The sequence below is a fragment of the Zalophus californianus genome, chromosome 1, assembly GCF_009762305.2.
Source record: "Zalophus californianus isolate mZalCal1 chromosome 1, mZalCal1.pri.v2, whole genome shotgun sequence".
In the NCBI taxonomy this organism is placed as follows: Eukaryota; Metazoa; Chordata; class Mammalia; order Carnivora; family Otariidae; genus Zalophus; species Zalophus californianus.
Genome location: NC_045595.1, coordinates 211,656,551 through 211,726,595, shown reverse-complemented (window position 1 = coordinate 211,726,595; position 70,045 = coordinate 211,656,551). Strand labels below are relative to the sequence as shown.

At 52.1% G+C, this 70,045-nt stretch overlaps 1 protein-coding gene and 1 long non-coding RNA gene across 4 annotated transcripts; one reads left to right on the top strand and one right to left on the bottom strand.

Moving 5' to 3' along the window:
- Positions 1-29,395: 29,395 nt before the first annotated feature.
- LOC113918916 lies at positions 29,396-32,439 on the bottom strand. 2 transcript variants are annotated; one of them, XR_003518725.2, is made up of 3 exons: positions 32,299-32,439; positions 29,848-29,931; positions 29,396-29,616 (listed from the first exon to the last, which is right to left on the bottom strand). It is a non-coding gene; the product is annotated as an uncharacterized LOC113918916 (long non-coding RNA). The 2 variants fall into 2 exon arrangements; XR_003518724.2 differs by lacking the exon at positions 32,299-32,439 and adding an exon at positions 31,723-31,934.
- Positions 30,967-66,692, top strand: TMPRSS2 (transmembrane serine protease 2). Of its 2 annotated transcripts, none has more exons than XM_027587846.2 (14): positions 30,967-31,368; positions 39,998-40,068; positions 42,247-42,469; positions 47,222-47,308; positions 48,015-48,134; positions 53,468-53,594; positions 54,899-55,009; positions 57,911-57,954; positions 58,961-59,132; positions 60,302-60,477; positions 61,500-61,562; positions 63,796-63,938; positions 64,379-64,531; positions 65,216-66,692. In XM_027587846.2, exons 2-14 carry the CDS (start codon positions 40,054-40,056, stop codon positions 65,225-65,227), a joined length of 1,446 nt encoding a protein of 481 aa, XP_027443647.1. In that variant the 5' UTR covers positions 30,967-31,368; positions 39,998-40,053; the 3' UTR covers positions 65,228-66,692. The 2 variants fall into 2 exon arrangements, with proteins under 2 accessions (XP_027443647.1, XP_027443645.1); XM_027587844.2 differs by having other exon boundaries at positions 30,970-31,368; positions 61,467-61,562.
- The last annotated feature ends 3,353 nt before the right edge of the window (positions 66,693-70,045 follow it).

Sequence of the window (70,045 nt, the reverse complement as noted above, 5' to 3'; positions counted from 1 at the left end):
AAGATTCGACTATTTAATCTGTCATTAAGTCCTTTATGGGCTTTCTGCACTTGATCTTAGCCAAAAGGCCAAGAAAATGCCTTTGATGGCCCGTGTCCCTTGTCTTCAGGGACATGAAGCAACTGTGTGAATTTAAGCAAAGTCGGAGGCACTCCGGGCATCAGCACTGCTTACTGCTTTTGCATTTTCAGCAAAGGAGCAATAAGTTAATTGTATCCAGTGCCTATAAAACATCAGTAATCTTCACTAATTCATTTTATAGGCCACAAGTAAATAGCCCACTGTTTTGCACAAAAACAAAAGTCAACATAATTATGCCTTTTTTTCAGATAAGAACCAAAAAAAAAGTCTACTTCTTTCCGCATACCTTGGCTCCTCAGTAAGGCCCTTCCTGCCCTCTGGCTCCTCTCCTTGGGACCCCACTGGGGGGCAGCTGTCCTCAAATTTTCTCTTGTATAACTTCTAAAGTATTTTTGCAAGATCATGTGTCCCTTGTCTTTTCTAAGATAATAGGTAAACACCAGCATACGTTTAAGCAGTGAAGTATGGAATCCAGCCCATTGTGAATATTGACATTTTTCAGAAAACTTTCATCATCTTTAAAGTGTATCCAATTGAGGGCACCTGGGTGGCTCTGTGGGTTAAGCGTCTGCCTTCGGCTCAGGTCATGATCCCGGGGTCCTGGGACAGAGCCCTGTGTTGGGCTCCCTGCTCAGTGGGGAGTCTGGTTCTCCCTCTGCCTCTGCTCCCCGCCACGTTCCTGCTCTTCTCTCTCACTCTCTCTCAAATAAATAAATAAATAAATAAATAAATAAATAAATAAATAAATAAAATCTTTTTGAAAAAATAAAATGTATCCAATTGAATCTAAATAACTCAGGGATTTGACACCAAGTACCAGCTCTTCTTGGATGGTCAAGACCCTTTTCTCTCCGAGCTTGCATCTCCACCCTCCCACCCCTACCGATGCCATCCCGGTGTAGTATATTAAATACTGACAGTGTTGAATTTTGCCGGAGGGTTAAGAAATCCCCTTTCCCTTTTGTGTCCCAGTAAATGGTTGACTCCAAGGAATGCCCTTCCTCACGTGACTTGGTAGGACTCACAGATGGCCCCTTGTTTACCTGGGACAAGCTCAGGCACAGACCCCCAAATTCCCATTCTTTGCCTTATAAATAATTAGCTCAACTTCTCATCCCCACTGATCCATTGAAACAAAATGTTTGTTAACAGAGTTAAGGTCCTTCCCTTCCAGGCCACCGAACTTTGGCCTGAGTCGGCAGCAACCCCTCCTAAGAGTAGCAGGTGTCTCCAGCTCGCTGTGGGATCTTGCTGTCTCTCCTCCATCTCACTTCCCCATACCCTGTTCCTTCAAGATTTGTCTACTCTTCTCTAGGAACAACCCTCCCCCACTTGCCTGGCTCTTGAGATTCGGTCAAATCTTCAGTCAGGGGCGCCTGGGCGACTCAGTCGGTTGGGCGACTGCCTTCGGCTCGGGTCATGAGCCCGGAGTCCCGGGATCGAGTCCCGCATCGGGCTCCCCGCTCAGCAGGGAGTCTGCTTCTCCCTCTGACCCTCTTCCCTCTCGTGCTCTCTGTCTCTCATTCTCTCTCTCTCAAATAAATAAATAAAATCTTTAAAAAAGAATTAAAAAAAATCTTCAGTCAGCGTGATCTTACAGTGACCACGGTCCCCTCCCTTGGTCAGTGTCCCTTTCCTCCCTTGAGACTTTGTTCAAAGTTTTTGATTTGATAATATATATTTATGGCTGAGTTCACCAGACATGCTCTCCTAGTAGAAAATGAAATTTTTAAGTTATCTGGGACATAGGGCACTGAGTATGGGAAAATGGCCCTTGAATTGTACTTGTCACCCTGATCAATGCACAGCTGGGGACAGTGATGATGTAGGTACGGAGTACAAACTTTGACATGGTTGTAGCCTCTAGCTTGACTGTTTATCAGAAATGCATCTATTAATAAGATGAACTGATTTGAGAACAGAAACCACACACACACACACACACACACACACACACACACACACACACACACACACCTTGGTCTAAGTGAGGGATACCGTCCCACTATGTTCACTAGTGTGACTTTACCACCCCTGGCATCTGCTTCCAGGCAAATTGCTTGAGCTTTCAGTATAGAAAATTCCTGAATGGCCCATCAACTTTCAATCTACAGTATTCACAGACAGCCCAAATAATCTCTCAATACCCTCTCAAAATCCCTTCCTGGCTGATTCCACCAGTCCTGTGACCAGCCAATTCCAAATCAAGCCCCCACCTAGATGGACTTCAAAGTTACAACGAACCCTGACCCTGCCTTCCCTTCAGCGACCGGACTCTCCCGGAGCCTCTGTCCACCGTCCACCCGGTCCTAGAGCAGCCGGGACTCGAGAGGGACCCGACAGAGTGACCTCATCCCGTCATCCTTTGCTGCTGGGTCCACGGAGACAGTGCTCCCTCAAGTTGTGACGAGGTTACCTACATCACAGGTAAGCCCCTGAGTGACACGCAGAAGAAAAGGCATTACCCAGAAGCGTCAGGCGATGGTTCCCAAACTGTGCGTCAGGGCACCCCGGGGACCCTCTGCAAACTTGCAGGGGCATTTGTGGCTTATTTAAGATTTCTCAGGGGTACACAGAGACACCTGATGGACACCACACAACCTGCTGTTCCTGAGTTGTTTGGACCTAACAGCAACAAGTAATCGATAGAACTATTCGGTATTTCTTTTGGTCGGGGGTGAAGGGGCCGCTTGGCAGGAGGATTATCTTGAGCTGACGGCAACTGAGACCCTGCGGGCTCCGGAGAAACTTTGCCCCTCCCTTAACTCCATACAAGAATCTGAATTGGGGCTCTTTCCAGAATAAGGATTCTCAGCAGGGATACATTTTATCTATATGGTGGGGCAACCATCTAATCAGCAAACAGCTGCCCTTCTTGCTCTTCTTGTCGCCCCGTGAAGTGCGTCCCTCCAACGTCTCAGACCCCCGGCCCTTCCTCCTCCGTTCAGGATGACATGTGTGCCTCCTGTCGCCTGACCGTCCGGAACATCCATGTTTGTGTGGATCCCATACGCATGCTGTTAAATTAGATTTTCTCCTGTTAAACTGCCTCGTGGCCACGTGATTTAGTCCAGCTACAATGACATTAAAAGGCAAGAGTTCTTGTTCCCTGACACCCTGTGCCCTCCCTTCACTGTGGCACCTGCAGCCTGTGTCAGTCCCCCGGCTAGGGTGGGGCTGCCCAGCAGCTGGGTTTCCTCCATTTCCTGCGATAGCTCCCTCGTCCCCAGGCCTCCCAGGTTTGTAAGAACACCTCAGGAGAGAGGTCTGTACAGATCTGTTCCAGCCCGTGCTTCAAGCCCCAGAGTCTGATCCTGGTTCCTCATCTCTCCAAATGGTCCTGGGTGTCCGTGCCCCGCCCCCGCACCGGAAGCCCACCCCAGGCCCTCTCTGGTCGGGCTGTGGTGCTGAGCAGTCTGGTTTTCAGCCTACGTCTGTCTTCTCTTTACATGCTTCTTTTTTTTTTTTCTTTAAGATTTTATTTATTTGGGGGCGCCTGGGTGGCTCAGTTGGTTAAGCGACTGCCTTCGGCTCAGGTCATGATCCTGGAGTCCTGGGATCGAGTCTCGCATCGGGCTCCTTGCTCGGCAGGGAGTCGGCTTCTCCCTCTGACCCTCTCCCCTCTCATGCTCTCTCTCTATCTCATTCTCTCTCTCAAATAAATAAATAAAATCTTTAAAAAAAAAGATTTTATTTATTTGGGGCGCCTGGGTGCCTCAGTCGTTAAGCGTCTGCCTTCGGCTCAGGTCATGATCCCAGGGTCCTGGGATCGAGCCCCGCATCGGGCTCCTTGCTCGGCGGGAAGCCTGCTTCTCCCTCTGCCACTCCCCCTGCTTGTGTTCCTTCTCTCACTGTGTCTCTCTCTGTCAAATAAATAAATAAAATCTTTAAAAAAAAAAATATTTTATTTATTTATGTACTGAGAGAGAGAGAACGAGCAGGGGAGGGGCAGAGGGAGAGGGAGGGAGAGATTCTTGAGCAGACTCCATGCTGAGCACAGAGCCTGACCTGGGGCTTGATCTCACGACCCTGAGATCACGACCTGAGCCAAAATCAAGAGTCGGACGCTCAACTGAGTCACCCGGGAGCCCCTTCTTAACTTAATAACTTAATAACCTCTTGTTATTACTGTGTGTTCAAGACAATGAAAACGTTTCAAGATACCAGATACTGTAGAACCTTCTTGCCTCTTCTATATATATACATATATATATATATATATTTCTGCAACATTTGAACTATTTCCAAATATTTATCCGCCCATTTATTATCAGACAAAAATTCAAAATGCAAACTGGGAAGGTCATGGCCAGTCCTCACCTGACTTGACCCCCAACAGCTTCGTGACTGATCACCCCCTCCATGGGGCACAATTTCTCTTGGGTTTCCACACCCCTCACCCCAGGGGAGTCCCGCTGGGGCCTCCGGCACAGTCCTACAGCCTGGGAGGCTCAAACAACAGGAACCTCTTCTCTTACAGTCTGAAGGCTGGAAGTCTGAGACCCAGGTGCGGACAGGACTGGTGTCTCCCGTGGCCTCTCTCCGTGGTCTCTCTCCATGGCATGCAGACAGCCACCGCCTCCTGTGTCCTCACGTGGCCATCTTCTGTACACGCACCCCTGGCGTCTCTGTGTGTCTGCATTTCCTCTTCCTCTGACACCAGTCGGCTTGGACTAGGGCCACCCTCATGCTCGCGCTGTACCTGATCGCGTCCTTCAAGGCCCGCTCTCCAAGCACAGTCACCTGCTGAGGTCCCAGGGGCCAAGGCTTCAACGTATGAACTTGGCGGGGGTGGTGAACAATTCAGCTCAGGACCCCACCTTCTCCCATTTCCCCCCTGCCCCACTCTGCCTCCTCTGCTGCCCCCAGGGCTCCATCCGAGCTGCCGCCACCGGCTTGACGCTCAGGACCCCGTCCAACCTCAGGCTTTACATTTGCCATCTCCACTTCTGAACACCAATGATGCCCACATTTCCAGCTCCCCCCAGGCCTCTCCCCACAGTAACCCCAGACTCAAGGCTTCTGCTCCCTCCCTCTCTGCCCTCTCCCTGTGGGCTCGCAGATAGAACTTGTCCAAGTCTGAATGCGTCCCTCCCCGCCCACGCTCTCCTCCTCATTGGGGGTCGACCACAAGGCCCTCCCTCCTCCCTCCGACCGGTCAGGCCCAAACGCCTGAGGGCGCTGCTCCTTCCCGCTCCTCGTTAGGGAAAGGCAATGAGCCACGGGTGCCTTTCTTCTAAACGAACCAAACGAGGCTGCCGAGAAATCAAGGCACAGAGGCTTGTAATCGCAGATGGTGCCGGGAGGATGGGGTCTGGGCTCAGTCGCGTCTCCTGTCACCTGCAGAAGCAGGCACCAGAAGGGCTGGGGGAGGCGGGGCAGGTGGAGGCCTTCCCAGCAGGCCCACGCTGTCCTTTGGCAACAAGTTCAGCCCTTCAGGGCCCTGCAGAGAGGCCGGGCTTTGCTCCAGAGGCTCACAGTGGAGCGCAGAGCAGGGTTTCCCCGGGAGCCCAGGGAGGGCGCTCATGTGGTCACAGCTTTTTGCGAACATGGCAAAAGTGAAATATTTCAACTGCAATCGAGGGGAGCACAGCCTCTTTCTTCTCACAGTTTCCGTTTATTCCAGTTCTCTTGGCGATGCTACAGCCGCCTGGGGCATATTTGGACGGGTGCTGAGGGGAGGTTGGGTAAGGGGTACGGTTCAGCTGGGATGAGTAATTTCTACATTGTCTGCTGCCATGTGTAGGTAATTTGTTGGTAACTGGAAGGGGTGGGAATGGCTTCCAAGGATGCTCCTACCACCCACAGTGCTGGCCCGGTGCGCCGATGGTGCCCAGCACCCTACGTCCGTGGGTTCTAGATGGACGGAGCCAGGCGCTACCAGCGTGAGGAATGGCAGAAGGGCCCCTCCATTCCCTCCACAGAAATGCTGTGTTTAAATTGCAGTCATAAGAAGGAAGCAAAGCACACGCACCGCGAAATGGAGTTAAAATGTTATTACAGAATTAACAAAAACTCTCAGGTCGTTTTCCTGGATTTATGATATTGTGGTACTGTTGGCTTTTTAGCATTCATCATTTACTGTGGTTTCTTGTCTCCTTTGAGATACCTGCTTCGGATCTGCTCTTGTACATACAATTTTGTCTCTTACTTCTTAAAGACGGTCCTCTTCCTTTGGATAAGCTTCAGCCCCCGCACGATTCGGCCCGGCCCCGAGGAGGACCTCTTGCAAATATGCACCACCCTCTCCAGCACCAGGAGATGCTCAGGCCCTGTGTAAACAGGCTGTTTGTTTCCGATCGGTCACTTCCGGCAAGAGTTTGAATACGCCAAGACCGAAGAAAATGCAGTCCCACCAGCCCCCAGTGACTGGGTCCTGCTGGTCGGGGTTGGGATTTTAGGTTCGGTTCTGTGCGTTGGTTTAGCGCTTTTCTTTTTTTAAATCGCCTTCAGACCCATCATGTCCTGGGACCACTGAGGCCATGACCGGCTGAAGTGAGGGCTTGTCATTGGCAATGGAGGCTCAATTCTTGGGTCCTGGAACCCGAACCCCGGCCACTCAGTCCTCGCCTGGATGCATATCCAGTGAATATGGACATAGCCAGTGAGGGTCATGGTCTGAAATTTCCAGGGACAGCCAAGACGTGTGCAAGGAAATACCCTCTCCTCCAGGCCCAGAGGAGGATGCTCGCAAGCCCCAGGGGTTAATGTACCTCAGCAGGCGTTTTCTGGTCCAACCAGAAAAACCAGGCCAGGCCCAGGGTGATTGCAGGCTGCTCAGTGGGAAGAGGAGAAGTTTCTCCAAGCCAGCACTGAGAAAAGAAGGTAAGAAAAGAAGCTGAATCACTCGGCAAGTAAACACACACCACCCAGATTCCCACTAGCAGAACCGGTCCTGGGGGGCTCTGGGCCCCTCACCCCAGGCACCCTCCCTGGCTGCACGCCCTGGCCGAGGAAAGGTCAGGGCTCCGGCAGTCTCTTCTCCTCACTGATTCCCATTTCTACCTGCTCCGCTGGCTCTTCGTCCTGTCTCCCAGCCGCCACACAACTCCCAGATAGGACCGGTGATCCTGCGCCTCTTCTAACAACCTGCCCAGCCCTCCCCTTGTGGCCTAGACGTAAGCTTGGAAATGTGAGAGACCCAACCTCCCGAGAGAGACCATCGGGGAGCTGGGGGAGGGGGCGACACAGTCTCCGTGGCTGAGGCCTGGGCCTGACTCTGCTGTCACCCACCCTGAGGGCAGGGGGGCTGGCCCAGCCTGGTGCCCACCCCCACATCTCGCCCACCTTGATGGCGGTACTGATGTGGGAAACAAAGGCAGAAGGAAAATTATTTCATTTCCTTACTCCCTGCAGCCCACTGACAAGTCCTTGAAACAGGCAGAGTGACATTCCTCTAGGGACTCAGCTGCCTCCCTGTCAATACTTTGCTCAGGGCAAAAGGCAATCCTAGCCTGACTCCCCCACCCCCCCCACCCCCCCACCCCCGCCCAGGATCCTGTAGGTCTACTTTAACGTATAAAAATTCCTTTGGAAACTTCCTCTATCTCCACCCGCCCAAGATACATGTTGACAATCATCCCCCAAGCACATGACCCACCGATATACATCTGAAGGGTCTCATGACTAATTACAGTAATAAATGACCTTTTCCTAACAACAGCTAGCCGCCTTAAGGTCCTGGAAACCTTGCTTCCAAAATTCCTTAGAGACTTAACGCTCTCCCTAACCCCCTCCCAACTTGAAAGTATATAATGGGCCACTGCTCATGACCCCGGTGCAGCTCTTCCTGCCCACAGGTCCTGTACCCGGGCTTTCATAAAACCACCTTTTTGCACCAAAAACATCTCAAGAATTTTTCTTGCTTGGAACCCTAACTTCTTTCCTACATCAGTACCACACGGTGCCCAGCCCAACTACTCAGCTGGAGGACATGCAGGAGACATAAACTTCACTCAGTCCCCTCTCCCGAATCCTGGCCCAGCCCCTGACCACTGTGCAGCTCAGAAGGACACGCTCGAACTCTGCGCCTCATCTGTAGAGCAGGCTAATAGCCCCTGACTCCTAGTATCTGCCCAGAATCTAAGGAAGTCACATTCAGGAAGCACCATCAAAGTCCTGAGCACAAGGTAAACCCTCTTAAAAGTAAAAAAAAAAAAAAAAAAAAAAAAATCCCCAAAATGAAACTTCTTGCCTTAGTCCATTCAGGCAACTACAACATAGCCTGGGTGCTCAAAAACAAACTTTTCTCACAGTTCTGGAGGCTCGGAAGACTAAGATCAAGGTGCCTGCCCCCTGTGAGGTCCCTCTTCCCGGTGCATAGCTGGCCGCCTTCTCCCTGTGTCCTCACATGGGGCCAGAGGCCAGGGAGCACTGCGGGGGGCCTCGTCCGTGAGGGCACTGACCCCACTCATGGGGGCGTCAGCCTCATGACCTACTCACCTCCCAGAGGCCCACCTCCTACCGCACTGGGGGTGAGGATTTCACCATGCAAATTTGAGAGGGGGCCAGAAACATTTAGTCCATAGCATCTATGTGATTACATTTCCATCACAAATAACAAAATTTTTAATTTGTATATTTATTGTACCATTTAATATAATTGGTATCATGGATGATATGTTCCAAAAATATTGACCATAAACTCTCCCTTCTCAAGTACTCCTCCCGATGCTCTTTGGGTGCCTTTTGTTGGCTGCCACTGAACAAGAACCAACATGGCCCCCAGAAATTCCTTTATCCTCCCAAACTCCTCCCTGACAAAAAGGTGCCTAGTTACTACCTTCCCACAGGAAATTACGTTAGTCTAGGGTTTGTAAAAATAAGAATGCACGTGGTTCTCCTTTCACCACCTCTTCATTAAATTTCAGGAGGAGGGAAGACATTTCACACGTAGAAGTCAAGCTATCCTTGGGTAGGAGTCAAACTTCGCCTCATGTCCCTATCACCAATGCCGTGGTGAGATTATGAGCTTAAAGTTCATAAACAACCAGACAGGAATGCCCAGGTTCTGAGAACTGGGCCACAGGCTCCTTTCTCAAGACCAGGACCTTGGTGTTTTTAATCCTTGGGTGGGTGGTCCCACTCGCTCCCCGCTGTAGCTCTGTGTCAAGCTACCATCGCTGTTACTCTATAAAGATACGAAGACTCTTCTTTTCCCTCTCTATCTTCTTGGTGGCCGGGGCCTGGAGAACACCTGTGCAGGAATTCTGACATTTGTCAGACGCCATCCAAGTGTGGTAACGACGACGGGCTGGGTACAGCAGAGCCTGGCAAGCGCGTGTTCTTGCCTTCTACACCTGTGTCCCTTGATCGTCCTCGCAACCCACTGTGGCCGGCTTGGAGAATTTCAGCCACTTTTCATGACCACATTTCACGAATGACAGTGCCAGGGCTTAAAACCAGTTGTCTGGGGCGCCTCGGTGGCTCAGTCGATGAAGCCTCTGCCTTCAGCTCAGGTCATGATCCCGGGGTCCTGGGATCGAGTCCTGCATCAGGCTCCCTGCTTGGCGGAGAGCCTGCGTTTCTCTCTTCCTCTGCAGCTCCCCCCTGCTTGTGCTCTCTCTCTGTGTCAAATAAATAAATAAAATTTTTTTAAAAAAGATTAAAATAAGGGCGCCTGGGTGGCTCAGATGGTTAAGCGTCTGCCTTCGGCTCAGGTCATGATCCTGGGGTCCTGGGATTGAGTCCCGCATCGGGCTCCCTGCTCAGCGGGAGGCCTGCTTCTCCCTCTGCCTCTCCCTCCCTCCCTCTCTCTCTCTCTCTCTCTCTCTGTCTCTCATGAATAAATAAATTTTAAAAAGTTTTAAAAAATTAAAATAAAACCAGTTGTCTGACTTTAACCAACTTGACCTGAACACACTGGTCGGCCAGCCCCTCTCCAGGGAGCACCTACGCATCCCAAGCAAGAGTTAATTATTGGGATCAGAAGGCGGCCGAAGGGCCATGGCATGTGGCTTTTAGTTCCAGCAAAGTGTCTTTCAGGTAAAGAACTGCTTTTTAATTTTTTTTTATTTTTTTATTTTTATTTTTATTTATTTATTTATTTTTTTAAGGACTGATTTTTTAAAGACCAGAAATCATCCTGGTCATTCACTTTGCTCAGTTTGCTTCTCTCCCTGCTTCCCTTTCTATCTTATACTGTCCAGCCAGCCCCACCCCCAACCGCCGCCTCCCCCGGGAGGCACCACGATGGATTCTGCTCCCAAGCCTCCTCCAAACGCTCTCCTCTGCCTGGCACCCCCGCCACGCCCAGCAGCCCCCCTCAGTCCCCTTCAGTCAGCCACAACGCCCCCCATATGTCGTCCAGGCACCTGGCGCAGGTGAGGCTTCTCGGGCAGGTTCCCCACTCAGTGCTTCCAAATGCTCACATGTGTCATTTGACAGGAGAGCCCGGCTGGCTCTCGGTATGACTTGTAAAATACAAGATTATCAAAAATACTGAGTATCAGTAGCGGATGTGGTCCCTTTGGCTACTCACCCATGGAACAGAATCTAAATCCAGTCCTCTCTTCATCTCCGTGCTGAGGACACCCCAGGGGCAGCACGCTGGGGACAAGGTGGGGAGGTTTGTCAAAATACTGCTTCGTGACTTGGGATTTAATCTTAATCGTCACAACGCCGGTGTGAAAGCCAAGCTGCAAATGGGTCACCTTAGATATGGCATTTTCTTTCCTAGTGATTTAAAAAAAAATTTAAGGGCGCCTGGGTGGCTCAGTTGGTTAAGCAACTGCCTTCGGCTCAGGTCATGATCCTGGAGTCCCGGGATCGAGTCCCACATCGGGCTCCCCGCTCAGCGAGGAGTCTGCTTCTCCCTCTGACCCTCTTCCCTCTTGTGCTCTCTGTCTCTCATTCTCTCTCTCTCTCAAATAAATGAATAAAATCTTTAAAAAAATAAATAAATAAATAAAAATAAAAATAAAAAAAATAAAAAAAATTTAAATTAACAAAAGAAAGCCAGCAAGACAGCAGCCTCTGGGAGCCTTTCGGTCCAGGTGGTCACCATGGAGGAGAGGAGGATAGCTCCCCAGGGAAGTCACAGTGCAGAGCTGGCCCTCACCTTCCAGACGAAACCCCACTCATCTGATGACAAGACCTAAAACCCTGCTTGGGGCAGCCTCCCATCCCGCAGGCCCCGGGGCGTCTTGGAGGGGGTGTACAGACAGCGCTCCAGACCACCAGCCTCAGCCTCACCCTCGAAACCACTGAAGAAGGCTCTCGGAGGCAGGGCTCACGCATTTGCATTTTTTTATATCGAGCTCTTGAGGTGATACTTCCGTACATGACACTGGAGAATGACTGGAGACATCACACTCACACATACGTGCTGATGACCTCCACGATGGCACTTTTCCCATCTTCCATGTGTGAGCAGCCTGCTCCTGTTTTGTTTGTTTGCTTGTTTCAGCTGTATCCACACATTCGACCGAATTCAGGTAAGGTCTTGCTGGTGCCCGGCTATTTTATCTCCAGCATGTGGCATTGGCCACCTATGCTCTCGTCCACTGTGAACGGACTTGCACAGTTTTACTGTCAGAAAGCATCTGTTCGGGGCGCCCGGGTGGCTCAGTCCTTAAGCATCTGCCTTCAGCTCAGGTCATGATCCCAGGGTCCTGGGATCGAGCCTCTCGCATCGGGCTCCCTGCTCAGCGGGAAGCCTGCTTCTCCCTCTGCCCCTCGCCCTGCTCATGCTCTCTCTCTCGATCAAATAAATAAATAAAGCCTTAAAAAAAAAAAAAGAAAACAACTGTCCCATTATTTTCTTTTTTTTTTAATATTTTATTTATTTATTTGACAGAGAGAGACACAGCGAGAGAGGGAACACAAGCAGGGGGAGTGGGAGAGGGAGAAGCAGGCTTCCCGCTGTGCAGGGAGCCCGACGCGGGGCTCCATCCCAGGACCCTGGGATCATGATCTGAGCCGAAGGCAGACGCTTAAGGACTGAGCCACCCAGGCGCCCCACAATTGTCCCATTATTTTCAGTTTCTTGGGTCACCTCCCTGTCCCTCCGTGCAGGACAAAAAGGGCTTTTAAACAATCCTATTGTTTTTCTAATCTCCGATGACAAAGGAGACTGTGAAGCCACCTCGTCCTTGCGGTGGTATTATCTATGGTTCGGTGTGTGGCTGGATAGTTTTAGGCATTAATTCATATGTTTTCTTACTCTCCCTCTTTCCTCCCGGTCCAGACCAAACTGGCTCTGGACTTTGTTTCTCTGAGCCCAAGGTAGACTGAGGGAAGTGACCAGAAGCAGGTCTTTCCGGTTCTTAGAGTCCAAAAGCCTAAATCCTTAGGACAATGTTCTAGAAGCACCCTTTTAAAAGGCTGTAGAATGAAAGGAGGAAGGGAGTTTGCTTCGAGGGAGAGGAAGTTCCCTTTGCCAGGGCAGGTCCTCCTCCTGACACTGCAGGGCCCATGGAGACAGCGCTTTGCAGGCGGTGCTGGTGACAGTTTCTCCTCATTCTTAGCAAAACGTCGAGGCCCAACGTGCTACCTAGCGGCAGCGACCCCTTATCTCCAGCTAGGTCCTCGGTTTGTGCCTTTCTTTCCAAGCCGCTGCGAGGTATCGAATTGTAAATTTTTTTTTTATATCGAAATGAGGAGATTCGTTTGGTTTGAAAATTCGAGAATTAAGTGTCACCTTCATCGATGTGATGAAAAAACATACTTTAAAAGTAAATCCAGGGGCGCCTGGGTGGCTCAGTGGTTAAGCGTCTGCCTTCGGCTCAGGTCATGATCCCAGGGTCCTGGGGTCGAGTCCCACATCGGGCTCCCTGCTTGGTGGGGAGTCTGCTTCTCCCTCTGCCTGCTCGCGTGCTCTATCTCTCTGTCAAATAAATAATTAAAATCTTAAAAAAAAAGAAAAAGACCTGAACAATAAGGTGACTGAAATAAACAAACAGAAGCATGAAGAGGAAGCAAAACAAAGCAACGGACTATAGAGGTGGACACCATCAATTTGCTTCTGAGCTTCCTGGAAACCAAGGTCAAGGCAGGGGGCAGTGCTCTGAGTCATATGGAGGGAGAAGCAGAGTAGCTCACCGTAGCGGAAGATGGCCCTTTCCAGAAGGACCCGATTCCGCACGGCCATCCGCCCGCCGGCATAGACAGGGCTGCACGGGGTCTGGGAGAGCCAGTAGGAATGCCCATTCTCTACGCTGGCTGTTCCTTCTATAAACAGTGTAGAAGGAATTCCTCTATTGTTGGAGGGGCCTTAAGACTGTGCCTCAGAAGGGCATGAGGTGTCACCTCCTCTCGCTCTCTCCTGACTCCCCAGCCAACCAGGCTTTTGTCACCGCGGGTCCCCTAGAATTGCCTCTGCCATGCCCCCTGGATCGAGTCTGGTCCTCCCGCACGCCACAGTCGGCTGCTTCCTTCGCCTTAGACCCTTTTGTCACTCAGCCTCCCAGGCGCTCCCCTCCCTGGGCCAGCCCCCATCCCACCTGATGACGGGCTGCCCTTCTCATTCTCCTTCCGTGGGTCCCCCTCACCCTCACGCAGGTGCCCCTAGTAGCATCTCTCTGCTGACCCCTACTCTGTGTCCACTCCCTCGACTCCGACGGCGTGCTGACCATCTCCACTGAGAGGGCTAATGGCCTCTGTGTTAGTTTCCCGGGGCCGTCGTAACTAAATACCGCAGACCGGGCAGCTCAAGGGATTTCCCCTCTCACAGTTCTGGAGGCCAAAAGTCCAAGATCAAGGTATCCGCAGGGTTGGTTTCTCCTGAGGCCGCTCTGCTTGGCTTTTGGGTGGCGGTCTTCTCCCCATGTCCTCAAATGGTCACCCCTCCGTACATCCAGAAATTCCTCTTCCTATAAGGACTTGAGTCAAACAGGATTAGAGCCACCCTAAGGGCCTCCTTTTAACTGAACCACCCCTTTAAAGGTCCTATCTCCAAGTGCAGCCACTCTGGGGCCCCGGGGTTAAACTTCCGCATATGAGTGAGAGAGGGAGAGGAGAGACAATTCAGCCTTTAGCAGCATCTCAAAATCAACATGCCCACGGGCCATGTTCTTGGTTTCATCCCCCAAATCCGCTTCTGCTTTCCCCATCCCGGTCAACCGCACCCCCGCTGCTCTGTGTTGTTCAGACCAAAGCCGCTGGGGCCCTCTCGGACTTCTCACGGCAAGGCCCACATTCATTTGGCTACTGTGAATCCTATCCACTCCAAACCCGACCCCAGGCACCATGACCCTCTGGGCACCGCTGGACGCACCTTCTCCAAGGACCCTCCTCACCTGCATGGCTCCCCAACAACTCACTCATCACAGCGGAGAGCATAGTGCTCCTTCCAAACACAAGCCAGGTCGTGTGACTTCTCCGCCACCACCCAACTCAGAATACAGCCCCAAATTCCCTTTCTTGCTCTGAGGACTTGCATCATCTGCCCCCCACTCCCGGTCTCTTATATCTTACGGTTCTTGTCTCTTGGGCTTCTCCTCTGGGCCCCGTGCCCCCTCCTGCAGGGACCCTTGCCTGGAACGCTTTTCTTGCGGCAGATGCACCTGTTACCCCTCTTGCCCTACCGAGGGCCCCCCCTGCCTCCGGTGTGAGCAGGAGCCCACTCCTATCATCACTCTGCCCCCTTGCCCTGGTTTTAGTTTTCTTTCTAGCCCTTAGCACCATCAGATTCTATGTATTTATTATGAGTTTCTTCCTTCTCTGATGGGACGAAAGCTGCACGATGACTCACCGTGGGCTCCCTCTGTGTCCCCAGCGCAGGGCCACACACACTTACTGCAGTTGCCCAGGAAATGTGTGTGGCCACCCCGCAGAGCAGAAGCAGAAGTGTGCGAGTGGGGCCTCCTGCTATTTTCCTCCTTGCCTCTAAGCTGAGGAATTTAAGAGGTGAGGAGGGAGCACAGAGAAGGCAGGGTGTTTCCTACTTAGCGGTAGCTTCTGACCTCTGCCCTCCAGGGAGACACAGACTCTGGGACAGGCTGTGAGGCATCAGGGGTCACCCAGACCCAGCACTTTCTGGAATAGCCCATGGTGGTTCCAAGCCTGTCCCATGCCAGGGCCAGCCACTCGGAGGCCATCCCTGCTCCCTATGACCCGTGCAAGCTGGCAGCCAGATCTTCCAAGTTGTAAAGCGAAGCTGGATTTCTGTGTGAAGTTTCTCAATTTTAAACTATTAGTGCAAATGGTTTTAGCATTCTGTTTCTAGTAAGACATGTCACACCGGGTTTGGCCCACCAACTAAGAGCTTTGTTATAAAGAAAGTGGCTTGACCCATTTTTTTAAAAAGACTTTATTTATTTATTTGAGAGAGAGAGAGAGAGAGCCCAAGAGGGAAGAGGGTCAGAGGGAGAAGCAGACTCCCTGCCGAGCAGGGACCCCGATGCGGGACTCGATCCCAGGACTCCAGGATCATGACCTGAGCCGAAGGCAGTCGCTTAGCCAACTGAGCCACCCAGGCGCCCCTGGCTTGACCCATTTTTAAAGTGATTAATGCCTTTACTTCTGGCCTCTAATCGTATATTTAAGTCAAAGAATGATTAAGATACAAAACCATGATTCAACTTTACAGACCGCGTGGAGGAAGGCACCGCTGTAAGGTTAGTTTCTCCTGTCTTACAAGACAGCGCGTGGATGGGCAGCCTCACGAGGGGCTCGTGCAACACTTTCATATGAACTGGAATAAACCACCTTCTCCATAAGACATTTTCTGGCATCTGCCGGAAACCTGCCATATTAAAACTGCCATACAGGGGCGCCTGGGTGGCTCAGTCGTTAAGCGTCGGCCTTCCCAGGGTCCTGGGATCGAGCCCCGCATCGGGCTCCCTGCTCCGCGGGAAGCCTGCTTCTCCCTCTCGCACTCCCCCTGCTTGTGTTCCCTCTCTCGCTGTGTCTCTCTCTGTCAAATAAATTAATGAAATATTTAAAAAAAAAAAACTGCCATACACATGACCACAAATGTGAAAAGCACCCCCTGGATTTGCACAACACAACCTGCACAGCCACACAGGACAACCCCAGGTATGGATGTCTCTGTCCAGTCCATCCTAGGCCTAAACTGGTTTGAGAGTTGTCTGAATTCTCCCTTCCTTGGAAAAGATGACCACTTTTACTTGCCTAGCTCTTCATGGTTTGCCAGGTCTCTCTTCATTCATTGGCTAATTGAATCCTGTGCAATACAGAAAGATGTTATTATGCCTATTTTATGGACAAAGGAATTAATTCTCAGAGAATTTAAGCAATTTGCCTGTGAGATTCTGCAAGTACTTAGGGGCAAAGTGGAGCACAAACCCCAATGCTCTGACCTAAGGGGTCCCTGAGGTCTGAGCTGCTCCACCTGGCGTGGGTGGCACCGCTTCAACCTTATCCTTTTGGCTGGTGGGCACTCTCACGCCCGCTTGGCCCTTTAGCTCACTGAGCAGTGATCTCCAGTCCCTCCCAGGGCACATAGCCAGGGAGATACCTGGGGCGGCGGGTTGGGGGGCGGGGGGCGGATGACTGTGAACAGTCCTTTTTGAAGTCAGTAAAGAAGGAAGTAGATTTTGGGCGCCTGGGTGGCTCAGTTGGTTAAGCGACTGCCTTCGGCTCAGGTCATGATCCCGGAGTCCTGGGATCAAGTCCCACATCGGGCTCCCTGCTCAGTGGGGAGTCTGCTTCTCCCTCTGACCTTCTCCCCTCTCGTGCTGTTTCTCTCTCTCTCTCTCAAATAAATAAATAAAATCTTTAAAAAAAAAAAAGAAGGAAGTAGATTTTTGCTTTCTTCTTTCTTTATAGTGGAATAATTTACTGTTTTACAACCAACATTTTGTACCCAGGACTGAAAGACTTTTACAACTGGGAACATGACCACTGTTGTATTTTCTTTATTACTTTTCTGAGTAATTTATCACTGTGAGGGGCGCCTGGGTGGCTCAGTCGTTAAGTGTCTGCCTTCAGCTCAGGTCATGATCCAGGGTCCTGGGGTCGAGCCTCACATCGGGCTCCCTGCTCCATGGGAAGCCTGCTTCTCCCTCTCCCACTCCCCCTGTTTGTGTTCCCTCTCTCACAGTGTCTCTCTCTGTCAAATAAATAAATAAAATCTTTAAAAAAATTTTATCACTGTGCATCTACATAAAATTGTCCCTTATTGTGAGGTGTAGGCTTCCCAGATAACCATCAACACCCCAAGACAAAGACCAATGTGTCAGTCGTGGTGATAAGGCAGAGCCTGCGAGTGATGTCTGGGAGAGGAGAGGCCTGGCAGGACCGAAGGACCAACTGAGGACTGGAAGTTTAGCTTAAGGCAGGGCCTTCAGGGTGGGGTGGGGGATGGTTTGAGTGGGAATTGGGTGTGGATCCTGTTGCAACATCCTGGACTGGTGGAAACAGCCCGGCAAGGAGTTTGAGGCAGGGATTTGGAAGAATCTCAGGGCATAAAGTGTTGCTACTCGCCACTGAAGAATTGGTGGACCTTCCCAGAGGCTTCAGTAATGAACCATCAGAGCTGGATCAGCTCTGATCCAGCCCACTTTCAAAACTTGGCCTGGGCCAGAATCTCCTGGAATAGAGAAGTCATGCTACTCAAGATAGCAGAGCAGTAAGACCTTGTTAATGGAGACAGTGAGCTGTTTTGGGAGTAGGCCTGAGTGGTTTCCATGCTCATTCCTGAAAGGACAGATTCACTGAAGCAGTTGTGGTTTCTGAGAACCAGTGAGAAAAAAGAGTATATATATATCTATTTACACATATATACACATGATCATGTGTGTGCGTACTTAAATTGTGCTCAGCATGTCATAGATCCCCAAATGGATAGAACGAGAAGCATTCAAGTCAATATAAACTATGCTGTTTGTCGACCAGCTACATTTCATTTTCTAAGTGGGCACAGGTGTGACAACCCAGTTGCAATGTGGAGTGTCCTCGGGCCTGAAGAAAGGGAAGGAGGAGCAGGGCTCACTGCAAGCTCTTGGCTGTCCCATATGTTCTTGTTCTGTTTTGGAGCGCATTGACCCATCCCGACATAGCTGTTGCCCACTTCACGTGTTATAGTGGCTCTCGTGGATGGACATTGTTTCTCTGGGGAGAAAGATGTAAAGGTTTTATGAAACTTTGGGCCAACCATTACCAGGAAAGAGACAGAGAACAGGTACATCTCCCCAAGTTGACTTCCTAACTCTGAATAGTAGATTTGGCGGGGGGGGGGGGGGGGGTCAGGAAGAGATGGTGGTAAATTCAGCAGCTGTACCAAGGTCTGGCTATGGAGGCTTTGGGAGTCCCAAATGTCCACTCAAAGTCTGAAGGATATTTAAGTGTGAATACCTAAGAGAACATCTGTAGAATCACCAGGCTGGTTTAATCTCTTTTTTAAAGTTATTTTTGTGCATTTTAGCCAGAAAAAAGAAATCATATATAAGCAAGGGGTGGGGGGAAGCATGTTTAATGATGAGAAATACCTTTAAAATTTTTTTGAATTTTAGATCTTTAAGAACTTACTATGGGGGTACCTGGTGGGTTTAGTCAGTTAAGTGTTGGACTCTCGGTTTTGGCTCAGGTCGTGATCTTAGGGTCGCGAGATTGAACCCCACATCAGGCTCTGTGCTCAGCAGGAAGTCTGCTGGAGATTCTCTCTCTTCCTCTGCCTCTCCCCCTGCTCACTCTTGCCCTCTCTCTCTCTCTCTTTCAAAAAAAAGCACTTACTATGAATGAAATATTTCTAATTTTTCTCTCATTCAAAGAAAAAATTTATCCAGATCAACACCCCTAAAAAGACCTCTTTGTAAGGTGGGGTTGACAGGAGGGCAAAACTCTAGGGGTCACACAAGGGGTTTGGTGAGACCCATCTCATCAGAGCAACCTTTCTTGAAATAGAGTTGCATTTGGTAGTTTAATACATTTTAATTCCTCTTGATAGACCCGAGATAATGTGCTGTTGGGGAAGAAAAATTTTCCTCTACCCTTCCAAAGTTCTTGTGGCTGGTCTAAGAATTAAATTGACACAAGACAGATTAACAGGAAAAAATAAAATTTAATTTCATAACTTGGAAACCCTACATATATGAGAGACTCCAAGACAGAGAGGTAAAATGAAGTTATCTAGTCCCTCCTGAGCTAAGGAATGGGATAGGGGTCTGGGTTTCAAAGGGGAGGCGGGCACTTCACAGGGAGACGAGATGAAGAACAGACGTTTGGTAATCAGGTGTCCACCCTGCCCGCAGATGGGTCACCCAGACAAACTTATCTTTACTAATAACCCCAATTCTGGGAAAGACCCTCAATTTGGATTCTTCTATGTAGTTAAGGGAGGGGCAAAAGTTTCTCTTGAGCCCAGAGGGTCTCAGTTGCCTTCAGCTCAAAAGAGTCCACATGCCAGAGGGGTGCATTTTAGGGAGACTTACTCTGAACCCCTCCAGTGCATTCTGAGATGAATAATAAAACCTGCACTACTCGTTTAGAAACAAATTTAATAAAATGCTAAAAAAAAAAATAAGAGGGATGGAAGAACATTTGTTATACAAATGAGGCTGAACACTATTCCTGGCTTCTAAATGCTCCCCACCCCCCTGCAAACACCGCCCCTCCCTGCCCTGTACCTGAGTGGGGAAAGGGAAGGGGGCAGAAACCAGAGGTGCAAATTCATCTCACCTTCCCTCTTAAACTCTTAAGGATGCCAACCCCCCCCCCCCGCCGCACGGAGATCAAACCAGATCCTTTGAATGGGTCTTGGAGCTCTGATCCAGCCCACTTTCAAATGTTGTCAAATGTTTGTTCTTCCAGTGAAATCTGGCACATCCTCTGCAAAACGCACCCCAGCAGAGGACAAAGGAGGAGATTCAGACCTGCCAGTGCCTACCCTGCCTTGGTGCCCACCACAGGCATCTCCACGCCTGAACAGGAGCAGCCCTGCCCTACGTAGTTTGTCCCAGCACATGCAAAGTGAGCACACAGGTCTCCCTGTCAGGGGGGTGGGGTGGAGAAGCGGCTCCTTTATGTTCCCTGTCCCACACTGGAGCCACTCACTGCCTCCCTCTTGCCTCACCTTGAAGAGGCTGCCAGCCTGGCTTTGTACACGTTTCTGGTGCAGAGAACTTCCAGTCCCTCCCTGAAGAATCCTCATGGACAAGACGGGCAGCAGGTCTGCTGGGCCCTGGTCCTTCTGGAAAGCAGAATGTGTGGAAGAAAAGGCTTTGGGGCAGCCAGCCCACCTTGCAAAGTAGCCCCTGTATGCCTCTCCAGTCCTGACTTCTATCACCTCTCATTCAAAGCCCAGGAGGTGGGCTTGAAATAGAATTCTGGAGGCTGACCTTTAACGAAGTTTGTTTAACGATAGATTGTTATTGTTAGAGCTAGTGCTGCATTTATTAAAATGTTTTAAAGGGCACTGCAGGTACCCAGGTGGCATCGGCACTTTCCCAGGAGCCTGTGATGATGCTGTCATTTATGTTCAAAATGTTGACATTCAACAATGCAATGTCGACCTTAGTTTTGACACGATGAAAACAAGTTTTGCATTCACTAACACAAATTGAGCATCTTCCACTGGGCCCTCTGAGAGAGTGTAGATGGAGTGTAGACTGCACTGGGGAGGGCAGTCTTGGATGCTCCAGTGCAGACATGTGGCTTGACAAGAAGCAGAACTTAGGACTCCCCAGGCGGAGGTTGGTGGTTCATCCATCCAGAGGCTAATTGTAGAGTGGATTAATTAGAAATGGATTAATTCACATAGGTAGGAAGTGAGTATCTTTATTTTTTGGTTTTTAGAGCCACAGTTACCATCTTGAGAGTCTAGAATATGTCCCCAACGTGATGAGGGTAGGTGTTTTGCTAGACGTGTTTTAGGAGAGGCGGTGTACCTGAGCGTTTTTCTAGTAGTCGTAGTGTAGCGGTGCTAGTAACTGGCATTTAGTAGGTGCTGGGTGCTCTTCGAAACCTTTAATATGTTGTAACTCCTTTAACCAGAGTTGCATCTCTATGAGACTCTACAGAGGAGTCTGGGGCATCGAGAGGTTAAGTAGCTTCTGTCCTGTTCTGGGTTCTCTGGGAGGCAGGAAGTTTCTCGGGGAGTGTTACTGGGGTCGACCTTTCCGGGAATGAAGGTGGCAGAGTCAGGCAGAGGGAAGCATCGACCTGTGGGGCGGTCACCCCTAAGGCGTCCTGCCCCGCCCTGAGCCGCTCTGGCTCCCAGGGTGGTCCGTCTGAGTCGTCCCACATTGGAGACAGGGGCTCCAGCCGACCAGCCATTGGATGCAGATGGCCTCAGAAAGGGGCTGAGCTGGCAGGCCTGGCGGCTGTCGGAAGGGTAGCTGTGGATTTTGTAGGCTGGGGTGGGGCGAGGTGGGGGGGATTAGGAATCGGGGAATCAGCTTCAGTGCAGGGGCTGGGGGAGGGGGGCGGGCAGGCGGGCGGTGGGCACGCGTGGCCAGGAGCTGACCAACATGCAAGTGAAGAGCCTTCCCTCTTGGAGGCACAAACCCGGTAGCTCAGGAATTCATAATCTGTAGAGGAGAGAAGACATCAAGCAAGAGAAAGATCACAAAGTCCTGTGAAAGGCCAGAGGGTGGCTTCCCCTCCCGGGGCCTGGCTGGCGGGGTGGGGGGGGGAGGTTCTCCCAGGGAGGCGGTAGGACCTCTTTCCTGCACCTCTGCTCTCTGTGACAGGACACCGACCATCAAGGCCAGAGGACCAGGCTTGAGTCTAGCTTGCAGGAGGTGTCCAGTCAGGACTCTGGTGAATGGATACCGCACCCCGGGAAGCCTGGCACAGACCTGAGGCCAGAGATGCCCTGGTCTAGCCCAGAGAAGCCTGTCGTCCCTCCCTCCCCCCACTTCCAGGTGCCTCCCCCGGGTAACAGAGTGTGGCTCAGGCAGCTCTGAAGCAAGGAGAACCCCACCACCACCACCACCCCCAGCCCACTGGACCCAGGAAGTCCTCTGAGGGCAGAGCTGGGGGCCACCGGGACCTCTCAGGTTAGCAAGGCAGGAAGCCTGTCCTTCCTGCTGGACAGGGTCCGAGGGAAGCCACGCGACCACCAAATGCTGCTTCTCCTTCCCTCCTTCTCAAGTGAAAAATTTTTATCACAATTACCGTATTTTCCCTCCATCATTATGAATCAGGTGCGTTGGGGACAGTTGGAGTTATAACTTAGCCTCCGGAGCCAGGCCCAAGGAAACTCACTGATCTCAGCAAGTGCACACCAGCCAGCAGCCCATCCTACGTCCTGCCACATGGGGTGTCTTCCAGCTGGGAAGGAGGACCGAGATCGGCTGCATGGGACTCGGGGCACGGGGGCGGGGGGTGGTGCTGACAAAGGGAAGCAGGAGACGAGAGGGGTTCTTCCGTCACTAACAGCTTCTGTGGGCTCCCCGCACTCCCCGGCACACCCCTTGCCCCTGGAACTGCCTGCCTCTGGGTTCTGGAGCCAAGGGACCTTTAGGATTTGGGGGCTCTGATAGCAGAATGGCCTCCCTTGCAGGAGCCCCAGCCCCTCATTCCTACTTAGCTGTCCAAGACACACCCAAGACCAGACACCCAGTTCTGGTCTCAGCACGCCTGTGGGACCCAGGGAGCTCTGTGCCTTCCCGGAGACCGTGTGTCCTCAGCTGTACAATGGGGATCCCTATGCGCCCATCCCATAACGAGATCACCGGCATGCTGGGTGTTTAGGAAAAGGTCACTGTTATTTTTACAGAGCGGGAGACGCAGTGCATGCTGAGCCTTGGAGCCAAGCCTTGCAACTTGCTTCAACGGCGACAAAGAACAAATACTGAAAACTTTGTACTTGCTTCAACAACTGGGATGTGGATTCCTCTGAAGAACTCACTCAGAGCAAGGTGTCGGCCGCAAGGGGCGCAAGGAGTGGCGGTGTTTTCCTGGGAGTGGTATTTAGGAGGGGCCCCGCCCATCTCTGCAGGAGGCACCAAACACCCTGCGCTCAGGTTTCAAGTGGCTGAGACACTTGTCACTCCTCAGAGAGCGCTCTGCTGGGAATAAATTCTCTGCCCCATCTTTTCCAGGGATGTGGTCACTCTCTTTCGCTCCTTCTGACTGTAGGTACCAAGGGGACTCTTGGAGCTGGTTAACTCAACAACTAAAGTACACAATTATCTTCTCATCATGAATAGCATGGGGCCAAAGTTCTTATTGATGGCAGACCATGAATTATTCCCATCAACAGACTTGCTTTCAGGGGCACACATTTTAAAACCAGTCAGTTCAATGTTTATGTGTACAACACTTCTAAAACTATGAAATATCCCATACATTCAACAGAATACATATAATGCAAAAAGAAGGTATAAAGGGAAAAGAAAGGGGACACCTATGTTGTCAGGGTCCTGGCTAACAGATTGTCACCAACACCAACCGGTCGGTCCCCTCACTTCATATCCTCTCCCATTACACGCCCCTCATTCCCACTGTGGGAAGCCACAATATGCCAAATCTGGGTTTGCCCATTTCTCTCTATGGGTTTAGTATGTATGTTTATCCGTATATATCTCTGAGCAGTTTATCATCTAATGTTGAACGTTTAGATATTTATGTAAATGGAATCACCTGCGTGTGTCCTAGGACAACTTGCTTTTGTGCTCAACATTTTGTGGGATTTATTCATGGTAATGGGTACAGCTGTAGCTTACCCGCTTTCGATCTTTTGAATATACCAGTACATAGGTATCCTGTTTCTTATTAGAAAGAGCGGACAGGGGGCACCTGGGTGGCTCAGTCGTTAAGCGTCTGCCTTCGGCTCAGGTCATGGTCCCAGGGTCCTGGGATCGAGCCCCGCATCGGGCTCCCTGCTCGGCGGGAAGCCTGCTGCTCCCTCTCCCACTCCCCCCTGCTCGTGTTCCCTCTCTCGCTGTGTCTCTCTCTGTCAAGTAAATAAAATCTTAAAAAAAAAAAAAAGAAAAGAAAGAGCTGACAGGAGTTTCCGGTCAGCCTTTGGATGATTTCCAGGTTTCTGCAATAGAAACAGTGCTTCTGTGAACACTCCCGTGGAAGTTTCTGGGCACACTGCAAGAGTGTCTTTAGGGCGCACACTCCAGAGGAATTTCTGGGTGAAAGGTTTACCTATCTTCAACATGTTACTGAAAAGGTTTTCAAAGTGGTTGTAGCAATTTAAACCCTCCTCCTTTCTCGCACCCCCCACCCCCTCCCCCGCTCCTCTAGCTGACTCAGTTTAGGCCATACATAGTATTGAGCGACCTTAATTTTTGCCAGTCTCCTGCGTATGTGTTTGTGTGTGTATGTGTGTGCACGCGTGCGCACGTGTTAAAATATGCACTACATAAAATTTACCATCTTAACCATTTTTAGGTGTGCAGTTCGGTGGTTTTTTTTTTTTTTTTAAGATTTTATTTATTTGAGAGAGAGAATGAGATAGAGCATGAGGGGGCGAGGGTCAGAGGGAGAAGCAGACTCCCCGCTGAGCAGGGAGCCCGATGCGGGACTCGATCCCAGGACTCCAGGATCATGACCCGAGCTGAAGGCAGTCGCTTAACCAACTGAGCCACCCAGGCGCCCCAGTTCAGTGGTTTTTAAATGTATTCATTTTGTTGTGCAGCCATCACCACCATCCATCCCCAGACCTGTCCATCTTGTCCAGCTGAAACTCTGTTCGCCTTAAACAATAACCCCCTCCCCTGTCCCTGGCACCCCCTGCTCCATGAATCTGACTACTCTGGGGACCTCGGATTCGTGGAATCCTATAGGATCTGTGCCTTCGTGTCTGGCTTATTGCACTCAACATAATGTCCTCAGGGCTGCTCCACGTCGGAGCACTCACTGAGTTTTAATCTGTGGTCCATGTACTATGATGGTGTGTGTGTGTGTGTGTGTGTATCTTCCAGGGGTTGGGTTACAGGACTTGAGACCATGCAGTTGAGGGAGCTGCCAACCAGCCCCTGTGTGCCCCTTGTCTTCACATGTGATGCGGAAGCTGGAAGAGCACAGGGCAGGGAAGGATGTTGTCTTGGTCAGCTCGGGCTGCTACAACAAAATACCACGGGCAGGGCACCTTCCTTAAACAACGGACGTTGATTTCTCAGAGTTCTGGAGGCCGGAAGGCCAGGATCAGGATGCTGGCCGGTTTGGCTGCTGGTGAGGGCTCTCTTCCTGGCTTGCAAATGGCAGCCTTCTAGCTGTGGGCTTCAGTGGGCTTTGCTTCGGGTGTGCGCATGAAGGGAGGGAGACAGAGACAGAGACTGAGACAGACAGACACACCTACAGAGATCTCTCTTCCTCTTCTTATATGGGCCATCAACCCTGCCAGTCACCAATCCACCCCGTGACCTCAATTATCTAAAAGCCCTATCACATTGGGGGTTAGGACTTCAACGTGCCAATTTGGGGGATCATAATTCAGTCCACAACAGATGTAAAGTGGGAGACGGCAGAGACAAGCTGGAACTCATATGCACAGGCTGGAGCCCATGAGGCCAGACCGTAGCCCATGACCTTGATGAGGGTGTCCTGGGGAAGCTGGGGCAAGGGCTCATCGTTGCAGAGCTAAACACACACATCTGGCCCAGGAGCTGGAGAAGCCGGAGGATCCGGGGGCAAGGCCTGGCTACTGCTCATGCTCGGAGGTGTGTCAGCTGACCAGCAACACGAGACAGGAGCAAAATCCAGTCCTGCTTCACTTCTGCCCTCCAGACCCCCCAAGATCCCTTATGGCCCAACCCCATCCCCTTCGTGCACACAAAGTAGGGCATTCTGGTGGAGTCATGTCATTGCAAAGCTACTATATCTCCCAAAAGTTCTAGCTCTTTTATTTTCACATATGGTCTTTAATTCACCCAAATTAACTCACACGTCTGATGTGACGTAGGATTCTAACTCCATCTTTTTCCATGTGACACTCGGTTTCCGTGAGACTTCTCCACACATCTGTATGCCACCTGTTAACACTTCACGTCTCCATACATATGTGGTTCTGTTTCTTGGCTCTCTGTTCTTCCCCATTCACTGTTTCTTCTTTTCCCCATGCCAGGACCTTGTATAGCTTTTTATAATGAAGTCATCAGACTCAATCTCCTACAATTGGTCTTCTGAGACAGTTTATTTGGGAAGAATCCTGCTGCGTCTATGCTTTTGACAGGTGTGTCTTGGCCCTTTGCTCCTTCATGCTCTTGCCTATACATTTTAGACTAAGCTCATCAAGGAGCTCCAATACATAGGTGTCAGAATTTTGGCTGCAATTGTGTTAAATGTATGACATTGATTTGAGGGGACAGTTGACAACTTTATAATACTACATCTTCTATACGTGATTTGTATTTCTTTCTATTTACTTAGTCTTTAATACCTTTCAGTAAAGGCTTATAATTTTCTCCATAAGAGTTTTCCCATATTTTGGTAAGATGTATTCAAGGTAACTTATTTTTTATTGCCTTATTAAGTGGTATAACTTTGTAGGTTTTTTTTTTCAACTTTTTATGATGACACATTTCAAAGATGCAGAAAATCTGAAAGATGAACACATGTACACACTCCTCCTAGAGCCAACAACTATTAACATTTTCCCATAGGCGGCTTTTTTTGATGAGCCATTTGAAATTAAACAGCACACATCATGACACTTCATGCCTTAAAATTTCCACAGGCCTCTTCTGAGAATGACATTCTCCCACAAAATCAGCTACCAATTGTGACAGTAAACAATACATTTAAAAAGAGCACTTCCAGCGGCTGGTTGGAATCATCTGCAAATAATGACAGACTAGTTCCTTCCATTGTAATTCTCATCAGGTTAATTTCTCACCCTTGCTAAAACACTCCATACAAGGTTGAGTAGAACGCTAGCAACAATCCCTTCCATTTCACCATTAAGGGTGATATTTTTGGAGATTTTTATGGATCTCCTTTAGCATGTAAGAAAGCTTCCTTTTATTTCATCTTTGCAAAGGACTTTTTTTTTTAAATCACAGAAGCATGTTGAATTTTACTGAATGCTTTTTAAAAATATATTAAGATAGCTTTATGATTTACGTTACTGTGTTGAACTATACTGATAGCTTTTCTAATGTTAAAGCAATATTCTATTACCAGGATAAATCCAACTTGATCATAATCTTTTTTGTAGAGTGGTGGATTCGTTTTGTTAATATGTTACATTTATCTTCATGAGTTAGATTGGCTTGTAATTTTCCTTGAACTATTTTTGCTGGTTTAGGCATTGATAAATAAGTGAATATTTTCTGTTTTTCGATTCCTTGGAAGAATTTTTGAAAGATTAGAATAGTAAGTTTCTTAACTGTTCCTAGGAATTAACCTGGAAAATAATCTGGTCAATTACTTGGTGTAAGTGTCTATTTATGTCCATTAATATAGTCTGCTCATTGTGTTGACAAGGGAGCAGAAAGCTAGCTGAGGAGAAAGCAGAGACCCCTCCCCCCACACCCAGATGGGATCTATGTGACATTCTTCGGGCACTCCCGGTGGCCCTACAGCTAAGGAAAGGAAAAACAAATAGTTAACTTATTGAGATCACAATCCTGCAAGACAGAAGTCTCCCTCAGTTTACAAAAGTCTCAGCAATTTACAAGAACAAAGCATTTCTATCAATAACCTAGCTTCTAGAAGGCAAGGTAGATACAATCAAATGTCCTTCTAACCTGCAGCCCATTGAAAGATACTTGAATTGGGCTGGCTGAGTGTACTGTTCCTCCAGGAAGCTCCCAACTATTTTAATGTTAATGTCTTGCTAGAGGGAAAAACAACCTTCACTGGACAATGGCAAGGCCTCCGGTATCCCGTGAGTCTTCTTTAACATATGAAAATCCTTTTGAAACCTCCCTTTTCCTTACTTCCCCCAACTCCCAAGTATATAGTCAGCCACCGCTCACAACCACAGTGTGCCACAACTCTTTCTGCCCACGGGTTCTGTCCCCGGACTTTAATAAACCACCATTTTGCACCAGAGACCTCTCAAGAATTCTTTCTTGGTCATCGGCTCCGGACCTCACCCCGCCAAACCTCACCTATATTTCAAAACCACATCAGTGTTGTTCACATCTTCTGTATTTTCACTGATGTTTATTTGACCTTTGATGGCCAAGAGAGAAGGTGGTGGATTTGTAAAGGTCTTGTAATTCTATAAATGTTTCTTCTATACATTTTTGGAAACTGTGTTGTTAGGTATATGCAAGTTCACAACTACTACATTTTCCAGGCAATTTGTTTACTTTATAAGTGACTCCTTATTCTGCATAAAGCCCTTTAATCTCACGTCTATTTTGTCCATTATTAATGTAGCCATACCAGCTTTCTTTTACATATGTTCATTCTACATGTGCCTCATAAACAGCATAGCGTATGATTGTCTTTAAAAACTAGACAATCTGATCATCTATTTTTTTAATCCATTCATATCAACTGGGCAGTTGTTTACATGTATTATGATGGCTGATGTACTTTGCATACACTTCTCCATGTATATTTTGCGCTTTCTTTCTGTCCTGTTTTTTTCTGGGTTGAGTCTTACTCCTTCCCCCCCCCGCCCCACGCCCCGGCATTCTTTGCTTCATTTTGTTGGGCTGCATTGAGTTCTTTCCCACTTAGTCCATTTTTTCTTCTTTAGGGTTGGACATAATCAATATATACTTTATTTCTTATTTTTTTTTTTAAGGTTTTATTTATTTATTTGAGAGAGAGAGAGCACGTGAGCATGAGCTGGGGGCGGTGGGAGCGGAGGGCAGAGGGAGAAGGAGAAGCAGACTCCCCGCTGAGCAGGGAGCCTGACATGGAGCTCCATCCCAGGACCCTGGGATCATGACCGGAGCCGAAGGCAGACGCTTAATCGACTGCGCCACCCAGGTGCCCTCTGCTAAATTATCTTTTAAAAAAATCCTTGCTTCTAGGGATGCCTGGGTGGCGCAGTTGGTGTCCGACTCTTGGTTTGGGCTCAGGTCATGATCTCAGGGTCGTGAGATCCAGCTCCATCTCGGGCTCTGGGCCTGCCACTATGATGCCTTCTTCACTTCCCCAGGTACATACTCCCACTTCACTTTTGTTACTGAGGATTTCCCAAGTTTTTCTTGCACATTCTGCTGTAATTTTAAAGGACATTAATAATATACCCTCTAGCCAGCTTTGTCGGTTGTTTTGTAGTGTGAGCATTATTTCAGGATACCTATTCTGCCATATGAACAGAACTCTGTTGCCGATTTTTAACATATAATAATAGTATTTTGTTTTCATTGTATCACAGCTACTCCCCGTGGTAAGCAATTCTCATTTTCCACTTGTATTCATGAAAGAAGTGGTAATGTGGGCTTGACTTCAGAGTCGATTTTTTTGTTTTTTTTTTTTAAGATTTATTTATTTGACAGAGAGACACAGCGAGAGAGGGAACCCAAGCAGGGGGAGTGGGAGAGGGAGAAGCAGGCTTCCCGCCGAGGAGGGAGCCCGACGCCGGGCTCCATCCCAGGACCCTGGGATCATGACCTGAGCCGAAGGCAGACACTCAACGAATGAGCCACCCAGGCGCCCCCAGAGTTGATTTGATTCAGTGGTTCAGTGATGCCAGGAAGAACTGGGTTTCTAGTCTTCTCTATGCTGTCATTTTTGATGGAGGAGCTTTCTTTATCTGGAGCTGGCTTCCTGGTAATGGAAAGACGGTGATCAATAATTCCTGAGACTACTCGCTTCTCCCTCCAAGAACAAGGAAGTGGGTCTCTGCAAGTTCCCTTAAAAGAGTGAGAAAACCCCCAAACCTCCGCCCCTAAGCCACACATCTCACTGGCCATAAGCGAGTTGTTTGTTCATCCCTGAAGTGGCAATTCTGGCAGGGAATGAGATTAAGCTGCTGAGCCAGACTGGCTACATGCCTACCCCTAGCGCTGAGGTCAAGTGGGCTACCCAGGCTGATAGTCGGCTCCAGGGAGGTGTGTATACTCCAACAAAAATTCCATGAAGCTGTCAAGAGAAGGAGAAATGCACGTTGATAGAGTAACCTGCAGAAGAGGGCTGAATATAGAGACACACAAGCCACCTGGTGTGAATGTGGACGTCAGGGGTCTGGTGGAACAGTGGTGTCATTCCTAGAGAGCTCCAAGCACACCATTCAGAACAGAAATAAGTGACATGCCAGGAGGACACAGTCTGATCTATCTGCTGTACCTGGTCCCGGAATGTCTTCTACTTGGGATGACCTGGACACCCGTAAAGTATGGGAGATGGGTGGGTCCCGGCATATTCGGGATGGTTCCCTTTGTGGATCTAGGCATGGGAGCCCAAGGACAGTGTGGGAGGGAAGAATTTACTAGGGAAGTCCAGCTCCCAGGCCAAAGAGGCATGTGATTTGGAATGAATTAGGTTTTCGTCTTCCGCTTTATTGGAGAGCAATCCAGGTTGCTTTGTGTTTTGCAAACAGCACTGCGAAGAGCTTCTGAAGGACAGGGAAAAGCCATACTTTCTGGACTAAGGTTTATCTCACTCTCTTTCTACTCCCGCGTCCCTTGCCTGAGGTGCATGGGAAGACCTCTCGCCACTCCTGGGGGCTTCGGGAGGGTGGGGGGGGGGGCACTTGGAAGCTGAAGGCAAAGAAAGGCTGGCCCAGGCAGGCTGGAGGGTCCTCGGCGCATAGCCCTGTGTCCTCGGCGCTGGTGCCTGGGCCAGGGGTCCTCGGGGGCTGGCTCTCGGGTCCAGGAGCTCAGGGGGAGCAGCAGCTCCTGGGGCTCACGCGGGGACCCAATCAGTGCTCCCCAGAATTCCCTTCCTTCATCCCAATTCGAAGCGCTCACAACAGGAGCGGTCCAGGGGACGAGGGGAGGGAGACAAGCTCCTACCGGCCCTACATTGCCCGCGGGGGTGGGGTGGGGGGGTAGGGGTGGGTGCGGAACGAAGTCCGGAGCTTCAAGGGGTTTCCCCCTCCCCCCCCCCCCAGCCGGCCTGAGCCGGGAGCGCTTCTCGGGCTTTCCCTGGGGGAAACTCCTCCTCCGCCGCCCCCGCCCGGACCCGCCCCGCGCGGGGCCGCGGCACCCGCCAGTCCCGTGCCGGAGGTGACCCGGGACCGCGTTTAGGGGTGTCGCCCTGGGCACTCGGACACCGCCTCCCGGAATTAAAGCGAGAGCCAGGGAGTGTCGGGGAGTTGGGCGCCGGGTAGAGGAAGACGAGCTCCGCACGAGGCGGAGGAGGTGGAGGGAGAGGAGGAAGGGCAAGGGGCGGAGAGCGCCGGGCCCAGGAGCCCGGCAGGTAAGCCGCGCGCGCTGCCGGTTCTCCGTGCCGAGTCTGGGGTGCGGGTCCCGGGCGCGAAAGGAAGGATCTGGGCGCCGGGGGACAACCCAAGCGCCCCCCGCGCTGGGTGGCGGCGGCTGGACGTGAGGCCGGGTGTGAGCAGCGCGAGCGCAGCAGGTGAGTCCTCCCGCCGGCGGGACGCTCCGGGCCGGGCAGGGCCGAGGGCCCGCGGTGCAGTTGGCGGGTGTGGCGCGCCTGGGACCCCTTGGTGCGCCGCGCGGAGGCTCCCGGGCCACTGCGTTGGCTTCGCGCCGCCCCGGCACGTTGCTCCGAGTCCCTGGCTCAGTGGTCGGAGCAGAGGGTGCCTCGGGGTCGGCCCCCTTGGCCAGAGTCGGCTCTTGGACCCCCTGCCTCCTGCGGCCCGGGGCTGGGGAGCAGGGGTGCGCCTTTTCTTTCGGGGGACAAGGAGGGCAGAGAGTTGTCTATCCGTTTCTTTGTTTCGGGAAAATCTCTGCGGCCTCGGAGTGTTACCTGAACTCCTGCTTCTTGGTTCCCTCCCGAGGTGGGGAGAAACTGGAAACTCGCTGAGATTCTGGGAGCGATACGGCGGGCGCGGCGGGGAAAGCTCCCCGAGGGCCCCCGGGCGAGGCGCGAACGGCTCGGCGGTCCCGGGGAGGGGCTGTCGGCAGCCCGGACCCCGGCGGCGGCGACCAGAGCCAGGCCGCCTGGGCACCGGGGATCCGTGGGAGCCCGCCGGGGAGGAGCTGTCCTGGCCCCGGGCGCGCGCTCCCTGCCGGGGACAAGGCCGGCCCCTGGGCGCTTCCGTCCACCGCACGCGGTGCAGCGGGACTCTGGAGAGTGGCCGCGCGGCGGAGCGCACCAGCCTGGCAGTGGACGTCCTGCCCGCCGCCCCACGGGCCCTGCGGGAGCATTGCCTTACGGGCCCGAAGTTCGGGCGTCCCCGCCTCAGAGGGCACTTGGGTGCCCGGAGCCCTGAGGGCACAGCGTGGTGGTGGCCCAGAATTGCGAAGCCCGAATCCTTTTTCCAGCGCACAGGTGGCGGGCCTGGTCAAGAGGAATCCTAGTGGCTCCCGGCCCGAGGTCCACCTGGTGGTCAGGCGTCACCCAGGGCTCGGCTCTGACACTGCGCACTCCTGGATTCCAACTGGTGCAGGGGTCCTGGGACTAGAATGGGGGCGCCCAGAGGGCACGCTGATCTTGGGTCCTGGAGCTGTCACCCGAATCATGGAAAATTACAAAGGCTGCCAAGCGGAATTCAAGGCGTTTTAGGAAGCCCAAAGTGAGCGGAGGCTTGTTGACTTAGCCTCGGAGGTCGGGGAAGGTTTTTCAGGAAGTGAGGCTGGCACCAGCCTCCCCTGAAGCGGGGGGGGGGGGGCACTAGGAATGTGGGCAGAGATGACCCAGGCCCGGGAACCTAGGGGGCACAGGCACCCACAGAGCCCAGGCTCCCAGGCGGCCCCTGCTGAGCCAGGTGAGGGGAGCCTGGTGGGCCCAGTGAAGGGGAGTTGTTTCCGTTTTCCCAGCTTTTGCAGAGGTGAGGCCTTCCTCCCTCCCCCCAGCACAGCAGACCTTAACGGGAGGTTGGGGTTATCTGTAAAGGCAAGGGCACCACCAAGCAAGCAAAGGCTAAGCTCCCTATTTGGGGGAGTCCCCTCAGTGGGGGGGCTTGTGCCTGAAGGTCCGTCATTCAACACTTTCCTCTGTTTTTGTTTTGCTTTTTTGTTAAAGATTTTATTTATTTATTTGAGAGAGAGAGAGAGAGAGAGAGCATGAGAGGGGGTTGGGTCAGAGGGAGAAGCAGACTCCCCGCTGAGCGGGGAGCCCGGTGCGGGACTCGATCCCAGGACTCCAGGATATGACCTGAGCCGGAGGCAGTCGCTTAACCAACTGAGCCACCCAGGCGCCCTTGTTTTTTGTTTTTAAATATCAACGGGTGGGCAGCATGGGCCTTTGCTCTTCGCCTCAACGAGTCCATCAAGCAACTTTCCTCTTAAGCATTCCCAAGGTCACCCTTCTCCGACCAAGTTTGTGCTGTTGCCGGAGCCCTGGACAGGGCTTGGAGCTTGGGCCTCGCACCCTTGGCTGCTCACCGGAATTGTAGGAGAAAATGTGGCCACGTTGGTATTATAATAACAGCAAACATGGATGAGGCACTTTCTTCCCGTCAGGTGTCATTCCAAACTCTTTATAACATCCTTCACTTTACTGTGAGTTAACTGAGGCAAAGAGGCAAGGTGCTTGCCCAAGGTCCTGTAACCCGTGGGGAGCCGTGGGGCTAAAGCCTGGCCATCTGGCTCTGCAGGGCTCTGGCCGGTTCTGTGACTGCCTCTTCCAGGAGATTGGAATGTCGCAGGTACCAGTGTGGAAGGCCACGGCGGCTGAGAATGGGGCCCAAGGAAGGATTCCTCATGCAGCAAGGGCTTGCTGGCGGGCCGGGCTGGTTCCCCCTGCCCACAGCCCCACCTGGGCATTGTGCTGAATCTTCCAGAGTGACCTGGGCAGGAGTGTCTGGGACTCCTCGGTGGGGCAGTGCAGAGGGCTGAGCTCCCCGGCTAATGGGGCGATGAGGAATGAGACTCGGGTCAAAATGTCCGGTAGACAATGCAGCCCAGACACATGCGGGCCTCCCAGGAAGTGAACACCAGGAGTCCAGGCTGGTGGCCCTCACTCTTTCCCACCCAAACCCTGTGGCAGGAGTCCCGGGAGAGCTTTGTGATCATATGGGGTCACTGCCCCGGTTCCAGTTGTGGCATCAGACTGACAGTAGAGCTCAGTTCTCTATTTTTCTAAGCCCTCCAGAAAAATCTCAGGTTTGGGGGGGCCTGGGAGTGAAGTCCAAGCCTTGGTAATGGGAGCAGGAAATGGAAAGGAAATTGACTGGGTCAGTTTAGTGGCCGGTCAGTTTTGGGTACTTCAGGATTAGAAGCTGGCCTGCTGGTGAGGAGGGTGAAGGGGGGGGGATCTGGAGAGGCACTAGGGGTCTGCACACTTTCCCACCTCTGCTTACTCCCACTGCTCAGGATCTCCTGCGGTCATCCCGCTTCCCACAACTGCTGAGCCTTTCCTGCTTTTCCTTGCCCCCCTTTCCAGGGCAGCTGCAGGGACCCCCTGACGTTGGGTCTGCCCCAGGACATGTTGGTGGCCGCTGGGGATGGGGTGCAAGGGCATCACGTGAGTCCCCTCCTGGCTTGGTACTGGAGACCCTAAAGGCCATCTCAGGGAGCCCTGGCTTGCAAGCCTCCAGGAGTAGTGGGCCTGGCTGTGGAGGAGGGGGCTCGTACGCTCTGTGCCGCTGACCATCGTGGCCCCAGCTACATGTGGAATCCTGGGGAGTCGCAAAGGGTTTGGCTGATCAAACAGGCAGTTTCGGGGGACAACCTAGAGGCAAAGCTTGAGGTCAGAAAGGAGAAGAGCCAGCCTAGGACTTGGTCTGTCCTGGCCACTGGACAGTGGTCGGGAGCAGAGGAGCCAGGACATGTGGAAATGTCATGGTCAGCCTTAGAGGCATCGAGGAAGAAGCAGACACTGATTTTCTGGTGGGGAGGTGGGCAGTTACTTGGATTGTGAACAGGGAAGGGGGAAGGTGGCTCAAAGACACACTTGTAGGGGCCCCTGGGTGGCTCAGTTGGTGAAACGTCTGTCTTGAGTCATGATCTCAGGGTCCTGGGATTGAGTCCTGTGTGGGCTCCCTGCTCAGAGGGGAGCCTGCTTCTCCCTCTCCCTCTGCCCACCCCCCGCCACTCCTGCTCTCTCTGACGCGCGCTCTCTCTCAAATCCATGAATAAGATCTTTTAAAAAAAAAAAAAAAAGGAAAGACAGGTTTGTAGAGGTGAGTGCAGGAGGACAATAGGGCTTGCTCTGGGTGAAAACTCCAGGCAGTTTGTCAGTGTGGATGGCGCGCTCGGCTATGAGGCATCACCGGGGCGCGTGTGCAGGGGGCCGAGGGTGCAGAGATAGGATAAGAAAGCACCTGGGTTGAGTGCCGTGCCTGCCTTCGGCTCAGGTCATGGTCCCAGGGTCCTGGGATCGAGCCCCACATCGGGCTTCCTGCTCCGCGGGAAGCCTGCTTGTGTTCCCTCTCTCACTGTGTCTCAGTCTGTCAAATAAATAAAATGTTAAAAAAAAAAATCTATTTTGCACATAGCCGCCCCTTCCATTCTAGCAGGTAGTAAACCTTAGTTGCCGTCATGATGTTATTATCGTGTGCCCATCGTGTGTGTTGGCCGCGGTGCTAGAAACAGACACACTCGGTCCTCGAAACAACCCTATTTATTGATGATCTCATTCCACAGATGAGCTTGGACGAGGTCTTGAACCCTTAGCCGTGACCCTTGCACAGCCTCGGGGCTCCTCCCTCCCGGAGGGACCTGGGCACCTCTCCAGCCAGCCTGTCACATTAGGTATGCAGTCAGTGTTGTTCGCCTGCATCTGTGAGGTCACCCACGTCCTCACCTTGGAGGCTGGTTTTGTCCAGGTGCGGGCTTCCCAGCCTGCTCGCTCGCTCTCAGATTCCATCGTACTCATTTTGGCCTCTGGAACTCGAAAAATATCGAACACTTTCTTGTCTGCTACAGAGCTTAGCTTGAAAGAAAGAAAGCAAGAAAAAAGGGCCCGACCCAATTCCTGCCCTAAAAAGTTTGCAATCACACCGGGACAATGAGGCATTCATAGAAAAAGAAACGTGAAAGATGCAGGCAGTGCCTCACCTGAGATACTGTCTCTGTCTCTGTGTCTGTCTCTCATTCCCATGTGAATCACTGTGCAGGCCTTTCGTCCGTCCATCTTCACTGTTGCTTAAACCCTCCACTGGCCCATAACTGGCATCGAACTGGGCTTTGTATCCGCGACAGGACACGAGAACATCTTTTTGGATGATGTCATTTTATGCGGTGGTTGAGACATTAGGGGGCTCTCAGTGACCATCTGTTTATTGGATAGGGAGTGTCTATTGGTGTTGTTTGCTTTGGAGTTTGAAGGAGAGGTACAAGGGTCAAGGATGGTGGGGCTTTTTCATCCTGTCACACCTCATCCCCTGTCACACCTCATCCCCGGCGTCTTAAAGGCGCCCAGTGGGGCTCCACACAGTAGCAAATGCTTGAAAGGTGTGCGGTGAGCTCAGCAGGCAGGGACTCCGTTATAAGGAAGACCCCAGGGGGCCCCCTGGATGGGAGTTCGAATCTCTGTGATTGGTCTCATTTGCCTTGATTTGCTGGTTTTCAAAACGTTTCTCCAGGAAATGCTTTCTGAGATCCCCAAAGAAAAGACTCTTGTGGTTGGAAATGGCGTCGTCACACCATGGCGCGGGCAGGACTCCACCGCACGGTCCTGGCACGGTCCTGCTTGAGCTGTGGTCGGGCAGGTGCTCGGGGATGACTCAGCTCTCCGAAAAGAGTATGGAGTGACCGAAACTCCCGGGATGTGTTGTGTTGTGTTGTGTTGTGTTGTGTTGTGTTGTGTGACTCAAGTGGGCCCCTTTGTCCGTGTTGGCGTGGGAGCCGGCCGAGGACAAGGAGGGACAAGGAACTTTGTCACGTGCAAGAATGAGTTGTTAAGGCTGGCTTTCCGGAATCAAGGACAATCATCTGTGTCCTCTGAGTGACAGGAAAGAGCATTTGAGAGACCGTGTCGTCTCTCACTCCCTCGGCTGTCTTGTTCTGTTCAAAACCCAGTGGCAGAGATGCATGTCACTGCGGAGATGCCTGTGGTTTTGTGTCTGTGTGTTTTGCTTGGTTTTGTGTGTTTTTTGGGCGTACAACGTTATTTATGTAAATGCCTGTTTTGAACATGAATGGATCCAGTGTGGCTTCTGGTCATGTTGGAAGACCGTGGCTCTTGCAGATCCAGTTCCAGAGGGAGGAACTTGTCCTTCCCTGCTTTTCGGCCAGAAAAATTACAGGCTGAGCACCACTCCTGTCTTCAGTTCCAAAGTCCGCGGGAGCCCATCTGGGCACACTGGGTGTTTCTGGCTCAGGTTTTGCGGGCCGTGGGAACTCTGGACGAGATAGGATTATCCTGTGATTACTTCGGGGTCCTGTGGCTTTTACTGGACCGTTCGTGGCCTTGGCCGCCTGCGCTCCTTTCTCCCCTGGCTTCCTGGTCTCTCGCTGTTAGGGATCACGAATGGATAGGAAGTGTGGATTTCGAGGGCTGACTGATCGTTCTTTTCAGAGGGCTCTTAAACTGGGCACGCCGCCAGGGGGATCGAATTCTCATTTCCTGAAACTGCACCCAAACCTAGAACTGGTGAGATAGCTCAGAGGCCTGAGAATGCTCAGGCAGGACGCTTCGGACGTGCTGCGTCCCACTCAGCGACGTGCTGCGATTTTGTGCCCCGCGTGGACCAGCGTAGAGTGGGGTGCTGTCTTGATGTATCTAAGGAGCAGACATAGGACAGGTTTCTCAGTAGGTGAGGATCACACCATTTAAAGGCTTACATGATGATGATCCTCCCACCTGTATGTTGGACAGTTTACTTTCCTTGTACCCAGAAAGGTGTTGACCTTTTACTTAAATTAAAAAAAATCTCAAAGCTGGAGCACCTGGGTGGCTCAGTTCGTTAAGCGTCTGCCTTCAGCTCAGGTCATGGTCCCAGGGTCCTGGGATCGAGCCTCACATCGGGCTCCCTGCTCAGCGGGAAGCCTGCTTCTCCCTCTCCCACTCCCCCCTGCTTGTGTGCCCTCTCTCGCTGTGTCTCTCTCTGTCAAATAAATAAATAAAATCTTTAAAAAAAAAAATCCCAAAGCTATCAATATGAACTCCTTCTTGTATTTTCTTACTTTTTTTTTTTTTTTTTTTTTTTTTTTAAGGAGGCTTCACGCCCAGCATAGAGCCTGACGCGGGGCTTGAACTCACGACCCTGAGACCAAGACCTGAGCTGAGATTGAGAGTTGGGCGCTCAACCGACTGAGCCACCCAGGCGCCCCCTCGTTCTTGTGTTTTAGCTTTACGTGAAAAGTAAATAAATGACCTGGTGCATTTTTATTGTGACCTGTTCATTGGAGGCTTCCCAAGACTAAAAAGCCATACTCGCATTTTTATTTATAGCAAGTTAATGTTTGTTTTTTTTTTTTTTTTTGGCGGGTTTTTGTTTTTGTTTGTTTTTAGTTTAACAAGTCTACTAATAATTGTGCTCCGGGCATAGAAGGCAGTACGTGGGCGGGGGCTGGTTCTTTTGCATTTAGCTCCACCAGCTCTTCAGAGCTGATGGACTTGGGACTTTGGGAGAAATACCAGAGGAAATCTGCAAACCTGCAAATGCCTCATATCGGTCGCTTTCCCCCTTGCCCGCTGGAAGCAACATCTATCAGTTTTATAATCACTTTTTTCTCTTAAGATTTTTATTTATTTGACAGAGAGAGACACAGCGAGAGAGGGAACACAAGCAGGGGGAGTGGCAGAGGGAGAAGCAGGCTTCCCGCTGAGCAGGGAGCCTGACGTGGGGCTCGATCCCAGGACCCCGGGATCATGACCAGAGCTGAAGGCAGACGTTTAATGACTGAGCCACCCAGGCACTGCCCCTATAATCACTTTTATTTAACAAAAACAGAGGCAGCACTTACCATATGCCAGGCACTGAGAGCTACATTGGTACCAACTCATTTCACACCCCAACAACGCTGTAGTGGGTGCTACTCTTAATTGCCTTTTGCAGTTGAGACCACTGAGGCACGGGAACATTAACTGACGTGCCCCAGTCCACAGGTCCCAGAGGCCATGGGCTTAGCCACCACACTGCCTGCTGCCGTTTGGGCAACTACTGTGTGCTGGGGGCTTTACAGGTGGTGTGAAGCCCAGAGCTTTCTCATTGGGAATGTGGTCTTGTGTGGATGCAGGATCTGGAAGGCTATTTCTTGAAGTATTCTTTGGTCATTCCAAGACAGCAGGGAGGGGCAGAGAGAAGCCCTTCACATGCGCTTAAGAGGGAAAGAGTGATGCCAGAATGGAGGCATTCCGTGCTGATGGTTTTTCTAGAAATTACTGTTAACTGTTCACAAACATCTGCAAACAACAGATTTTACTGCAAACCTTAGAAACTGTCAAAATTAGTTCTGAAATGTTTTTCTTTTCTGGATTTGGGGTAGTATGTGAAATGGGTGCGTGTGGATGTGTTGTATGGAATTTTTTCCCCAGGTGTTTGTTAAGTGGGAGATTGCATATGGCTTCTTTAGAAAGTTAGGCGTGGCCTCCATCTGGTACTAAGTTCTGGGCCACCTGCTCCACAGTGGGTGCCCACCCCTTCCTCCCCGTGGACCGTCTGCAGGAGCGAGCCAGGGGGCGTCTCAGGGCCTGCTGTGGCTCCCCTGGACCCCCTCCTTAAATCCTCACCCGAATGGGACCGTGCCCACTTCCACATCCATTTCTGTCCCAGATTCAGAGAGGTGCAGGCACTGGCCTGATGCCGCCGCCAGGGAGTGGCAGTGCCATGAGTTGACCCCCGGTCTTTGCCCCCGCCCTTAACCTCCCCTGAACGTGAGGGTCGGTGAGTCACCTTTGCATGCTTCCTGTGCCTGCGACCAGAGGCAGCCTGGGGGACGTCTCTGACCGCGAGAGCCGTGTTACTTACAACCAGCCCCGGAGCTAAGGCAGGCCAGCACCAAGCTCCTTGCGCGTGCGCTGTATGGGGAAGAGGCCGGCGAAGGTGAAGGCCAAGGTGAATGGGAAAACTGCCCTTTGTTCCGGAGAGAGCTAACTCATCTAGAACGTCTTCTAGTTAGTTCTTTCTCCGTGTGTCTCCTAAAAACGAACCGGTATGGAAATAACACAGTCTTATCGTTCTTTCTTCTAGGTCATCTTAAACGTCCCAAATCTCTGCCATTACCTGATGCTGCTGATAAAATCAGGATGGCTTTAAACTCAGTAAGTGGTTAATTATTACCTTCCCAGACTTTTCTTTTTTTTTTTTTTTTTTTTTAAAGATTTTATTTATTTATTTCAGAGAGAGAGAGAATGAGAGATAGAAAGCACGAGAGGGAAGAGGGTCAGAGGGAGAAGCAGACTCCCTGCTGAGCAGGGAGCCCGATGTGGGACTCGATCCCGGGACTCCAGGATCATGACCTGAGCCGAAGGCAGTCGCTTAACCAACTGAGCCACCCAGGCGCCCCCTTCCCAGACTTTTCTTTGTTCCCTTATCCCCTCTGTAATTTTCTGAAGTGTGTGCTGGGTGGCATTTTAAGCCCTGGCTGCAGGGCCAGCGAGTGCTCTGTGGATGCTGGTCCGTCAGGGCGCTGAGGGGGTGGGTGGGAGCAGGTTAGGGTGCACACACACCACAGCTGCGCCCCCGGAGAGCGCCCCAAAGCTGTCGGGTGGGTGTAGGGTATGTGCACTGCTCAAACCTGGGCCTCTTCTCTTCCTGCCCTGCGGGTGAGTTTCAGGGTGGGCAGTGGGGGGACAGCCAGGGGCAGACGGGTGCTGGGAGGGAGTAAGTCCCAGGGGAGAACAGGTGTGTGGGGCATCACCGGCCAGCTGACCCCTGCGCCGCCCGAAGTCCTGATAAACTGGGGGAGGCTGTGATGGAATGTAGCACTGGGCTGACTGTCCCTCTCCCTGGATGCTCCCCACCCCCGCAACAACTCTGGAGACAAATGCAGTATCTTTGTTCCCCATTATATCTCCCTGGCTCATGTTATCCCTGCGAATGGGTGCATGCAATACAGTTGTGGTTAATAACCAATATTTTCCATATCTTGTATCTGGAAAAGAGCCCTTTTGCTTTTCCTTCTTTAGCAGTTGCTGGTTTTTATTTTCACTGGTTCCATTTTAAATTGCATATCCCCTGCACAGGGCTTCGCTGGGACAGACCGCTGTGCCTGCCACAACCTTTCCAGGGTGGGACAGCATGTTCTTAGATGCTTCCGATAGGGACCAAACTCATGTGCTCTTTTTTTTTTTGGCATTTGGTGCCCCATTTAGATTAGAGATTACACTGTTTCCCTCTCTGTCCACTGCTCTGGTTCAGTTACAATCTTTGCGCTTCTGAAGGAGAGCATCGGTGAGTTATTAAGCAGAGGTTAACTCTGGCAACGGGCACTTGGCACTTGGCACTTGGCTCATTCCGGTATAATCTCGCTTCGCTGGAGGCTCCCCTTTAAAATGCTAAGCATTGCGTTGCCTCGGCTCAGAATACCAGTCCTATCCTGAGACTGCGGTCAACAAGAAACAGGAGGAGAAATGAATGAATGAGTGGGAAGAAGTTTTGAGGGGCCCTCAGATAGGAGGGCAAATGTAGCCTCCCCGCACGGCCCCGCCAGGGGGTGATTGAGGAGGGCAGAAGCAGGGGACACGCAGGCTGGCCGGCGGGGGTCTTGCAGGGGCAGCCAGAGAAGGCTGTGTTTAAGTGGGCAGAGGGCGAGGAGAAGGGTGTTCCAAGGAGACGGATGAGGCAGGAATAAAAGCTGTAGCTGGGGCAGCACCTTCTATGTCGTGTGCACAGAGACCCGGCGGCTCCCCGCAGAGGCGCTCGCTGCAAATCCTTTAAACGTCCCGTAGAAAATGGTGACGCATCTCCTAAGGGAGGAGGAGGTAGGAAAGGAACTTTTAGAATAACATGTATAGTATGAACCTTCAGGTAAATTTCTTAACCTCTATCACTCAACATTCCTCTCTGCAAAATGGGTCCATGAGTCACGCCTGCACCTTCGTAGGGGTGTGGTCGGGTCCAGGAGGCTGCAAGTGTAGACTCCTGGCGGGAGCTCGGCCATTACCATTCTTGCTATAATCTCCATCTCAGGGTTTGGGTGTCGACTCCTGTCCAGACTTCTACACATTTATTTTTTCAAAAAAAATCTGTTTTTAATTTGTTTACTGAATCTCAGTGTTGACCATTTACTTTCTCTTTATTTCAAAAAATTTGTCAGTGAACAAACAAATGCAAAAACTGTTGACAATTAATTGAAAGTTCTGGTTTAGTCAGTCTGGGTAAGTTCAGAGAAGAATCCGCAGCAGCTTTTCAGCCCCTTGTCTAAGTGTGACGGACGCACGCCTAACCTTGAGGGTAACCGGGGTTTTATATCATGCACCTTCTCTGTCATTGTTTAGGGGTCACCGCCAGGAGTTGGACCTTACTACGAAAACCATGGATACCAGCCTGAAAGCCTGTATCCCCCGCGGCCCGCCACGGTCCCCAGCACCTACCCGGTGTATCCAGTCCCGTACTACCCGCCCGAGGGGCCCCAGTCCACCCCAAGGGTGCTGACGCACACTTCGACACCCACCGTCCGCATGCAGCCCAAGTCCCCGTCGGGGACGGCGTGCACTGCAAGTAGGGACCCTTTTGCGTTTCTTTCCTGCAGTAGAACCGGCGCTGGGGTCTGTCTTCTCCAGGGGGCTCTGTCCTCTGTCGCTGACTGTCCTCCCTCTGCTGGGGCTGGTCCCATGCTCTCCCCCTCTCCCTCGATGTCCCAGCTCTCACCCTCTCGCCTCCTGCCCGGGGCCCTTGGAGAGCTGCCAGGCTGCAAAGCCCTTCCTTCACTTTCCTTAACTCTCCTGGCCCAGCTTGGCCTGTACCACCCAGGGTGGTCTTCCGAGCTGGGCCTCTCTGCCCTGCTCTTGCCGGCGTGGCTTGTCAGTGCGTCATCCTGAGTGAATGGTAAGCTCCGATGCGGGAACCGCCTACCCACCCTTTCTCTGTGGCGAGGTTCCCTGGACACGGCAAGTCACGCTTAAGATGCTGGACGAGGGCGGCTTGGCGCTCAGCGAAGGAAGTGGCTGGTGTGCCTGGCACTCGGAAGCACTTCTGGGCTTTAAGGGGCTCGTGGACAGAGCAGAGTGGGCATAGAGCAAGGTGAGGGCTCCAAGGCCTGACCCCTTCAGTGCCACGTGCTTCTAACTCTGAAATCTCTTTCCTTCTTGCAGTTCTCCCAGCTTTTTTTTTGTTTTTAAAGATTTTATTTATTGAGAGAGAGCAGGAGTGGGGTGGGGGAGGGTGCAGATGGAGAAGCAGATCCCCGCTGAGCAGAGAGCCTGACGGTGGGGCTCAACCCCAGGGCCCTGGGATGGCGATCTGAGCCACCCGGGTGCCCCGCCCCTCCCAGCCTTTAGTGCCGGCCAGTGCAAGTGCCGAGAGCTGCCGGGCAGCAGCTAGTCGGAGTACTGGTGGCTAAACAATTCACGTTTCTGCTGACGATGTTTTCTCTACTTTGCAAGCGTGCACGTACACGCAGGGTGCACAGTTAAAGAGTAATAATAAAGTGAATTTCCACGTGCCCCCAGCACATCATACAGCATGGAAATGAGTCCTTAACACCTGTGCTACTAGAAGCCCCAGTGTGCCCCTCCCCAGACCCTGCAGCCCTTGGCCAGCACTGTTCCCCTTCTTCCCGCCTGACGCTGGCCTCTGCATCCCTCACCCTCTGCAAACGGCTCCTGGTCCTTCCTTCTCCCCGTCAACCTCTACTCTTGTTTATTCCGTCCTCTCTGATCAGGGAAATCCTGGTCTCTGCGCTTTTGTCTCTCTGGTGGCAGCGAGGGAGGCTGAGACCAGTGGTTCTCAATCGGGGTTGATTTTGGCCCCCAGGGATCTTGAGAGTATCTGGAGACGGTTTGGGTTTGTTGTAACTGGGGAGAGGCTGCGACTCTGGGTGGGTGCCTGCGATGCTGGTGACACCCATGCGCACAGGACGGCGTCCCACAACCTAAACCACCTGGCCAAGGTGACAGTAGTGCCGAGCCCCAGGAGCCCTGGTCTGAGGTCGTCGTGGGGGTTGGAAGGAAGCCAGGGTCACGAGGGTTCACGAACCCCCGACGGTGGTATCTGCCTCCCCCCAAAAAGAAGACTGTGGTCAGAAACCAAGGGTCCCCTCTTGAGGTTAGCACATCCGAAGGGTGGACTTCATACTAGTGACCGTCCAGCCCAGGCGGACAGGATGAGCCCACTTGCCTGACACCTGCATCTCCACTTTTCCAGGGGAAAAACCTGGTGATGGCAAGCAGTCGGACGGGGAATCTATCAATTCCTTATCAGTGACTTCATAAGGGAAGAGCACCAGCCTACATGTATGGTTCTACATTATAAAACCGGCCTTTCAACTAAAACATTGCTTAGTGAACTTATCTTGCTATTTTATTTTATTTTAAATTTTATTTATTTATTTGACAGAGAGAGAGCACAAGTAGGCAGAGAGGCAGGCAGTGGGAGAGGGAGAAGCAGGCTTCCCGCTGAGCAGAGAGTCCGACGTGGGGCTCGATCCCAGGACCCTGGGATCATGACCTGAGCCGAAGGCAGATGCTTAACGAACTGAGCCACCCAGGCGCCCCTATTTTATTTTATTTTTAAAAGATTTTATTTATTTTATTTAACAGAGAGAGGGGGGGGAGCGCACAAGCCGGGGGAGCAGCAGGCTTCCCGCGGAGCAGGGAGCCCGATGCAGGGCTCGATCCCAGGACCCTGGGATCATGACCTGAGCCAAGGGCAGATGCTTAACCAACTGAGCCACCCAGGCGCCCCTTAACCTTGCCATTTTAAAAACCATTTTATTGACTTACACAGAAACATGTACATTTTATAAGTTTAATGTTTGGCCTTGGAAGTATTTTTTTTAATTAATAGACTATTTTTCAAGGTAGTTTTTGGCTTACAGAAAAATTGAGTACCAAGTTCCCATATACCCCCCCTTTCACCTCCAAGTTTCTCCCATCTTGCCTTAGTGTGCTACACTTGTTCCAGTCGATGAACCAAGGTTGGTACGTTATTATTAACTAAAGTCCATAGTTTTATTAGGATCATGCCCTTTTTGTTGTATATTCTGTAGCTTTTGACCAATGTATAATGACATGTCCATCATTACAGTAAAATACAGAATAGTTTCAGTGCCCTCAAAATCCCCCGTGCTCTGCCCACTCGTCCCTGTCTTGTTCCCCCAGCACTTGGCAACCGCTCATCTTCTGTCTCGGTAGTTCTGCCTTTTTTCACAGTGTCATGTATTTGCAATCATGCAGTACGTAGCCTTGTCAGAGCCTTGATAGTATTTTGCAAGTTACTTAAATAGCACAAATCCAGAAGAACCCATCAGGAGTGCAAGGGCCATCCAGGGACACCCTGTATCTATTTGCTATAGCAACAGCCAATGTTTCACACTTGAGTCCCCACGCATACACATCCTCAAGTCTGGGGTTTGGAGAACTGAAGGTCAGCAGTCTGTGATGCAGATGGTTGGCCCTGGACATGGTAGGGCTGAATCAACCCCAGACGAAATTGATAATGATGAAGGCACATGGATAGTATGTTGTAGTTAAATGCAACAGTAGTGCAGTTGTCAACTAGACACCTGATTGCAAGATGCCTGCCCACCAAAGGTAGGATCGGGGGTTCCCACTGCCTGCGTGCTCCTCCAGATTGCCATATGCTCACTGAGAGGTTCAGAATACTTAATTTAATAGCTCTTAGCTCACCAGGCACGTTATTTTATGGTACAACAGGAAAGCCCCCCACAGGAAGAAATTCTCCTTGGCTAATGAGTCAAACTGGGCATTTGGAATTTCCCCTGAGTTTCCCCTGCCACTCCGCCCTGCCCAGCCCTGAGACATAATCACTGTAGGCCCAGTTCTGATCATGTGGCTCGGTAGCCCGGGGCTCTCCTCGGACCAGTGGCCTCCGCCTCCCCTGTGAGCCTGCTAGGACTGCAGATGCACACCTCCCCTTCCCCAGCAGACTCTGAATTCCCGGTGATGAGGGCCAGGAAACGGGGGGGGGGGTGCCCGGCCTCCCCCACACTCCAAGACACTTACCTGGCTGTCCTCCTGTAAACTGAGTGGGTGGGAGGGTCTGTGAATGCCTCCCCCCGCCCCCCCCCCCGCCGCCTCTCCCTGATTCCTCTGAGGAAAGCTCCCAGGAGCCGCTTACGCCTGTCTAGGAACTGCTGGGTGTGGTGTGCTTGGCGCTTGCTAGGCTTTTGGTTTACACGCTGACCAACAATGACCTGTCGGCTTGTTTTGACTGGAGAACGTTGGTGACCTTCTCCAGATGACTGTGTTCTTAGCTGCGATGTGAGCCCAGTGCTCCTGTCTCAGCCCAAAGGGCGGATGTCAGCCCTGCCCCGTGGAACATTCCATGGGGACGGGAATGGTCGACCTCTGCCCTCTCCAGTAGGGCAGCCCCCCAGCATTTGAATTTACATAACTATGAATAAATGACTTTAATAAATTTCATGATAAGTGACTGAAGTGCAAACAGCCTCACGTGGCTAGTGGCTGTCGATGGGACGCTGCGGGTCTGCGGCATCTGTTCCCTAAATTGTCTTGGGTAAGACAGTTTACTCTGCCTCGAGCACCACTGCCAGGGAGGTGATAGTCGAGGACGTTATTGTTTTCCCCTGCTTGTAAACACCAAAACAAGGCATTTTTCCTCTTTCAGGCAATTTTTTACATGAATCATTTATTTGATTATTCTAAGACCATACCTTTTTTTTTTTAAGATTTATTTATTTATTTATTGGGGGTGGGGAGCCCAATGCAGGGCTTGATCTCACAACCCTGAGACTGTGACCTGAGCTGAAACCAAGAGTCGGATGCTTCACCGACTGAGCCACCCAGGCACCCCGAGACCGTCTTTTTTAAAACCTAAGTATAGGTCACTTCATATCATGGCTTCCTGCTTTTGTGCTCTTAAAAAACTGAGTGCTGGGGCGCCTGGGTGGCTCGGTCGTTGGGCGTCTGCCTTCGGCTCAGGTCATGATCCCAGGGTCCTGGGATCGAGCCCCACATCGGGCTCCCTGCTCCGCGGGAAGCCTGCTTCTCCCTCTCCCACTCCCCCTGCTTGTGTTCCCTCTCTCGCTGTGTCTCTCTCTGTCAAATAAATAAATAAAATCTTTAAAAAAAAAAAAAAAAAAAACCTGAGTGCTGTGGGAGAGGTAAGACCTCCCCAGCCAGATACGTTCTTAAAATTTCAAGTCTCATTTTTAAGTGTCTACGAAGTTACTGCTTGATAATGCTGTCTTCTAAAAGTAGTGGGTAAAATTTGAGAGTGTAACTTCTAAGAAACTCTGTGACTCCACTGTGTGCCCCCCTCCTTCCCCAGAGGCCAAGAAAGCGCTGTGCATCGTGGTCTCCCTGGCGGCTGTCCTGGCGGGAGTCGCGGTGGCCGCCGTCCTGCTCTGGAAGTTCAGTAAGTGTCGGAGGGGGGCCCAGTCTTCGCGGGGTGCCTGCTCTCTGTGGGTGGACCTCCAGCCCTTCCTGCAGTTTCTCTTCCCCCAACCAGCTGTCTTGTCTTTCCTTCTCTTTGGTGATGGGGACACATGAATAACCATTCTCATCTGCTCACGTTGTCCGGGTGGTTATGAGTCACTCTTGTGCTGTGAGTGGAGTACTGACACGCTCCCGACTACATCCAGTGCTTTGGGCTAGGCGCTGCCTGGCACCGGAGAGCACAGACTCCCCGCCTTGGGGCCACACCTGTCCCTGAATCTCGGTGTACTGCATCACCTGCTATGTGCTGGGGCGTGCCTGTCCTGTGCCACCTCATGAGCCACAGCCAGCCTTTTCCATCAGCCCGGGGCAGTGCACACTCATGGCTGTGACGGAACACAGACGTCACTGTGGCAGAGAGGATGTGGGGGTGCTGTCCAAGTCCAAGGCTACGGGCACCTCCCACTCGATGCACCAGGGACTACTTTGCTGCTGACTGCCGGCCCTGTTTGCTTTGCTATCGATCGTGGCAGGGGCACATCTTCTCCTTACTAAAATAAAGGGGGGAAAGGTTCTTCTCTCCTGTTGCTTGGGGCCTGGAGAGTGGGCTCCGGAACTCTTGGTGGGTGCGTGAGGTTTTCTTACCATCTCAGGCTGACTGGGTCTCCCTCCTGTCTCTCTGCAAGTGGAGAACAAATGCTTGGTGTCCGGCGTAGAGTGCGGCTCCTCGGGAACCTGCATCAGCCCCTCCCACTGGTGCGACGGGGTCCTGCACTGCCCCAGTGGGGAAGACGAGAACCGATGTGGTAAGTCAAGGCACTGTGTGCACCTGCGGAGGCAACCAGTCTGCCCTGGTGCCCAGACTGTGGCCTGTACCCGGCCTGGCGGCCAGCCCTGTGTCCGGCATGGCCACCCGGTAGGTCACCGAACCGTGACCTGGAGGCTGCGCCTTTGGTCTAACCCCACATGAGGAGCCGGGCTCAGAGAGGGTGCGCTCCTGGCCCAGCATCACGCAGCGATGGGAGGGAGACCGGGGGGCTGGGGCCACTCGGACGGTGTGCTCCCAAGGGGAGAGTGGGCAGTGCGCTCTGTATTTTCAGAGCCAGCTTTCCTTTAACATGATATGTAGGTTTTGTCACAGAGCAGGCACCTGGCTCTGGCTTTTTATTATTTTCTGTTAATTGTTAGGAGTGATTTCAAGGGTGGTGAAGTGGATGTCCTGGAAATGGTGCCTGAGCAGGCGTGGTGCCCAAATCCACCGGTGGCCACCCCCAGCGTGACCCTGACCCTGGTGTGGCACCTGTTTCCCAGTCGCCTCTGTGTCGTGCGGGTGGGTGGACCTGGAGGAGCCAGCCTCATCCGCCGTGCATTTAACTGACCCCCGCCCCTGCTGTGGAGCTGGCCCATTTCTCCCGACGAGCTTTTAGTTTGTCCTCCTCCCGCAGAACGTGTTAGCCAACCAACCAACAAGCCAGACATGCGGGGCCTTGGCTGTGGCTGTGGCCGTGGTGCTGCGGGACTGCGCCCCCGAGTCCTGCTTCCTGCTGCACGCTCTGACATGCTTATCGGAGAACCTCTTGTTTTCAAACAGACAGACGATTCAAAATTACAGCATCAGAGGGATCACCGGGAATAATACCATGAGCAGCTTTCCTCTTCTCCCCTCAGCTCCTCAGGTTACATTTAAACATGGGGAGGGCCCTGGTAGGCGGAGGGTGTGGGTCCCCTTTCTTGTCCTGCATCATCCCCGGTGAGGATGCTGCCCTGCACGTCCTCCCTGCCCGGTCCCGGCACCTGTGTGGGGCTCGCCACTGGCCCTGGCCGGTGGGACTCCCCAGACAAGAAGGTGGTCCCCAGCCCCAGCTCTGGGCGGCCCTTGGGGTCACCTGTGTCCGAGGTGGATGCCTCTGTGTCCCACAAGCTGCGCCTGCCTCCCAGGGACTGTCTGCACTTGGCAATGACCCACTCAAGCCTTAAACTTGGAACACAGCGCCTTGCCTGTGTGTTGGTGATGATGTGTTTATCACTGTTCTCTTAAGGGGTGTCGAGCCTCGTAGAGCGTGGTTAAGCCATCATGTGTGATGGCTTTTGTGTTTTCCTACGTGTGCACGCAGGTGTGCAAGGAGAAACTCCAGCAAGACAGACTTGTTCTGTTCCCTGCAGACTCTCCCCTCCATCCCTCTCTTCTTAATGTTTAAGTTGTGTTTATTTAAATACTTGAGTTAATATCCTCAAATAGATCAAAATCAGGAAGTACCAAAGGATGTACAGGGAAAGCTTCATCTCCCGCACTACGCGCGCGCGCACACACACACACACACACACACACACGCGCGCGCGCACCCGTTCACCAGCCAATCACGCTTCTTTCGCGGGGCAACAAATACATGTTTCTTGCTTCTCCTTCCGGAGAGTTTTTAAGTGAAAAAGCAAATATATGTGTGCATATTTCCTACTGTCCTCATTGCTCAATGCTCACTGCCCAGCTGACCGCACAGGTCTTAAAGACACATCCTAGGGACCCTTTCTGGTTGGGACAGGAGCCCCCGCTTTCCCGTGGTGGCACACCCCGTGCTCCAGTGTGTGGCTCCAGAGCCCTGGGCATCCTCTTTTTCTCGATGGACATAACACGCGTGTTCCAACCGTAGGAGTACATCAGTCGGGAACACCCCCAGAAGTAAAACTGCTGGGTCGGAACATGTGCACATTTGTAATTTGGTAGATCCACCTGAACTTGGGATTGTAGAATTTCCACGTCAGTTATTTATATAAAACAAGATAGATGAACACAGCATTGTGTATGTGTTCTGTATCAGATCAGAACACACATTTGATGTGCTTTTAATTTGTCCACCTGTCGAGCGGAAATTATTCTCAATGAAGTGCACATCTTCTGACTGACAATAAAGAGCGTCACCCGTCCCGTGGATAGAGTTCAAGTATACATGGAGAGCTTTCTTTTCCTAAGAGTATGTGTGTATATGTGTGTGGAACGGATGCATATTGTTAAGATTAATTTACTTTCTACATCTGTTGCCGTGGTTTTGGTGACCATTCAGTGTCACAGGAGAAACTGAAGGGCGGCTCGGGGTGACCCAGTGAGCACACGGTTTTGTACACTTGAGATTGGCTGAGAGGGAAGACCTCAGGTGTTCTCACCACAGAGGAAAGTGGTAGCTGTGTGAGGTGACAGGTACGTCACCCAGCCTGATTGTGGCAGCCACTTCACAGTGTATGCATGCCTCCGAATGCCAGGTCATAACCCCTTAAGTATACGATTGTTCTTTGTCAGTTATACCTCAATAAAGCCAAAAAAATTCCTAAGACTTAAAAAAAGAAAAGAACTTGAGCTTGAGACCATCTCCAGCTCTCTGGTGCATCAACTGTCATGTTTTCCTCGTTAGCATTTTTTTTTAAGTTTTTATTTAAATTCCAGTTAGTGAACGTACAGTGGAATATTGGTTTCAGGTGTGCAACACGGAGATGAAACCCGTGCTCACCACAGCATGTGCCCTCCTGACTCCCCATCACCTCTCCTAGTTAGCATTTGATCGCAGAGAGATGGAAGGAAAAAAAAGTCTCTAAAATGACTGTAAATCAAGAAGGCAATGTCTCCTTTACTTTCTGCTGTGCCACAGCGTCTGTTTTTTTTATTTCTTTTATTTCTTTTTTTATACTTTTTTATTTTTTCATGAGAGACAGAGACAGAGAGAGAGAGAGAGGGAGAGGGAGAGGGAGAAGCAGGCTCCCAAGGAGCAGGGAGCCTGATGCGGGACTCGATCCCAGAACCCTGGGATCATGACCTGAGCCTAAGGCAGACACTTAACCATCTGAGCCACCCAGGCACCCTTAATTTTGGAATTATATTTAATTCCAGTGACTTTTTAAAAAATGAACTTTATTTTTCAGCAGTGCTGAGTGTATAGAAGATAAAGCAGATAGTACGGACTTCCCGTGTCCCCTGCCCCCACACACAACTGCCGCATGTTTGACACCTTTTGTTGGTAGGGGGCTTTCATTTTAATTGATGAGCCAATGATTAATACATCTTCTTTTTTTTTTTTTTAAAGATTTTATTTATTTGTTTGAGAGAGAGAGAGAGAGCACGAGAGGGAAGAGGGTTAGAGGGAGAACAGACTCCCTGCTGAGCAGGGAGCCCGATGCGGGACTCGATCCAGGGACTCCAGGATCATGACCTGAGCCGAAGGCAGTCGCTTAACCAACTGAGCCACCCAGGCGCCCTAATACATTCTTCTTAATGGAAGTTCTTAGTTCATACTAGGGTTCTTTTCTTGGCGTGTGGACAAATGTACAGTGTATTTGCATTTGGACAGTGAGTTTGAATAAATGCATCATGACCCATATCCACCGTCACGATATCATACAGAGCATTTCCACTGCTCTGAAAACCGTCTGTGCTCTGCCTCTTCACCCTTTCCTCCCCTAGCCCCTGGCGACCACCAATGTTTTTACTGTCTCCATAGTTGTGCCCTTGGCAGAATGTCACCTGTTGGAATCATATACCTTGTAGCCTTTTCAGATTGGATTCTGTCACTTAGTGACAAGCACTTAAGCTTCCTCCTTGGCTTTTCCTGGCTTGATGGCTCATGTCTTTTTAGCTTTGGGATCACTCGTCCCAGAAGCATCAGGAAATAATCAGACCACGGCTGCTCACTTCACAGGGAATGAGCCCGGAGGTGTCAGTCAGAAGGTCCAGGGAGTTGTGGCCACAGACGGGGCGGTGGGGGGCGTAGAATGAGGTCTGTGATAACCAGGTCCTCATTTTATTTATTTATTTTTTTTTAATTTTTTTATTTTTTAAAGATTTTATTTATTCATTTGACAGTGCGAGAGGGAACACAAGCAGGGGGAGTGGGAGAGGGAGAAGCAGGCTTCCCGCTGAGCAGGGAGCCTGATGCGGGACTTGATCCAGGGACTCCAGGATCATGACCCGAGCCGAAGGCAGACACTCAACAACTGAGCCACCCAGGCACCCCAGGTCCTCATTTTATATTTTACTTCCCGTGTATCTCCCCCAGACGTCTGAGCACGGTTTCACATGCTTTTAGGCCTTGCATAAGTGATGTGTGGAACACAGCGTTCAGCAGCGTGCCCTCACACTGTTTTCAAGGTCGTTTGTTAGTGCATGACACCGGTCAATCCTCAAGCCACGTGGGATCCCGCTCTGTGGCTATGCCCCTCTCCACGCAGCCACCCACACAAGGAGAATTCTCAGGATTCTGGATTGTGTGAAAAGGCACTGGAATAGAGAGAGGCTTAAACTATGTCTATAATGTTTCATTTCTTTAAAAGAGTTGAGATCATTTGGGCAAAGCGTTGCTGGATTTAGAGGTAGAGCCAGGCACCAGGGCACTTGGCACATCTTGGGGTGCTCTGCCAGGATCCGGGGTGTTGGACAAGAGGGGTCAGTTTGTTGTTGAAAATGATTGTTTAAAGGTCATTTTTAAAAAACCGTTTATACCTTATTCATTTATTAAAAAAATTAGCTTTATCAAGGTATAAATCACATACCATAAAATTCATCCTCCAGAATATACAATTTGGTGGTTTTTACACATCCACGAATAAGTGCGGCCATCCCCACGTCAATTTTGGAATACTTTTCATCACCTGCTAAGGGACCCTGACAGGTCCCCCGCTTGTCCCTCCTCCTGCCCCCAGCCCCACCCCGGGCCCCAAGCAACCACTCATCTGCCCTCTGTTGCTGTGGATTTCCTACTTGGGGCAGTTCATAGAAACGGGCGTATGCGGGTTGTAGCGTGGGCCAGCGCTTGGCTCCCTCCAAGGCTGGATGATACTCCGTGGTAGAGATGGACCACACTTCGTTCGCTCATCCGCTGACGGTCGCTTAGGTTTTCCCACCTTCTGGCTACTGGCAGTGATGCTGCTGAACATCTGCGGGCGAGTCCTTGGCTGGTCACCTGCTGTCAGTTCTTTGGGGTAACGAGCAGTTGAGGGCCCGGAGGGATAGAGCAGGGACACCCCTCGGGTGTGGTCAGTGCCTAGGGAACAGGGGACCCAGTGCGGTCACCTCTGAGCCTTTGTGTCGAGGGCTGGGAGGGCTCCGGTGGTGTTAGGACAGCCTCCCGAAACTCACAGAGCCTCTCCCCTGCTGCAGTTCGCCTCTACGGCCCGAACTTCATCCTCCAGGTGTACTCAGCCCAGAGGAAGTCCTGGCACCCCGTGTGTCAGGACGACTGGAATGACAGCTACGGGAGGGCCGCGTGCCAGGACATGGGCTACCGGTGAGTGTGACCCCAGCCACAGAAACCCAGGAAGGACCCTTTCCGCCCCTCCCTGGACATGCCAGCAGACCGATGCTGGGGACAGTGGTCTCCTGCCCAGAGCTGGTCGGGGAAACCAGCAGGTGCCACACCACATCCACCCCAACCCCCCTGCATCTAGTGATCAAGACTCACTGCCGCGTCCTGGGCTTCCATCCACACCCAGATACTCGGGGATGTCCGGTGCCGTGGTCACCAAGGTCCAAGGTGCCATCTGAGGGCCTTGGTGGCTCTTTTGTCCCAGATCCTCACCTCCCGAGCCGCCCTGGGTGGGGCCTGGGTGGAGACAGGCGGGGGTGGGGCCGGAGGGAACAGATCGTCCTTGACCTTCACTGTGCACGCTTGGGGGAGGCCCCGAAGCCTTTGAACGGGAGAGAAGTGACATCAGATATACATGGAAGAGGATTCAGTCCTGCATGGGGCCACGGGGAGGGTGGAAGAGGCAGGAGGGTCCCTCCCAGGGATTCCCAGTTGGGGGCTCACCGGAGCATCCCTTGAGTGCACGGCAGCCATCTGACCCCATGGGGAAAGGCTGTGTGATCTTACTGCCACCACCTCTTCCTTGGGGTGTCCCTATATGACTTAGGTGCAATACTAGGGGGTTCTCCATATGCCAGTTTACAAAATTAATTACTGCTTAATAAGAAATTTGGCATCTTAGCTGGTAAAATATTTCAAAATGCCATCCTCAAATTGCAATTGAATGACATAGTGAGGCCCCCATCACAGTTCAGGACCTTAATGGGATTTTATAGCTGGGGGTGTTTTAACTTAAGGTACATCTACTCACACATCCCTATTCTCATGGTTTCTTTATCCAAACCCAAACCAGGTTAGAAAAATAACAACCGGGAGCTTTTACCTGACACTTCCAGGTTCTTGTGGGGAAAGATTTTTTTTTAAGATTTTATTTATTTATTTATCTAGAGAGCGAGAATGAGAGAGAGAGCACATGAGAGGGGGGAGGGTCAGAGGGAGAAGCAGACTCCCCGCCGAGCAGGGAGCCCGATGTGGGACTCGATCCCGGGACTCCAGGATCACGACCTGAGCCGAAGGCAGTCGCTTAACCAACTGAGCCACCCAGGCGCCCGGGGAAGATGGTTCTAACACAACCTCACTTGATTAGAACTTGTGATTTTGTTTTCCAAATGCTAAGGTGTTCTCTTAATCCGAACACTGTGGAAGAGAAGTATGATGATATCACAGGATTTGCAATTGCTTATAACGAAGACACTGTTTTAATTAACATTTTCTGCCTCTTTTAGGAATAGTTTTCATTCTAGCCAAGGAATTGTGGATGACAGTGGAGCTGTCAGCTTCATGAAGCTGAACATAAGCGCTGGCAGTCTGGATCTCTATCAGAAACTGTACCACAGGTATTTGGTGATAGATCTTTTTTCCTTTAAGAAAATTTGTAATGACAGCGAGTAGGAGACACCATGGAGAATCACGGTGCCGAGGCTGATTTCTCTGAGCCGTAATTCCGGGTATCAATGAGTTTCTCATTGGGAGGAGATTGGACTCTAAGCGGGGCTGGTTGTTCTGGGTTCATTCTTGGGAAGCAGCTAGGGGTTACTGGCCATTTTGTTTGTGCCCTTGATGGCATTGGATAACATTGTAAAATGGAGAGTCCTCCTTACTGCTTTTCTATTATTTTTTTTTTTAAGATTTTATTTATTTGAGTGAGAGAGCAAGCGTAAGTAGCGGGGAAGGGCAGAGGCAGAGGGAGAAGCAGGCTCCCCATGTAGCAGGGAGCCCAATGCAGGGCTCGATCCCAGGACCCTGGGATCATGACCTGAGCTGAAGGCAGATGCTTAACCGACTGAGCCACCCTTAACTCCCTGGACTTTAGAGATATACATGCTACGTGAAAGGGTGTGTCTCCAGGAATCCCAGAGAAAGCCTCAGGGTCCCAACCGGGGTGACCAGCTGATCCTGTTTTGCCCTGGACTTTGCCAGTTTCAGCCCAGAAGTCCTGCTTCCCAAGGGTCTCCTCAGTCCCAAGCAGCAGGGACGGCTGGTCCCCCAGCCCTAAGCCACCTTGTCAGATGATGCCGTGCCAGGGGTCGGCAGCATTCTGGGGGCCTGGGAGGGGGTGACTAGTTCAGTTTAGCTGATGTGTCCTGGACCTCGAAGCCAACTTGTGGGCCTGGGCAGGTCATTGTGTGTCCAGTGGATGGAAATGAACCTGAGCAACAGATCGCATGATTGATGGCTTCACTGGTTAGGGGGCTGGAGGAAAGGGTGGGCTTAAGCTACTTGTTACTGTTTTGCATATATGTTTAAAGCCTTTGCGGTCTTCCTAGGATCGTCATCATTTCTGAATGTTCTCTAATATAAAGGTCACACAGTGTCCTTTGTGCATAAGCCTTGGTCAGCTCCCAGGTCCTTACCACTCATCCCCAGGTGGCTAGCCAAGCCATCGCCTCCCTGTCGGCCAGGTGCCAGGGGCTGCACTTGCGGGAGAATGAGGTAACCAGCCATGCCGCCCCTCCTTTCCTTTGAGTGGGAGGCTGGGAGCAGTTTGCATGCCTGGTGGCTGCTGACCGCGGTGGCTAGGGGGCTGACTTCCGCCCAAGCTGCCCAGCTTGGCTGTCCCCAGGAATGTGACAGGGTGAGCCCAGGAGGAGGACTGTGCTCGCCAGGTGCACGCATGAAAACAGCAGGGCTGTGTTCTGCCTGCCCAGGAAGCTAAACACAGCTGCCTGGGCTCTTTGTAAATGCTGGGTGTTTCTGTTCTTCCTGCGAACACTTACATGCAGCATCGGGGCTGAGCAGGGACGAAAGGCTCCTTCCTCTCCACAAGAGCCCCGGGGACTCACCGGGTGGTTGTTTGGAGGGAAGACGAGGAGATCATTGCCTGGCCTGGGGTGTCCCATACATGTGTGTTGGGGGGGTGGAAGGCTCCTTTCTCTTTGCTTTGATACCTGAGTTGCAGGTTCCCAGTGGGGCTCCTTTGAGCGGCCGTGGCGTGCCCACAAGCTGGTGGCTGCACACTGCACATCCACATAGAGGATAGTCGGCTTTACAATTCTTAGAAAACATCTTCTTTTGGGCGCCTGGGTGGCTCAGTCGGTTGGGCGACTGCCTTCGGCTCAGGTCATGATCCTGGAGTCCCGGGATCGAGTCCTGCATCAGGCTCCCGGCTCAGCGAGGAGCCTGCTTCTCCCTCTCACCCTCCCCCCTCTCATGTACTCTCTCTCTGTCTCTCATTCTCACTCTCTCAAAATAAATAAATCAATCTTAAAAAAAAAAAAAGAAAACATCTTCTTTTAATGGGAACGTGTCTTCTCTTGGCATTGTTAGGCCCCGTAGCCAAAGACCACCAGGACCCGCAGTGTCCGTGGAACTGTGGGGCCTCTCGGTGTGAGGGTGTCAGAGGGGACTTTGTGTGTAGGACTTGGGCTTGTGTTGAATCATTTTGGGGAGGTTCAGGGAAGCAGGGCTTTGCTTGGATTAGGTGCTGTTAGGAAGCGAGGTGATTCTGTGATTGGTATCTTAACGCTGTTTTGTCTAGAAGGCGGCGGGCATGAAGCTGGGCTGCCTCGGGATTGGCAAACAAGTGCCATCACTCGTGGTGTCCAGCAGAGGGGGCTGTTGGTCACCGTGCGACCTGGACACGGTTCGTTGTCTGGCCCTGTGGGGACCCTGAAATCGCCGACATTCAGGGGAACACACAGCCGGAGGCAAGATGCCTGCATGTTAGGGCTGCTTCTCTCCCTCACGATGCATTAGGGGAAAATTCCCTCTGAGACAGGATGCATCGGTTATTTGTCTTTCAACTAGAACCTCAAACACTTACCTCCCAAACGAGTAACTTTTCTTTGGCTCCCGAGCAAATGATTGGTTGTCTTGCTTTCTGTGCAGTAAGTTGTAAGGCAGTCATAGGAACCCAGAAATGTACACATGGCTTCCAGACAAAATCAGAGGGTGATTTCAAGGTCTGGGAATAAAAATAGTAGCTCATGTTATTGGGCGCCTGCCCTGACGGCCACTCTGATGTGGTACCCTCATTATCCCACTCTACAGATGGGAGAAACTGAGGCACGGGGCCACAGGGTACACAGCGGGGACTTGAAACCCAGGCTTTGACTCGGTGTCTGCTCTTGGCCAGTGTCCCCCATGTAGATCTAATCTCCTTATCTGAGTCCTCAGTCATGGGCCCTTCCGCGCCGGGGAGTGAGAACATTGGAAGAAAATGTGTATTTCTAAGTATTTTGAGAGTCAAGCATCTCCTATTTATTACAGTGACCAGAACGTCCCCTGTTCTTTTGCAGTGATGTCTGTTCTTCAAAAATGGTGGTTTCTTTACGCTGTATAGGTAAGTGATTCTTGCGTACCTGCTTTTTTTCCTAAATAGGGAACACACTATACCTTCAGAAACACCTCCCCTGTGTCTGGGGAGGTGGGGTGATGGGTTGGGATGTGCCCAGAGGCCTCGCGCCGTCTGCACCCCAGCTGCCCCCCAAGGAACACCTTTCTGGAATTGTGGTGTGCTGGAGATGCCTTCCGCCTCGGGTCCAGAAACAGCCGTCCCGTGAGGATGGGCAATCTCAGGAAACGGACGGGCCCCCCTCTCCCCCTCTCCTGCCATCCCCAGCCGGGGCTGTTCCCATCTTCATGCTGGGATTACTTACAGCTTCCAAACTTTGATCAGTGTGGGGGGCACTGTGTCTGCGCTCCCCTCCCTGGGGTGGCCCAGTCCTGTGTTCCAACGGGACACTGGTTGCGAAGCTCAGCTCTTCCGTGTGAAGAGGTGAACCTAGCAGCCGCTCCCGGGGATCAGGAGGGGGGCTGCGTGACCCAGCGGTCCCGGCCAGCCGCCACTTCCCAGCCAGGCTCAGCTCAAGCTATCTCAGGCCCCGAGACAATGTGCCCGCCCCACCCTCCAGCCCTCGCCGTCCACCTCGTGGGGCCTGAGGCCACACACTCGAGCGGTTTGCAGGTGCGCTGGATGAACACTCACGGAACCCCAGCTTATTCACGCTGGCAGTGACAGGGACAGGACAGGGGACTGCAGGGGCTCGGAGATCGATCCAGGGAAGTCCCTGGGTCTTCAGCACTCCCTCCAGCCTCCCCTGCTCGTTTGGTTCTGGTCCACTGTGAACTTCTCCTCGTGCCTCCGAGGCCCCTGCACCACATGCCCCCTGCCACCCGGAGCCTCTGTCCTGTAAAGTAGGCTCTTTCCCCACCGGTGCTCCCGAGTTTCCACAAAGGAAACTCGTTTCCCTTTCTGGCAAAGAACTTGGCACAAGTGGCACCAGGCCAGGCCTGGCATTGGGGGCAGCCCTGCTCCTGCCCACGGGCACTGTGCTTGTCACTTTCAGAGTGCGGGGTCACAGGGAAGATCATCCGCCAGAGCCGGATCGTGGGCGGGAGCAGCGCCTCCTTGGGGGACTGGCCCTGGCAGGTCAGCCTGCACGTCCAGGGCACCCACGTCTGCGGAGGCTCTATCATCACCCCCGAGTGGATCGTGACGGCCGCCCACTGTGTGGAGGAGTAAGTCCATGGGGGTGGGGGTCTCGGGGGCGTGGCTCATGGGTTTGGAGGTGGCTCGGGCTGTGGGACTGGGAGTGAAGTCTCTGACCTCTTCAAGCCCTGTTTTCTTTGCCTGCACGTGGGGCACAGTTCCCGCTTCATGGCCCTGCTGGAGGGTCAGGTGGGTGCATGCGTGGGCAGCGGGGGCCAGGCCCATCCCCCACCTCTTCAGCAGGTGTGTGCGGGCGTCCCCCGTGTGCAGGGCTCTGGGTGGGCTGCAGTGTGTGAGGGGAGCCTGCATCCTAGCTAAGTCCTCAGGAGCCCTGCCCTTGTGGGAGGCCTGGTCTTCCCCGATGCTCGTCCTCAAGATGGCACACCAGGGGACCTCACATTGCTCTGCCCGAAGGTTCCCTGGGACCCATGGTTAGGCAGCCTTGGCCATGGCGTTGCCCACGCAGATGGGTAAGGAGCGGGGAGGGTAGCCATCATTTGTAGTGTTGGCCTTTTCCCTTAAACATAGAGTTTTTTTGGTCACATGCCTATTTTGGAAGGAAGTTAGCTCCGCAGAGCTGTCTTTCTGACTTAGAGTGAGCTTATACCTGGCTTGGGTCCTGGTCCTCTGCACACTTGTAGACAGGCGAGCCTGGTCGTCCCAGGGGCTGTGGGGAGGGTGGAAGGAGCGATGTTTCCTTCCTTACCTCCTTCCTCCTTCTGATGGCTTCCCAGGATCTGGGATTCTCTTAAAAAGGAAACACCTAGATAAAGCTAATGCCCTGATGGCTGTTTGACCTAGAGTCTAGGCATCCACATACATTTATTAAGCCACCTACTGTGTACCAGAAGATGCCCTACCACATAAAGGTAGGTAAGACTCAGTCCTGGCAGAAGTGAGGTTTGAGATCTCAGGGGGGCATCAGGCCCAAGAGAAAGCATTCTTAGAACCTGGAGGGTTTGCAGGCTGGCTCGGACCACAGGAGGGACGGGTTGCATGGGGAGGTGGGGGGGGGGCACAGTGTGGTGCCGAGGGAGGAGAGCCTGAGATGATCTCGCCAGCCTCTCCGTGTAGCTTCCAGCGGTTCCTGTCACCTCTGGGACGCTTGGCTCCTGTGTATGATTTTTGGATATCACCAAATGAGTGTTTCATGTTCGTGCTCCTGAGATGCTGAGTGATGTTCGACTCTGTCTTCCAGACCGCTGAACAACCCCCGGTATTGGACGGCCTTCGCGGGAATCCTGAGACAATCTTTCATGTTCTATGGACATGGACACCGAGTGGGAAAAGTGATTTCCCATCCCAATTATGATTCCAAGACCAAGAACAATGACATCGCTCTTATGAAGTTGCAGACACCTCTGACTTTTAACGGTACGTACCCGTGTCCGTGGGGCTCAAGGTGCGCGGACGACTTTGACCACATCTTACGGACAGAGGTGGATTGGAACGAATCCCGGGCCGTGTTAACCGCAGGGTGGGGTGCGGAGGGCTGGCTCACAGGGCGCCCTGCACAGCCGAGAATGTACCTGTGGCTCTCGGGGGAGGCTGTCAGTGGCTCGCTCGTCCTGCACGGATCAGAGTGAGATTTCACCAACGTGCGGAAGTCCAGAAGGGGTTTCCAGCCACAGCAGTGTTGACATTTTGGGGTTGGCTGCTCTTGGTTGTGGGGCCCCTCCTGCTCATGGTAGGACAGGTAGCAGGAGCCCTGGTGTCCACCCCCTAGCTGCCAGTGGTGCCCTTCAATTGTGACAACAATGTGTCCCGTCCCGTCCCCTGGGGGCGACATCACCTCTAGTTGAGGGCTACTGGTCGAACATTTGTCAGTACTTGCCTTTTTCACACGAATCCTGAAGGTAAGATACTTCACAATTTACAACAATAAAAAACACACATGGTTTCCCTTAGCTTTGTATTCGGCCCCCGTTCTAGTCCATCCAAGGGTCCCTCTGGAATGTTCCAGCCCACATGGGTACAGACGAAGCAGAGCCTTGTCCCTCTCCTCGAGGTGTTTGGATTCAAGTTGGGATACAGTTTAGACCCAGAAGGAGCCAGTCGGTGGGGGCTGATGTCCCACAGGGGCCTCCGAGGTGCAGGCTGGGAGCGCCCGTAATTGTGACTATTTAGAAGCAGAACTAGCACATAATCCCAGTTCCAAGCAGTGTGCCTTCCAGAGGAGGGAGCAGACAGCCTGTAAGGAGGCCGGGCTGCGGGGCCGGAAAGTGGGAGTGCCGGGACACGTTGGAATCTGGAATTTTCCTTGAGCGATGGCGGTGGTCCCAGGCCTAGCTGCGTACAGGTGGGGAAGATCCGTGGGAAGCCTTCCACAGACCCGTGCACCGTGCTTTCTCTTCCTGGAACAGACAGAGTGAAACCAGTGTGTCTGCCCAACCCAGGCATGATGCTAGAGCCAGATCAGTCCTGCTGGATTTCCGGATGGGGGGCCACCTACGAGAAAGGTGAGGCTCCAGGGCACGCAGCTCTGCGGGTCCTCCGGGACCATAGCATGGGGTTTGGACGTGGGAAGTCCCGGGTTTAATCCTGGTTCTATTACCACATGATTAGATGACTTTGGGTGATTCACCCAGTCTCCATGCCTCAGTTTCTCCACCTGCTGAATGGGAAAAAATCATACCTGCCCTACTTAGCACAGTATTCTGATTAAGCTCCAGCGGAACAGTGTGTGGAAACTGCTTTTCTGAACTACAAAAGCCACGTAACTGAAAGGTGTACAAGCCCTGTGATTGCACCCCACTGTTGCTAACGGGTTGCCCTGGAAGCCTGCCATGCCCTTCCTTCGATGGCTGAGTGACCGTGGGCTCGCATACCTCAGGACGGCCAGCAGCAGGCTGCCAGAGCTTTGTCCCTGTGCTCTGACACCCCAGAGAGACAGGAGGACCTACACCGTCCCAGCGCAGGCCTGCTCAGCTGGCTTCCTTATAATTTGCTTTCATCTCCGAGAATACTTTTCAGATCAAGGAATCCTAGCTGTTTCATGTTTATGAAGTGTTGGAAGTGCTTACTGGTACAAAGAAGCATCTTATGTATGGTTTACACCCTTCTGAAAAGTGTTTAGGGCACACATACACACCTTCTTTAAAGCAAGGTGAAAAGTACCAGGCGGGGCGATGTGGGGGGCGTGTCGGGGAGGTGGTGGTGGGCTGTGCATCCAGGCGTCTAGTGTAAAAACAGTTACTGCAGGTGAGCCTCCGGTTGGTGTTCGTGCCTTCACAGTGGCCCGGACAGATGGGAAGATCACGGATTTGTGGGGCATCTCCCATGGGCTGGGAATGCAGCGCTGAACAAAATAAGACAATCTCCATGTTTTCTCGTGGATATCTGGGGGCAGAATGTGGTCAAACAGGAAACAAATGACAGAACTGGGTGCTTTCAAACAGCAAAAAGTTGTGACAGCAGGAGCCTGGCTGTTTTGAAGAGGTGATCAGGGAAGGCTTCTTGGGAGAGGCAACATTTGAGCTGAGATCTGAATGACCAGGCTGTTTAAGGAACAGAAGGGTCAGTGTGGCTGGGGCATAGTGAGCCAGGGGTGAGGGTGTAGGCTATGCAGGGCCTCCTAGGCTATGGGGAGGACACTGGCTTTTATCCTGCGTGAGATAGAGAGCCATCAGGAGGTTTTAAGGAGAATAACAGGCGCATGGGTGGTTCAGTCGGTTAAGCTTGTGACTCGTGATTTCGGCTCAGGTCATGATCTCCGGTCTTGAGATCGAGCTTGGCTTCGGGCTCCATGCTCAGAGAGGAGTCTATTTGAGGATTCTGTCCATCTGCCCTCCTGCTCACGGACGTGCTCTTTCTCTCAAATAAATCTTAATTTAAAAAAAGGAGAATGACATGATCTGGTGGCCCTTTGGGCCAAGAGTACAAAGGATGCTTCCTGCCTGCAGGAGGGGGGCTGAACTCAAGTGTGGGGAATCACTGCTGTGGTCCTCCCTGACCAGCTCAGCTGTGGGTGGTGGGCTTGGAGGTGGGGACACCAAGCATGTTTGGGACGGAGCCACCACCTTGCAGATGGAGTGAATCTCAGCAGGGAGGAGAGTGAGGGATCCAGGGACGGTAGCTCCTTGCTTCGTGATCTAAGCCCCAGGGTGGGTGGTGGTGCCACTCCCGGAGCCGGGGAGTAGGGGGTGGTGAGGATTTGGGGTGGAGGGGAGCAGTGAGAGGCTCTGTTCTGGCTCCTGAAGCCCGTGGTGCCTGGAGGACACCCATGTGGAGGCGGCAAGATGGGAGGCGAGCGGTAGAAATGACAAGGGTCCACGCTGGTTGAGAGACGTTTTAACGTGCATGGGAGCCGAGAGGTGGGGTGGTATGTGGAGGGCCACGGGGCTGTTGAAGGTGGAAACACAGGAGCACCCCATGGGCCCGGGAACGGTCTGGTGGTGAGGGAACCCCAAACCAAGTCGCTGGGGGGTGAGAGGAAATTCGAGAAGAGGGCAGGCGTTCCAGAGCCCCGGGGGCAGGGAGGCGTCCCTGAACAGGAAGAGCCACACTCGGCACACAGCACATGTCCTAAGGATGACCCAGCGTCCCGGGACGAGGCTTGGTGGGGAGCAGCGAGGGCGGGGAGGGGCCGTGGCCCTCAGTCTCCTGTCGCAGGGGCATGTCCCCAGGAGGGAGTCCTCTGTTTCCGCGGGAGCTGCTGGCCCCACAGCAGCTCCATGTCGTCTGCTGTCTCAGGGAAGACCTCGGACGAGCTGAACGCGGCCATGGTGCCCCTCATCGAGCCTTGGCGCTGCAACAGCAAGTACATCTACAACAATCTGGTCACGCCGGCCATGATCTGCGCAGGCTATCTGCAGGGAAGCATCGACTCCTGCCAGGTGACTGCAAGGTGTCAAGCCCGCCGTGACCCGCCCGCCCCCCCACCCCGAGGCGGGGTCCGCGCTCCCAGACGGGAGGCAGCTCCGGGGTGGCCGTGGCCAGGCTCAGTGCTAATGCTGGGGAAGCGCGTGCTGCCACCCACCCGCCGCCTCCGTTTCCACCCCAGGGGTTTTATTTTGTCAGCTTGTCAGTGGGACAGAAATAAGCTTCTGAACTATTTAAAAATACAGTCCACAGTTTACTTAGTAACTCCTCCTTGGTACAGACTAAAACTCGTCACCGGCGTAGTGTCTGGGGGATTATGTTGCTGTCCCTCGCCGGGGGAGACACGAAACCCGCACACCCACTCGTAACTCCCATGGGGACCCCCCACCCTTGGTGCGTGGCCAGTTGTGTGCGCAGTTGTGGTCTGAACTTCTGCTCTTGCTGCGTCCCCCAGGGTGACAGCGGAGGTCCCCTGGTCACTTTGAAGAGCCGCATCTGGTGGTTGATTGGGGACACGAGCTGGGGATCCGGCTGTGCGAAAGCTAACAGACCAGGAGTGTACGGAAATGTGACAGTATTTACTGACTGGATTTACCAACAAATGAGGGTAACTTCCCTGTCCCCCGTCCTCGCCGAGCACTCTGAGTCTGGTGTCAAAGCCCAGAAGTCTGTAGGGTGTGGGCTGCCTGCAGGAGCCCCACCAGTCCCCCACACCCAGCACCGCCCAAACTCTGCCTCCCGGGGCCCCGGTTTGCAGTCAGCATCGCCCTCCCCGTCCTCCGCCGTCCACCCTCACTGCTGCCCAGTGCTGCCCAGGTGCAAAAACCTGGGGCGGAGCCTTTCCGAGTCCAGAGCCAACCGAACAGGGAGGGCTTCCCTGTGCTCTGCTGACCGTGCTTGGCTCTGATTCAGCTGGCTCTGCTCACCGCACCGCCCCCCGCCCCCCGCCCCGACTCATCATCATCAAATTCCAGTGATGGGCAGAGAACAGAGCAAGGCAGATCAGCCAGATCTCTGTGCCCCGGGGTGGAGGAGTAGCTGGGGTTCCCTGGTACAAGGAAAAGTGGTGAAGACCCGAATTTGGGTATAGCTTCCCTGGGAGCCCAAATTTCCTGTATTAAACCAGAGGGGTGCCAGCCCAACTCCTTGACCTTCGCGCCGTAGGAGAAATATCTCTTGGTCCCTCTCAGCCTGCTCATTTGGTGAGTAGTCAGTCTAGGAGAAAAAAATAATTTGCTACCACCTTTTTATGGCTGAAAATAACATTGTTTCTTTTTTCCTTTTTGAACAGGCAAACAGCTAATCCCTACGGTCTTTGTCCTTGGCACTGTTCCTCGAGGAAATGAAGGGGCTGATTCTTCATTCCCTGAGCATAATGTATTTTTAGAAATGATTTGAAGGTCCTTTCATTGTTATTAAATAGTGAATTCATCTGTCTTTGGCACTCTCCACAGTTCTGTGCAAGCCACAGACCCTTTGCTCCCTGACCCCTCATCTAAAAGGGGTGACCAGGCCCAGCTGGGTGCGGGCGCCTAGGAGCCGATGCAAAGCAATGGGTTGGAGGCTGTCCGGTTGGGATTCCTTCCGAGCCCACCGCGGGGGCCGCTTCTGGATGTACCTGGGGCCGGTGACTTCTCAGCTGCTGGATGGCTGGAGATAGAAAGGGAGAAAGCTGGGTGGGGCCGTCAGGGGCAAGCTTCTGGGGTCACTGCCGGGGAGGGTTACCCCCGGCCAGTCTCCCCACAGGGGTCTTCGCTGATCATTTTTTAGTGCCTTCTCAGCAGCCCCGGGTGGTAGCTGGAAACAAAGGGAACAGCCCTTAATGGCTGAAGACAAGAACCTCAGCTCCTGCTCGTGAGGGGGAGAGTGTAGACAGTTCCCTCCGAACAAGGAAAACCATCGCAAATACGAGCCCCCTGTGCACGGCTGGGCTGGTGGCCGCCGCATGTTGGGGGGGCGCCCCCGAGGGAGACCCAGCCTCACTCCCCCACCCTCTTCCTTGGAGGTTGTGGGGTGCCGTGGTGACCCTCTCGAGGCGAGGCCTTGCTAATCACATGGAAATGGAGGTCATCCCAGGGGAAATCAGGGATGTGTGATTGAAGATAACACTGTTTCCATGTCGAGTTGCTACATGTTACTACCTCAGTGCTCACCTAGTCTTGGCCGGTGCCTCTAAGTAGTTGCTACTTTTGGCTCTTTGAAAGTATTGTCCTTGCCAAGTGCAAACAGCGGTGGACTTGAACTGCTTTGAACTGCTTTGCAAAGCGTTCTGTACACAAGCGTGCTGAAGCTCGCAACAAAGAAGAGAAAGGGGTGTTTTGGACTCCCCGAGGCCCCTTCCTGCCCTTCAGGCTTCCCCTGGAGGGAAGGGCCGTGGTTGAATTGCCGAGGGAGCGTGAAGCATCAATGGTCATGCTGTGAGTACTGCTTTCCCGAGGCTCTGCCTCCACCCTAGCACACTGGTTTCCCAAAAGAAAATGAATGATTCTACTGCTGCCGCTTAACCTTAAAGCGGAAGGTCATGGGGTCCCGTTCCCAGGATGCTTCTGATCATGTGCCTCCTCGGCGGCACCATCCCTGGGGACCTTCCAAACCCTCGGCACCCCACCTACTCCCCAAGCCAAATTTAAAAAGCATTGTCGTGGTGAGAACGTGTTCCTTCCTTAGCTTCTTTTCTGTGACCACTGTTTGTCTTCCTTTGTATCTTCTTTTGTTTTGTATCTTTTTTAAACTGTAAAATTCAATTGTGAAATACTGTAAAAATAAATTATGCATTTTTTTTCCAAATGTTTATGGAGTCTTTGGAGGTCTGCATGGTATGCAGACCTAGTCTGTATCTCCTTGTAAGGCAGTTCTTGGGGACAGTGCTGCCCTCAGCTCTCACGGGTGCTAACCCCGTGGGGTCGGGTACTGTGAGCGGGAGAGTAAGGCTGGGTGAGTTTTTTCTCTGCCTGAGAACAGAAATCCATTTGAATCCTTTGCATTCCGCAAATCCCGTGGGTCCTCCATACATGACAGGGAATTGTCTTCGTTATATCAAGACGTGTTAAAATTATGGAAAAAGTTGTAATAAAAAGGTAAAACACGCCTTTTTGTTAGGCAATACCCCCAGATACACCTGAGTCATTCATGGTAATTATGTACCGTAAAACCAGCACGAACACTGAAATAGTGAATCGTTGCTTCTAGGGGACAAACAGGGACAAGGTCAGGTGCCTGTGAGCCTCCAGTCTGTGAACCGATCAGTTCATGACCTTGTTTTGTGGGTGTTTGTGTTTAAAGACACCTAACTGAATATACACTGTTGATGCATTAACACTGAGCTCACCGCCAATGGCACCATCAGTCCTGTAGGAGCTTAGCCACACACGTGCTTTCTCTCTGAAGCATGTCACAGCCTAGGGCTTATTAGCACAGCACTACACTTGGGGCCATTTTAAACAGCGAGATCACCGGCAAAAATACCAAAGTGTTGGAAAGGTGGCACTAACTAGACCAGGAGAGGACACTTGTTCACAGCGAGAGCTGAAACAAGGCAGGGCTTCACCTTGTCATTCCTCAGCTGGGAACATCAGGCAACCCACGTTTGGGGCTGCTATGCACACGTCCACCAAAGCACTGCGACTGTTGAGTTGGAAATTGCAAATTTTAGCAAGTAGGTGGATTAGCAAAGGATCCGCGAATAACGGGTCACAATTCCTAGAATGTCCACATGGCATGGCGGCTGATAATCTTTTCAGTTATATTTTCCATGCTGGAGTCGCTTTGTGAGTGGTTTTACTTGTGGGTGAGGCTGTTTGCACTTAGAAGATCTAGCCAGAATGCCGAAGCTAGGGAGATATTGATACTTTGTATTAAAATCTTTATAGGAGGGCCCCCTGGGTGGCTCAGTCGTTGATCATCTGCCTTCGGCTCAGGTCACGATCCCAGGGTCCTGGGATCGAGCCCCACATCGGGCTCCCTGTTCGGCGGGAAGCCTGCTTCTCCCTCTCCCACTCCCCCTGCTTGTGTTCCCTCTCTTGCTGTGTCTGTCTCTGTCAAATAAATAAAATCTTCAAAAAAGAAAAAGAATTGTCTTTATTAAAAAATAAAATCTTTATAGGAGCACCTGGGTGGCTCGGTTGGGTGTCTGCCTTCGGCTCAGGTCATGATCCCAGGGTCCTGGGATCGAGTCCCGCATCAGGCTCCCTGCTCGGCGGGAAGCCTGCTTGTGTTCCCTCTCTCGCTGTCTCTCTCTATCAAATAAAATCTTTAAAATAAAGCCTTTATAAATGATGTAAGTTAATTTACTTACTATAAATAAACCCCAAATACTAATTAGAGAAAAGTGAATACACCAGTGTTGATAAGTGAATAATTTGTGCTGGTCGTCATGTTGCCTCTTGATGCTGGCTCTGCGGGTCGGCTCCCAGCATTGAAACCTGTGCCCGCCTCGATGTCTCTCCAGCTGAGGAGTTAATGGGGGACAGTCCTGTCTTGAACCCAGGCTCCGGGTCAGTTCTCAGCCCTTCTCTCTGTTCTCCTATGGCTTACCTGATCCTGCTCTGATCCCAGAGTCTCTTCCCTTCCCTCCAAGACCTTACCCTGAGCCTGGCTTTGTAAGGAGCTGCACACGCCGCTGGTTGGAGCCAAACCCCATGGCCCAGGTCCTCTGTCGCACTGGCCTCATCGAGGGTGATGTATGATGCGACACATACCAGAACGCCTTCTCCCAGTAAACCCAGCATTTTAAGAAAAGTACCAGAGTGAAGTGACATCTAAAAATTCACTAATATCCCAGCTGCCCCATTTTTAAGGAACCAACCCCAAAAATGGTGTTTGCTAAAAGTTCACTGTGATGACAGAGACTGAGCTTGTAACCAACTGAAATCCCGCAGAACCACTCAGAGCTTTCTTCCCTGGGAGGAAAAGGGTAGGTCTGACAAATGGAAAGCCAAGGTCCCTGTGCCTTCTGCTGTCCTCACTGCTCTGTGGTGGAGGATTTGCCACCAGAATTCCCTTCCTCTGAAACACAAACGCATCTGGGGGACTTTTCTGGCTGACTGGTTGCTTTTGTCTTCGCTTTTCCTCGAAAAGGACAGTAATAAAAGCAAGGGCTCTGAAGCTTCTCAGAAGACCATCACGAATCCAGAAAGTCCTCTGAACAAATGCCCAGTGTGTCCCAGACCCCACTCCCTCTTACAGCATTAAGTGCTTACAGCATGTCAGCCCCTGTGTCCTGGAAAAATCAAGACTTCCTCTTTCAGTCAGTTCGATTCCATCCAGCCCCTCTCCTTGCTCTGCCCCAAACTCAGCCCCTTCCTGTGGGGTCGTCGGAGCCCCAGACCAGACTTAGCTAAAGTGAGGGTTCATGAGTGGACATCGTAGGTATTCTAGCATATTCTTCACAGATAGATGGACCTTCCTACTAGTGTTCGAAAGTGGGCAGCAGAATCTGGAGAGGCAGGCTCTGATCCTGGCGGCATCCCTCCTATGGGGGGTAGGGATGGCGGATGGGAGAACGGGGAGGGCGCTTCAACCCCTTGTCTGAGCTTGGCTGTCCTCTGAGCGAAGAAGTCACACCAAGTGGACTCCGGAGCTCTCTCTCCTCGAGTCCCGAACACATGGGAGAAGGGACAGTCCACTTCTCCCTTGTTGATGGCTGGTCAGAACAAGCCTGGGGGATCCCTAGACACCTGCTGTTTGGGGCCAAAATGAAAGTGATTGCAAGCACCTCATGAGCAGGCGTGCTGCCTGGGGAAATTCCATTCTCCGGAGCACATACTCTCAGCTTTCTTCCTCCTGCTGCTCTTTCAGTCTCCAGGAAAATTGTAACCACAGCGAAGAAGACCCCTGAGCAACACTGACATCTCCCGGCTGCTCCCGGAGATGTTAATCAGGCCGGCCCGGCAGGGGGAGCAGAGACGCTGGCCTGGATCTATGTGCTCAAGGGGCACGTGCCCGTACTCTGCCTGCTGTAGGAGCGCCTGCACCACCCGCCTGCCTTCGCTCTTGCAAAAGCCTCTGTGCATTGATAACTGCTTCCTTTTAGCCCGAGGGAAACCCGCCCCTGCCAGTGGTCAGTAGGTGTGTAATTGGCATGAAAGGCCCAAGGTGCTGCGCCACGCTGGGAGCTGATGGG

Bases quoted from the DNA above. Each gene is read 5' to 3' on its own strand.
- TMPRSS2 (XM_027587844.2), top strand. The intron at 42,470-47,221 runs GTAGGGACCCTT...CTCCTTCCCCAG, and splicing joins GGGGACGGCGTGCACTGCAA to AGGCCAAGAAAGCGCTGTGC. The intron at 63,939-64,378 runs GTGACTGCAAGG...TGCGTCCCCCAG, and splicing joins GAAGCATCGACTCCTGCCAG to GGTGACAGCGGAGGTCCCCT.